We start from the raw sequence: 60,948 nt of genomic DNA, 5'->3' as shown, positions 1-60,948 counted from the left end.
AATATTCATCATGTTGAACCAGCAGCTCCCTGCCAGATATGTGCTCAGGCAGCAGAGGTCCATGAGCAATTAATGAGACAGACAGATGTTCAGTTTTAGGGGAACTTTACTGATACTTTGTGATGTTTTCTTTTCAGTGGGAATAATGTGTTGAGCTGGGTTTTCCATCAGTGCAGTTATAACCAAGTTTGTAGAGCCTTCAAAGGATGAGAGAGAATGGTTTTGCCAAACCCTGGCTCCTGTTATGGCACACTGATGGTTCTGCAGCATCCCTGCCCTTCGCCTTCTCAGCTGAATCTTGCTGGCCCATCTTTCTGTGGCAAGATGAGCACGGTCCAGTGGGGCCAGTCTGGCACTTATGGTGCTTCTGGCTCCTCCAGGGTCTTAACTGCAGAGAAAGGGAACAAGGTAAAGCAAAGTCTGCTCCCAGGAACTCTGTGACGCCAGAATTGCCTGCCAGAAGTGACAAGGACTATGCTCCCAAAGAAGGTCTGTGGGTCAGGTGATACCCATAAATTTGGGGCTGTCAGGAACCCAACACCTGAGCTTTGGAAAAAGCCCTGTGGGAGCCAGGACAGCACTGCATGAAGAGCAGACTGACCCTGATGCACAAAGCACTGCTTGATCCAGAGGACTGCAGCAGCACATGGTCCTGACAGTGTGACCCTGTGCAGCACCCAGGTGAAATCTCAGACACTACAGCCGTGCTCCTCCATAATGAAACCAGACAAAGAACCCCAGGGACTCCTCCCTTCACCCAGGCAGGGCCTGTCCAAGCTTCTCTCCCAAGAATCAGGGCATGAGGAGTCAGGAACTCTGCTCCCAAGGGCTTCAGAGAGTCCAACTCAGACATTTATTGAGTATTGATGATGTACCGATACAGAGGCATCTGGCCCCAGACACTGTTCCAGCTGTCCTCCCCTTGCTTTCCATGGATGCTCATCGTTACCTCCTGCCCTAGAAACTGCCCTACCTTCCCTCGGGCTGCCTTTTAGGAGCCTTGCCCTATACAAAAGTCTCTTGTCAGCATCTCCCTGGCAGGATCCATCCCATAGTCAGACTGTCACTGGTGTGTTTGCCTCTGCTCTGCTCATGCCCCTCTCCCACCAGCTGGTCCCACCACACCCATCTTAACCACAAGTTCTATATTCCTTACAGCTCCCTGCTGTATCCATTTCCCTGCTTCCACCAGCATTATCCTGAGCTGGGGGGAGCCTTCCTGCCCTGTGACTCCCCTTCTGGACCCTGCAGTCCAGCCTGCTGGCTCTGCTACAAGTGTTTGACCCTGTCCCCACATCACTTCAGAAGCCACGGTGATGGGTAGTTACCTGCACAAACAACATCAGCATCCTCTCCGTGATAGCAGTTGTGTTCACCCCATGGCCTGGCCTGACAGTCAAAGATGCTCTCTTCTGTCCCGTTGCATTTGACATCATCCAGCCAGGTGATGCCCTGCCCTCGCCCACAGCGGGCACCTCCCAGAGCTGACAGCGGTGACCCACAGCCCACCTGCTTGCACACCACCTTGGCATCCTCCATGTCCCAGTGGTCGTCACACACACTGCCCCACCGGTTCTCATGGAGCACCTCGACTCTCCCAGCACACTTGTGAGGGCCATCCATGAGCCGGATTGGCCCCTCCTCAGCAATGTCCACCTCTGCACCAATGCCCAGAAAATAAATGTTAAGGGAGAGTCCTACACTCCCCACTGCCTGTGGAAAGCTTGCCTGCTCAGCAGAGGCTCCGGTGTCTCTGAGCGCACCAGAGATATGGCAAGGGCTGGGCTTCTCTGGGCTGGGAAGGGAGACAGAAAAGCCAGGGAGAGGGGCTGTGGGAAAAGGGCAGGAGGAAGCTTTCCTGGTCTTCATGGATGGCTGTAGGCTCTAGTGTGTGTCTGCTTCAAGGAGTCTGCTGACGCTAAACACCCTGCAGCCCAGAGGTGGGACAGGGACCAGAGCAGTGTCAGGTAGGAGAGGACTTAATGCTGCTCCTGGATCATTGGGCGAGCACTGCACCCGGTGATGGGATGAGTTAATCTGCTGCGTCCCTCTCTTGTTCCCACCAGCAGACATCCACAGAGCTGCACTGGGGCTCAGGACCAGCCCTGACTCAGGCAGGGGGCATATGTGTGATGGGATCTGCCCATCCGACTGCCCAGCACGTGCAGGATGGGGGACAGAGGGGAGGTTACCTGAGCACTCCACACTGGCATCTTCCACATGGTTGCAGATGTTGTCTCCCCACGGCTTCGCCTCATATTTGGTGAGGGATGCTTCTGTCTCTGTGTGGGTCACATCACTCAGCCAGATCTGACCCAGTATTTTGACTCCGGAAGGGCTGATAGCGCTGTCTCACAGCCCAGCTGTCTGCACACAACCTTTGCCTCCCATAAATCCCATGGGTCATCACAGACAGTCCCCAAGATGTCATAGAATAATAGAATGAATCATAGAATGCTTTAGGTTGGAAGGGACCTTTAGACGTCATCTAGCCCAACCCCCCTGCTGTGAGCAGGGACAGCTTTAACCAGATCAGGGTGCTCAGAGCCCCGTCCAACCTGACCTGGAATGTTTCCAGGGATGGGGCCTCTACCACCTCTCTGGGCAACCTGTGCCAGTGATTCACCACCCTCAGTGTAAACGATTTCTTCCTTATGTCTAGTCTAAATCTATTCCTCTTTAGTTTAAATCCACTATTCCTTGTCCTGTCACAACAGACCTTGCTAAAAAGATTCTCCCCATCTTTCCTATAGGCCCCCTTTAAGTACTGAAAGGCCACAAGAAGGTCTCCCCGCAGCCTTCTCTTCTCCAGGCTGAACAACACCAACTCCCTCAGCCTGACCTCATAGGAGAGGGGCTCCAGCCCTCGCATCATTTTTGTGGCCCTCCTCTGGACCCACTCCAACATGTCCATGTCCTTCTTGTGCTGAGGGCTCCAGAGCTGGATGCAGTGCTCCGCGTGACATCTCACCAGAGCAGACTAGAGGGGCAGAATCCCCTCCCTCGACCTGCTGCCCACGCTGCTTTTGATGCAGCCCGGCATACGGTTGGCTTTCTGGGCTGCAAGCACATTGCCAGCTCATGTCCAGCTTTTCATCCCCCAGTACCCCCAAGTCCTTCTCGACAGGGCTGCTCTCAATCTTTCACCCCCCAGCCTGTATTGATATCTGGGGTTGCCCCCTCCCAGGTGCAGGACCTTGCAGTTGGCCTTCTTGAACCTCACAAGGGTCACACAGGCCAACCTCTCCTGCTTGTCCAGGTCCCTTTGGATGACATCTCGTCCTTCTGGCATGTCAGCCTTGTGAAGCACATTGACTCTTCCAGAGCAGCAGTTGGGGCCACCCACCAGGCAGAATGAAGTGGAGACGGCGATCCCCGAGTCTGCAGACACATCCAGAGAGGGCATGCTCAGACTGTGCATTGGTGTGTGCCCCCCTGCTTCCCTGAATATCCCTGCCTTGCCCTGCACCCACTCAATGCCGTGCTCTTTGGCCCAGGTGTCTATGAGGTTGTTTTGGAAATGAGTCCCATTGTCTGACTCAATTCTTTCTGGGGTGCCATGTCGCCACAGGACTTGCTTTTCAAGGCCCAGGATGGTGTTCCGGGCAGTGGCATGGGGCACGGGATATGTTTCCAGCCATCTGGTGGTTGCTTCCACCATGGTGAGCACATAGCGCTTGCCTTGGCGGGTTTGTGGGAGTGTGATAGAATCAATCTGCCAGGCCTCCCCATATTTATAGTTCAGCCATCATCCTCCATACCCGAGGGGCTTGAACCGCTTGGCTTGCTTGATTGCAGCGCACGTTTCACGCTCATGAATAACCTGTGCAATACTGTCCATAGTTAAGTCCACCCCTTGGTCACGAGCCCATCCGTATGTTGCATCCCTTCCTTGATGGCCTGAGGCATCATGGGCCCACCCAGCTATAAATAATTCACCCTTCTGTTGCCAGTCCAGATCCACCTGAGCCACTTCAATCTCAGCAGACTGACCCACCTGCTGGTTGTTTTGTCATCAGATCCAGAGACCTTCTCTTTCCCTTGAGGGTACTGATCAGTGTTGACCACGGCTCGATAGCCATGGGCCAGCCCCCAGCATGTTGCAAGGATTTGTGTCTCTCTGGAGTTGCCAGGGTGACAACATACTTTTTTCAAATACTTTACTAATTCTTCAGGATTCTGCACTTGTTCAGGGGTGAAGTTCCAAAACACTGGAGCTGCCCACTGCCCTAGGTACTTGCCCATACTATCCCACATACCCTGCCACTCATAACTCTCCAGCCTTGGGGCAGATCTCTGGATGATATTCTTAAATTGCTTACTGATCTTTATCAAAACCAAGACAATGTTCCCAAGAAGTATCAATAGAAGTATCTTAACTGCCCAGGGATGTTCAAGATACTGAAAAGTTATTGTAATGAAGGAGGAAACATCATACAAGAAGGTAGTGAAGGTGCCATTCTGTATTTCCTCCACAAAAACCCTCTCAGAGGAAGAGGTATAATTTCTAACTCTCTCCATGAGGTGGTACCCAAAGTACAGTAACCGAAATACCAAAGAATGCTCAATGTCAGGGTTCTGATAGGGAACCTCCCAAGCAAAAGATCATGAATCACTGCAGAGCATAGCACACTGCACAAACCAACACCAAGCTTTAACATGTACTGCAAAAAAAAGAACATGGTGCAGATCAGATGAACTAATATCGTGACCAGCAACTGTTAACGGATTCCTTAATACACTCTGGTTAATCTGTTATTATCTCAAACCCTACGCGTCCCTGTTTGGGCACCAAACAGGACCGTCATGGTTTAACCCCAGCTACCAACTCAGCACCACGCAGCCGCTCGATCACTCCCCCTACCCCAATGGGATGGGGGAGACAATTGGAAGAGCAAGAGTGAGAAACACTCCTGGGGTGAGAGAAGAACAGTTTAATAATTGAAATAAAATAAAGTAAAATAGTAGTAGTAATAATAACAACGTAATAATAACACAATAATAATATCCAAAGCAAGTGATGCACAATGCAATTGCTCACCACCCGCCGACCGATACCCAGACAGTTCCCGAGCAGCAATCGCTGCTCCCCGGCCAACCCCCCCCAGTTTCTATACTGGGCATGATGTCATAAGGTATGGAATAGCCCTTTGGTCAGTTTGGATCAACTCTTCTGGGTGTGCCCCCTCCCAGTTTCTTGTGCCCCTGGCAGAGCATGGGAAGCTGAAAAGTCCTTGACTGGCATAAGCAGTACTTAGCAACAACTAAACCATCAGTGTGTTATCAACATTCTTCTCCTACTAAATCCAAACCACAGCACTATGCCTGCTACTAGGAAGAAAATTAACTCTATCCCAGCCAAAACCAGGACACCATAACAGAGCAGTAGGGATTCCTCTTGTCCAGATTTAGGCACCTGGAAGTCAGTGTCCAGACAGATTAGATTAGATTAGATTAGATTATCTAGAATCATAGAATCGTTTAGGTTGGAAAAGACCTTTAAGATCATCCAGTCCTACCATTAACCTACACTACCAAGGCCACACTAAACCAATCAAGGGTAGACTAGACTAAACCATGTCCCAGAGTGCCACATCTACCCGTTTTTTGAACACTTCCAGGGATGGTGACTCCACCACCTCTCTGGGAAGCCTGGTCCGATGCTTGACCACCCTTTCTGTAAAGAAATTTTTCCTAATTTCCAACCTAAACCTCCCCTGGTGCAGCTTGAGCCCATTTCCTCTCGTCCTATCGCTAACTACATGGGAGAAGAGACCAACACCCACCTCACTACACCCTCCTTTCAGGGAGTTGTAGAGAGTGATCAGGTCTCCCCTCAGCCTCCTCTTCTCCAGGCTGAACAACCCCAGTTCCCTCAGTCACTCCCCACCAGCCCTGTGCTCCAGACCCTTCACCAGCCTTGTTGCCCTTCTCTGAACACGCTCCAGCACCTCAGTGTCTGTCTTGTATTGAGGGGCCCAAAACTGGACACAGGATTCCAGGTGCTGCCTCACCAGTGCCGAGTACAGGGGAACAATCACCTCCCTGCTCCTGCTGGCCACACTATTCCTCATACAAGCCAGGATGCTGTTGGCCTTCTTGGCCACCTGGCCACACTGCTGGCTCATGTTCAGCCGCTGTCTACCAAAACCCCGAGGTTCTTTTGCGCCAGGCAGCTTTCCAGCCACTCCTCCCCAAGCCTGTACCCTTGCATGGGGTTGTTGTGACCCAAGTGCAGGACCCAGCACTTGGCCTTGTTGAACCTCATACAGCTGGCCTCAGCCCATTCGTCCAGCCTGTCCAGGTCCCTCTGCACGGCCATCTTACCCTCCAGCAGATCAACGCTCCCACCCAGTTTGGTGTCATCTGCAAACTTACTGAGGGTGCACTCAATCCCCTCATCCAGATCGCTGATAAAGATATTAAACAAGGCTGGCCCCAAAACATAGCCCTGGGAAACACTGCTCGTGACCGGCTGCCAACTGGACTTAACTCCATTCACCACTACTCTGGGCTCGGCCACCCAACTAGTTTTTTTTACCCAGCGAAGTGTATGCCTGTCCAAGCCATGAGCTGCCAGCTTCCCAAGCAGAATATCATGGGAGACGGTGTCAAAAGCTTTGCTAATGTCCAGGTAAATGACATCCACAGCCTTTCCATCATCTACTAGGCAGGTCACCAGGTCATCAAAGGAGATCAGGTTGGTCAAACAGGACCTGCCTTTCATGAACCCATGCTGGCTGGGCCTGATCCCCTGGTTGATCTGCACTTGCCTGTTGAGTTCACTCAAGATGAACCGCTCCATAATCTTTCCTGGCACCAAGGTCAGGCTGACAGGCCTGGAGTTCCCTGGGTCCTCCTTCTGGCCCTTCTTGTAGATGAGTGTCACATTGGCAAGCCTCCAGTCATCAGGGACCTCCCCTGTTAACCAGGACTGCTGATAGATGATGGAAAGTGCCTTGGTGAGCTCCTCTGCCAGCTCCCTCAGTACTATCAGGTGGATCCCATCTGGCCCCATAGACTTGTGAGTGTCCAGGTGGCGTAGCAGGTCATTAACTGCTTCCTCCTGGACTATGAGGGCTCCATTCTGGTTCCTCTCCCTGTCTTCTAGCTCAGGGGCCTGAGTACCCTGGGGATGACTGGTCTGGCTATTAAAGACAGAGGCAAAGAAGGCATTAAGTACCTCAGCCTTTTCCTTGTCCTCAGTGACAATGTTCCCCCCTGCATCCAGCAAAGGATGGAGATCCTCCTTGGCTCTCCTTTTATTGCTGATGTACTTATAAAAGCAATTTTTATTATCTTTTACAACATTGGCCAGATTGAGTTCTTGCTGGGCTTTTGCTTTTCTAATTTCCTACCTGCATGACCTAACAAGATCCCTGTACTCCTCCTGAGTTGCCCGCCACTTCTTCCAAAGGCGGTAGACTCTCCTTTTTTCCCTGAGTCCCAGCAAAAGCTCCCTATTCAGCCAGGCCGGTCGTTTTCCCCACCGGTTGGTCTTACGGCACATGGGGACAGTCCACTTCTGCGCCCTTAAGACTTCCTTCTTGAAGAAGGCCCAGCCTTCCTGGACCCCTTTGCCTTTCAGGACTACCTCCCAAGGAACTTTCCCAATCAGCGCCCTGAAGAGGCCAAACTCTGCCCTCCAGAAGTCCATGGTAACAGTTTTCCTGCCCCTTCTCTTTACATCACCCAGAATTGAGAACTCTTATCATATCATGGTCGCTAAGCCCAAGATGGCCTCCGACCACGTCATCTCCCACAAGCCCTTCTCTGTTTGTAAACAGCAGGTCAAGCGAGGAACCTCCCCTGGTAGGCTCGCTTACCAGCTGTGTCAGAAAGTTATCCCCCACACACTCTAGGAACTTCCCAGACTGTTGCCTCTCTGCTGTGTTGTATTTCCAGCAGATGTCCGGCAAGTTGAAGTCCCCCACGAGAACAAGGGCTAGCGATTGAGAGACTTCTGCCAGCCGCTTATAGAACGCCTCATCTATCTCTACATCCTGGCTGGGTGGTCTATAGCAGACTCCCAACAGGACATCCACCTTGCTGGCCTTCCCCCTCATCCTTACCCATAAGCACTCGACCTTGTCATCACCACTGTCAAGCTCTATGCAGTCAAAACACTCCCGAACATACAGAGCCACCCCACCGCCTCTCCTTCCCTGCCTATCCCTTCTGAAGAGCTGATAGCCCTCCAGTGCAGCACTCCAGTCATGAGAGTCGTCCCACCATGTTTCTGTGATGGCGACTATGTCATAGCCATCCTGCTGCACAAGGGCTTCCAGCTCCTCCTGTTTGTTGCCCATGCTACGTGCATTGGTGTAGATGCACTTGAGACGGGCTATCGATTTCGCCCCCAATGTTGCCATGCTGCCCCTGGGCTCCTCACTAGCGGGCCCATGTATATCCCCTTCCCCTTCCCCCTTCAAACCTAGTTTAAAGCCCTCTCAACGAGTCCCGCCAATTCATGGGCGAGGATCCTTTTCCCCTTTTGGAGACAGCCAATCTCCATCAGCCGCCAGCAGGCCCAGTGCTGTGTAAACCTCCCCGTGATCAAAAAACCCCAAATTCCACTGATGGCACCAGCCTCTGAGCCACCTGTTAATCGGGTGAGTGTTCCCGATCCATTTAGCATTCTTCCCTGCCACTGACGGGATAGGGGAAAACACTACCTGTGCTCCCGACCCTGCAACCAATCACCCCAGTTCCCTGAAGTCCCTCTTCATTGCTTTAGGACTTCTCTCTGTAATCTCATCACTGCCAACCTGTACAACCACCAACGGGTAATAATCGGAGGGCCTCACGAGGTCGGGGAGTTTCCTAGTAACATCCCTAAGCCGGGCCCCAGGGAGGCAGCAGACTTCCCTGTGGGATGGGTCCGGGCGGCAGATCGGGCCCTCAGCTCCCCACAGGAGGGAATCGCCCACCACAATTACCCTCCTTTTTTTCTTAACAGGGGCAGTCGTAATCCGTGGGAGTGACTGACTGGCCCTCGGCAACCCCCTGGCTGGACCTTCGCCTTCACCTCCCTCCCCGCTTGCCTGGCCCTCAACTCCCAGAGCCCCATATCTGTTAGGTAAGGGCAGCTGGGAAGGTGAGGGAGGCCGGGAGGGGATTCGCCTGCCTCCCCGGGGCAGGGACCTGTTTCCATTCCCCTCCGTCTCTTGGATCCTCTCCTTCTGCTTGCCGGCAAGAGGGCAGGGGATCCTGCGCTCCTTGTGGGGCCTCCGCCTGCTGCCCTGGCCCCAGGGACGGCAGGGTGCGGCTCCACCAGTCTATCTCCCCCTCGCACTCCCTGATACTCCTCAGCCTTTCCACCTCCTCCTTCAGCTCTGCCACCAGGCTGAGCAGATCATCTCCCTGCTCACAGCCAAGATATTTGCCGTCTCCGCTGCCCTGTGGTACAAGCGACAGGCTCAGGCACTCCCTGCAGCCGGTGACCTGGACGGCTGCGTGTTTGTGCGGGAGCTCCGTCTGGGTCGCCGCACTCCTTCTGGCGGCGGCTTTCGGGTGGGTGGTGACCATGGCTGCCAGGTGTTCTCCTGGGCGGACGATGAGCACTGCCTGAGTTTCCCTTTGGAACTAGGAGCGGGGGCACTCGGCCTTCCCCGCGCGCCCTGACCATGCGAACTGCCGCGCAAACTGACGCACCACGCCCTCCTGATGTGCCACGCCCTGTTTGCCTGTCCTGTTTGCCGTGCTCCTGGTCGCTCGCGCTGCCTGGGGGCTGCTTTTATAGGTGGGGGGTTTGGCCGCCATCACTCCTAGCCCCGCCCACGCTGCGTCAGAGCTGCCCCACGTCAGCAGCTCGCCCTTTCCCGCTCTTCCCTGCTCTCGCCCTGTGCTTTTTGCCACCTTAACAAGGGTGCCCCGGCACGAGCGTCCACTCCGGAGCCCTTTGCCTCGGTGATAAACCACCATAAATGATTAAAGGCATCCCAGTCCTGGATTCCCCAGGTACAGTTAAGCTGCTATGACCCTGGCTGTTTGAAGATGAGGGTTTGGGTCTCAGGTGGATGTTTATTCTCCCTCTACGGTCAAAGGAGGGACAGGCATGATTGATCCTACCCGGAGTCCATAAAAAAACACAGAGTTTTAAATCTAGGTGTGGCCCCATACCTGTAAAGCTCTTGTATTCAGAATCCATCCCACCTTTAAGTGAAGGGGAATTAAGCCACATTTAGATGTTCATTAGTCTTTTTCTCTGTGAAGGGTCTGAGTGTTGTAAATCAAGTTATTTTCCTGCTTACTACTGCTCTTAACTTCCTCTCTCTCTCTCTAAGACATAAATAAAGCTGGTGTAATTGAATCAGAAGGTCTTGCACTTTAAAGTACTAAATTGCACAATTTCTAAATTCCCATGGTTTCCTACCTGGGCTCTCTCTTGTATATTCGTATTTCTAACTTCAAATCATCCTAGTGGCTAATGGGCTTATGCAACACCTCATTTTGGGTTTTCTACCTCCCATTCATGCTTTTTTCTCAGTTTTATTTACTTGTCAGAAAGCCGTACTAGAAAATGAGTTGCACTGCACAGGTACAAAAGGATCTGAAACATAACCCTCCTGGTGTACTTTGGATCTAGGTGTGTAGGCAAATCAAGCCTGTGGATATCTCTTTCCATAGGTTGTTGGTATCTGCAGGTATTGGCTGGAATATTGCACCCAAGGGCAAAAATTGTCTCATGGTGAAAGTTCAGGGTTTAATGCTTGTAAGCTTCAGTGAGGAAATCAGTGAAGTCTATCCCCTCCATAGATGTGGAAAAAGAAAGTACGAATGCTCAGGTAATACAAGCCAAAGGTTCCTCACTCCCATAATCCATGCTGAATTTAAAATGGACACTTTGGATCTTGCTATTCAGGTAAGGAATTAAAATCTGGCTGAATGAGAACTGTGAATGATGAGGTTTTTGAAGGGGGTTGCATTAACATTGAGCTGGCAGTTTGCTATTTACAGCCCCCAGGGGACGATTCCAGTTTGGAATTTAAGAGTCATCTTTTTGGCCTGGATCAGCAGGAATACATTACTGCCATTTGTGGGTGCCATTCTAATGAACTTGTTAAAGATCATTTCAGTTTCTTTTTATTTACTGCCTTCATGTAATGACTACAACAGGCTGCTTGCTTAAGAGTGGATAATGCCTAAATCTGATCTATGATCTTGATTTGGAATCAGATGCTACCTGCTAGTAACCTTTATTAAAGAGATTAGTCACTGAAATCTTACTTGTTATTTGCTAGGTTGCTCCAAAGAGATAGTTTGCTGAAACTGTTGTGGTGGATGGGGTTGGTTTGAGGACTGCAACGTGCTCATTCTGAAATGTATTTCCACTTATGAAAGCAAATTTATTTGCTCTTTGTATGCCAGAAATACAGGCTTGTTCTGTTTGTCTAAAAAAGGCATATACCAATATGACTTCTTATATATGCCATGACACAGATAATCTTAATTAGTGAAGTATAACTCAAATATAAATTTATGCTGTAGCTAATCGAGGTAAAGGATACAGATTTCTACATTCATGTATGTGCAAGCGATAAATCTTTGCTAAACTTTCCAGCTGGTGACTGGTGCAAATCTCTGGCATTTATTTTCTGTCTTTCCCCTTTCAAAAATAACTTTTGGCCTGTGTCTGAGAGCCTTTAACTTTACCTGGAGGGGTGTAAAACAGAAATAAATCAAAAGCAAGACAGACAGGGCTCTGTACCTTTCCTGCAGTTTTTAATCCTTTTTATTCTTCTTTCATTCACTCTGGATCTTGGAAAAGCTAGCTTTGCGTTCAGGTGAACAGTTAATCATTCAACAGGAATAGCAATGAATGCGTGCAGATTACGACGATGGGCTTGGCATTCTGCATTGCAATCCCTACCTTCATTTTCGACTCTTTACTGCTTCACGCTTGTTGGGAACGCAAAGGTACACATGGGTGCGCCTTCACCAGGAAGTGAGCACCAAGCATATTCTGCAGAGCTTGCACATGAACAGAAATGCTTCTGGGCTGTAAGGAAACCAGCCCCTTGCCATGTTGAGTTTGGTGATACGAGTAGTCTAGGTTGGTCTAATTTTTTTTGGAGTTCACATGAAAAGCTCTGGTTAGAGGAAAGTATTTACATTTTATACTAAAAAAGCGATTGAAACATTGGGTGATATTCTGTGCACCTGAATTTACACCCCTCGAATCTGCATGCCAGTGTATCCTCTCTGACTTCTTTACAGCAATCAATAGGTTGCTTCATCTTGCCTACATATTTCTCTCCAAGTATCCTCATATACAGCAGCTGAATTCCACCCGTTGCTGCTTTTACTGACTGTATGGGCCTGGAACAAGCATTTCACAGCCACTGTGTGTTACTTAGGTCAGGAATTTCCCAAGTGGAATCCATGGTTTCAAGTGGCACGTGCATCTGCTAATGTCAGAAGAGTGTAAGCATTTTATTCAAAACAGGAATGGCATAGAAATTTATTTTTTGTCTTCTGGCATTTCTGAAGATCCTTTCCAGAAACCCTAGCTTCTTCCTCCAACTAACGACAACAACAGAAGTTTTGACCAAGCAAGTATGAGAAAGAACACATGGAGTTTCAGTGTACAGTAGATGCTTTCTAGCAGGACTTGCAAACAAATGAGCTTTTTAAAGACTTCTGCCTGCCTCAGGCTCTCCCCTGCCTGAAGTTAGACACATCCTATTGGGTTTAGATTTAGTCTCATGTCACCTAGAAAAATGCTGCTATCCTGGCTAGAAGTTTCCTGAACACTGAGCGTCTCATGGACACTTGGGGACCAGGACACTTCACAGTGCCTTTCAGATCCAATGTAGTGTCCTTCTAAGTCTCTCAAAAATACCTCTTTTCTCTGTTGGCCAAGCTTATGTCTTAGAATCACAGCTTAATTGATTGACTTCCATTAAAAGCAGCTTATTGCATCATTGTCCTAATTTCACTCAAAGGTACCTAAATGCCTCGAGGATGTGTCCTTGTGTCACTCCATATACAGCAATATAGAGAGAAATATATGGCTCTAGTTTGATTCTTGTTTCCAATTTTTTGTTCTGTGCTTGAAAAGATTACAGGAATCTGGTAAGATTTGCTTATTGATGTCTTACAAAACTGCAAGGCGATGGGTTCCACATACCAGCAGGCAACAGCTCTTCACTTCATTATTTTCCTACAGATAATTCATTCAGTCACAGGTAAATCTAGGTTTTGTTCTACTCACAATTTCATTTAAAAAGATATCTAATTTCCAGAGCTAGTGGATAGGTCTAGAAGTATAAATAAAAAGAAAAAAAAAAGTAGACTTGGGGGGTGTAGGGGGTGGGTGGCATTGCATATTTTAATTGCAACATATTTGTAGCAATACCTGGGCTTTTTATATATATATATATATATCTCAGACAATCATCATTCTCTCCACTCATTTTCTGAAGCCAGAACCAAACAGTAGCATTATATGAAATCCTGATACACTTCAATCATGCAGATGTCACAAGGCCTAGGCAATACTAAAGACTCACCTTCAACATGGGATTATAAAGAGATTCACAGCCCTCCTTGTGACTGTTTTTCACGGAGCTTCCTTTCTCATTTTTGGAGTAATTCGGCAGCTTCGCTGACCCTGTCCCTTTATCATACTGAGAAAGCCTAGGCTCCTTTTCGTATCTCCCACTTTAGAGTAGCGGACTGAATGGGAAAGTAAGTTCTGTAAAGGGCCATTAGTATTTTTGCTGATAAACCTCAACACTAAGCTTGCCCTTGTTCACTAACGACCATTTTGCAACAAGTAGCCTCGTGTTTCATCACTGAATGCAGCCCTCCTAGGGAAAAGATTACGGACATCTGAAATGGGATAGGCAAAACCCTGCCTTTGTGAGTTCCAGCTTTACAAAATGAGCGAGCCTTTCTGCATGATGGACATGCCATTTCTATGTCTGAAACAGTCTACCGACTGAGCTCAGTATTTTCAGCAGCATCTCCCTGAGGTTACGCTCTGTTCTTAGGATAAGTGGTAGTGGTGAGGGGTGGCAGAGGATGGCAGGGGCCTTCCGTTACAAAACTGTGCTTGTATATGCTCATATGGACCTGCAGAGATGTGACCTGATTACTGTCACAGGATATCTTCCTCTCTAATCCTCTCGTCCCATCAGTCAATGCCTGGTAAAGTAGCCTTTACAGTGGGAGATTATGGAACTTGCTCTTGAGATAACATCCTGGCCCAAAGCATTTTCTGATTTATTGATTTTTACCAGAGCAGAATAGCTCCTTTTTCTTGCATGCACATAGCTGTATGTATTCCGGTTTCCTTTAGGAAGTGCTAGTGAGAACATTTATGACAGTACTGTGTCTGGCTCTGGAGTCTTCAGTACAGGAAAGACCCATTGGACCTGTTGGAGCCGGTCCAGAGGAGGCCACAGAAATGATGTGAGGGCTGGAGCCCCTCTCCTATGAGGAAAAGCTGAGAGAGTTGGGGTTGTTCAGCCTGGAGAAGAGAAGGCTGCGGGGAGACCTTCTTGTGGCCTTTCAATACTTCAAGGGGGCTTATAAGAAAGGTGGAGAGGGACTTTTTAGTAGGGCCTGTTGTGATAGGACAAGGGGTAATGGTTTTAAACTAAAAGAGGGCAGATTCAGACTAGATACAAGGAAAAATTTTTTTTACGATGAGGGTGGTGAAACACTGGAACAGGATGCCCAGAGAGCTGGTAGATGCCCCACCCCTGGAAACATTCAAGGTCAGGCTGGATGGGGCTCTGAGCAACCTGATCTGGTTGAAGATGTCCCTGCTCACTGCAGGGGGTTTGGGCTAGATGACCTCTAAAGATCATTTCCAACCCAAACTATTCTATGATTCTGACAGATAAGATTTTATAAGATCTATATCTTCTTGCAGGCCAGTATCAAATTATTCCTCCTGACAAGCCTGTCATTGGAGTCATTGGAAAAGGAGTCATCCTGCCCTGTCAGCTGAATGCTAAGATAATCCCTGAGAAACTTTTCGTTCAGTGGATATTTACTGGAAACTCAAAAAAAATTGTTGTGACCACTTATGATGGAAAAAACCCATACAATCCAGTTCGTGAGGAGGAGGCATACCAGGGCAGGACAAATTTTTTTCAGTCTGAATTTAATCTGGGAGATGTGTCTCTTCACCTGAAAAATGTCATGCTCTCGGACAAAGGGAAATACACCTGCAGCGTCTTTTTTGACAATTGGTTTGATGAAGTGGTGGTTGACCTGGATGTGGCAGGTGAGTGCAATGGCGGGCATTTGTACTTCATCCTCAGTCCAGTTGTATAACATCAGAAAGGTCTATGGGCTACCAGTGGGTTGGCTTCATCTCACTTGCTCTTAGCCATGTGAAAGGCCAGCCTCTGCTATAGCTTAGGCTACCTCTGTTGCCAGCAGCCTCTGAACAGTCACAGGTGTCTTCTTGCCCTATCTGACAGAGGGAGTGTAGGCAACACCTTAGCTTGAAAGCAGTTAAAGGTAGGGGGGAGATGAATCCTATGGCAAAGCAAGCCTGGTTTTGCAGAGGTGAAGCAACTGCAGCCTGACTGAAACTGCATTTGGTAACGCAACCCATTTCTCATGCTCTTGCCCTTACACATCATCTCACTTTCTGTCCCGTATTCCAATTTCCATCTATTCATGGTGTCGTCCAATTTGTTTTACCAACAAATTTCCAGTCAGTGCAACGCTACTTTATTTTAATTCCCATTTTTCATGGAGATAACAAAAATCAGTCCAAAGATCTGTCTCTATCAGGACTGTAAAAGGGAAGTTACATAGAAATCTCCCATTTTAATGCAGCATAGGAAGAGCTATTTACCAGCAGTTTAATGAGAACTAAAATTTCAAATCTGATGAATTTGCACATTGTGTTTCTAGATAAATCTGGGGAAGACCTTCCCACCATGTACTGTTTGGTGAGAGAATATCTTGTCTCCTGTTTGCTGGAGATTGTTTGTTTGCTGTTCTATAGCTAAAGGTGATGAGTCTTCAGTTTTCCTGGATGGCCACGTGGGTCAGGGCATCGGCCTCACCTGCAAGTCACAGGGATGGTTTCCAGAGCCCAAAGTAGTTTGGCTGAACAGCAAAGGACAGACACGGGAGGAGGGAGTGACCACCCAAAGCACAAAGACTTCTTCAGGCGTTTTTGATGTTGTAAGTTCCATGACTCTTGAACCAGGATCTGACCAGGAAGTCTCCTGCAGAGTAGTCAATAACCTACTCAACGCAATGTGTGAATCCCGAGTCCTGATTTCAGGTGAGTGACCTCGAGGATCAATCACTGTCAGGACCAGCTGGTAGGCTGCTGTCCGTTGTCTCTCCAGTGACCCTGGAGTGATCCTGGACACCCAGCCCAAACACAAATGGCTAGTGTTTAGGTAACATGGTAAGAAGTCCATCTTTATGTGTTAGATTACTTGTTCCATTCAAGATACATCTTGGCTCAAAATACCAATGCAGAGCTCTCATTAGCTGCCACCTGAGAGCACTGTGCCAGCTGGGAGCGGGAAGGATTTAGAAGTGCCAAGGGGAAGAACAAAGGCCCCACATGCTGCCAGGGTACCCAGCACAACAACCTGAGACAGCTGGAGTATGCTGATAGGAAATACTGAGTGTCTGCTCCCATCCCCTTCTCTCCCCCTAACACCACCACAATTACTCTGAGCTTCGGCATGTTCCTCCCTCTAGATGATCCCTAGTCTGGAAAGTGGGCAATTTTATTTCAAAGAGGGAAGAAGGGGATTCTTCTTTCCCATCTGAAACGCCACTGAAGACAGTTCTGCTTTGCTGAAAACTTCATCTTGTGGTTCAACAGTGCAAAGAGTGGCCTCAGAGATGGGCTCCTCATCCCTCCTATCCCTCATAAAGAGGTAGCTTCTCCAAACATGCCTCCACCCATGGCAGCTGGAGTCCGAATGAGTATGAGCCTGTGCGGTGTAGGAGCACGGTTTGATTGCCTGCACATAGGCATCTAATACTATCTCTGACGGCCTGGAATAGCTGGCAGTGCAGCACAGGGATGTTTTGGGATTCAGGGGGGACTTGCAACCTTCAGGAGTGGCAGGAGGAGACCACAAAGGATGTATTACAGCAAATAAAATGGCACCAGATGCATATGCTTTGGCCACTGGAGCCTCTTTTAGCTGTTTCATGAACATTCAGTGAAGGTAACACCGTTTATATTTTACAGATGTCTTCTTTCCCTCCACTTCACCTTGGATGACAGCCTTCCTTGTAATTTTATTTCTTAATGTATCTGTCGTTGCTGCCATAGGTTATAAACTAAACAGTAAGTATTGCCACCTACAGCAGTTGATACGGAAGTTTATATCTACAATGCAAAACACAGTTAATGAAAACATAAATAACATTTTAACATCAGATTCAGAAAGAAACATATGGGAATGAGAGGAGAGAGAAAAAATTAACAGATGCATAGTTAAAAGTAGAGTACGGGTGGTGGCTGCATGTGTGTGAATGCACAGAGCATCTTTTACAGGGAGGTCACTACTACAAGATGCCATTTTGTATGTTCACAGATATTTACAGGCACAGAATATGATTTCAGCTTTTAGAATAGTGGAGTTTTGGAAAAAAACCCACCTCATTTTAAAATGAGAAATTTCAAAATTATGCTTTGATATTCTTAATAGACACCTTGTTTAAAAATTAAAAACATTTTAAAAAGTTTCTTTGTTTTTCCAGGTAGTTTTACACAATCCCGTAAAGCAGGTGAGTCATGAAGAAGCTACATATAAACGCACATGAACATATTCTGGAGAAAAGTTTATGCTTCTGAGCCAGCAACAGTCTCAGAAGCAGTTTTATAGGTGTGCTGATAATGCAGGCATGATCAATATTTAAGTATTTCCATTTTGCAGAACACCAAGGTGAAGTGGGGGCATTTGGACACTGCTCAGCTCTGAGTACTGCCCCTGCTGCTTAAGCGGGGAGCTTTGCTTCTTCACTCACAGGCAGAGCTCGCTGTCAGCACAGATAAATCGGGGTAGTATCCTGCTGCACAGACTCCAATACAACAGTACCGTCAGTGGCTTCTATTGCTCATGAGTGCCCTCGACTGTTCCTCAAGACAAGAATAAAAAAATATAATATATAGAGATACTGAAATGTCAACATTAGTTGATGAATCCAGTACAAAGACCTTTTTTACCTGCCTGCCTACTTGCATGTGGAAGTTCTCCTTGCCTCTAGCATTTCTCCAGATGTGAGGTTATAGAGGGGCTTCTTCAGTAAACGGTTGCTGTTCCAGTAGCTCTTTTTTTCTTCAGGTATTTCAAAGTTCTTCTCATATTGAAATAACCTTAAAATTACTTAGTTTTTCTACAGAACTGATAGGTTCAACTTTCTACTAGCATTCCAGACTGGTATAATACATTGTTTATTGTTTTGAGATACTGAATGATTAATGTTGCATTTTTTTTTTTTCCCCCCCAGCAAGTTTGAGGAAGAAGATGGTAACAGGTAAATGCTCCTTAAAAACTGTGAGGTTATCTCGAAAACATAAAATCAAAGACACTGTTCTAGGGCATTGTGATTTCTTGGGCATGAATCTCAGAAGTAGCAGTCCTTATCGGCATAAATGATTTGATGACAATTGGTCACATTGTCCTTTACAGTTAAAACATATTGACCCCTCCATAGGTAGCCTGAAGAAGAGTAAATCACTCAGGGTGATCCTCTGATGCTTGCAAGATGGTGAACAGACTGATACACCATGACCTAGTACGATTGCACTCATATCTTGAAGTATAACCTTATCCATGCTGGAATTGCACTGAAAAGGCCATTGTTCTATGCCAGGTTTATGCCCCATTTTTTGCATGGCTGGATCACAGTATTCCATGCATTCTGATCTTTTTCCTCTTCTGTTTTAACCTGCTAATAATTCCCAAGATGATTAGAGAAAAATAGAATGAAATAACAAGCCTGGAATTGTGTACTGCTAAATTGCACGCCATGGCTTTGACTCGGATCCCCTCCTCCAGCCAGTCTAGCCTGAAGAAACAACTAACAATTCCTGCTGCAATTTCTGCAAATTCTGTGTGTCGTCAGCATAGATTTCCTCTCAAATAATGATAACAGTAATCGAGACATAGTCTAGAGGAGCTCTGCTATCTCATTTTGGCCTTTCAACTTACCAGTTGGATTCAATTTATTTGAGTTTCTAAAGTAATAGAAGCCTCAGGGTCTTCCTTAGGGTCTTGTCTTTGTAGTCAGCTAAGAGAAACAGGAACAGTGAGGGGGAGATCAGATTCAAACTGTTTGAGAAGGCTGTTATTGGGAAGAGGACGTGGGAGATGGGGGATGTTAATATATCACTGCAGAAAAAGAAAGTAAAAGTAGGCAAGAAAACATTGTAATTAAACTTTTAAAATCTGATACTGAAATTTATACATTAATAATCATGTATCATTTCTTTCAGAAAAAGAACGTTTGGAGGCAGAACTAGGTAAGAATACAGTTTTCCTGTTCCTTTTAGTACTTCTAGGATGCAGACTATTTACATCTCCAAAAGAGCAAGTGAGGTGTAGATTTTTACATGAAGTACTTCTGGGTGTGTCTGTTCCCTTTGGCAAACGCTTCGATGACCTGTTTCCAAGTTTGATTATAAATTCAGAAATCATCCATTTCCCAATAACTTGCTGGAGCTTTAGTAATCGATGACAATGAAATAATTTGAAAGCTCATCTCACCAGTATTTAACTTGTAAATTAAACCAACTGGCCAGACAGTAATGGTTTGGGTTTTTTTTTTCCCTTCCTTTTTTTGTTTTGTTTGTTGATCAACTTAGAAACACAGAAGAAAACAGGAGAAGCAGGTAAATATAGTTCTACAATTAAGATAACGTTAACCAACTCTTACAAGTAGGTGTATATGAGACAATGAAAATAAGCTACTTCATAGAAAAGCATAGCAGCTTGCGTTTATTCAAATGACTGTTACTTGTATTTCATTTTTAGTCACTGTTAAAAGTTATTTTTTTAAAACAACATTATATTTTTTACTTCTAAGAGGCTTGCGCTACTTTTCTGCTTCCCTGCCTGGAGTCTTGCTGACTGCACTGAGATTTCTTGAAGCTCTGACCTACTGCTCCTGTTCTTTTTCACTTTCTGGTAATTATTCACACAGCTGTAACTAGCTTCACAAAGCCAAAAGAGTACGGCTCGCACTCTGTATCCTGACAAATACTGGCTGGGATGTTTAGCTACATACAAACTAAGTACTAAGGAAAATGCCATGTCATGCTTCCCCCTCTCCTCCTGCTTCATCCCTCAGCCGAGAGACCCACCTGGAGAGGACACAGACAGCAAAGACCCTGCTGGAGGTCAGCTCCTTTTGGATGAGTGGGCCTCCTGAATGCCAGGCAGGAGACCTTAGGGCATCCCAAATACCATTAGACAACTTCTGCCACAATAAGGAGGATGCTATCAGTGCCATCAATAGCGATCAGCAATATTGCTAACTGCACCTAGAGAAATCAAAATAGACACCTGCCTTTGGTCACACAAGCCTGCATGCCAACCTGTTTTGACTATGTTCATTTGGGTTGACATTCAGCTGTTTATCCTGTGGTATCTGGATTCTGCTGAGATGCCATGAGGTTGCCTGCCCAGGGCACACCATGTCAGGCAGCACCGGAGGTGTGCAGCTAAGGGAAGACGGGTAAGAAAAAGGAAAAAAGAGTGCCTTAACTCTAGAGCATAGAAACAGCGCAGTGTAGTTGTGTTGATTTACACCTGACTTTTCTCCACAACATATGCTTTTAAGAATTTAAGATGACAAGTATTCACACGGCAAATTTTAAAGGAAAAAATCATTTCAGCATTTTCACAGTGATAGAATAATTTCCTTCAGGTCTCACTTCTTAATTGTTATCTCCTCGAGTTTTCATTTCACTTATTAAAGTTACCCTTTTACAGCAATATCTGACATGCGACGTGACCTTGGTAAGAAAATATCTTGTATAAATATTACATTTTATAAACCTCATAAAAAATAGAGCAAGTGCTCAGATGAGCCTGACTATGCCATCTGTGAGGGTGAAGCCAATCTAAATATCTCCTCACAGTGAGGTTCAGTTTTCTCCTTCAAGAGATTTGCCATACAGCTTGCTGTCAGACCCCTCTGGGCTATGAATACTCCTCCTTGTCAGAAGTGTTTCTTACCTAAATACTACATGAAACCTACAGACACCTATGTTGCATCATGTGTTTTTTCCTTACAAATCACGTCCACCTGAACCATTACAATGACAGCCAAGAAATTAATTTCCTCCACACAGCCCAACTGGCTGACTTAACATCCTCTACAATGCTTTTACTCAATGTAAGCAGATGCAGACCCTCTCCAGAGGCCCAGATTGTGTCCCTCTCCTTGCAACAAATTCTCCAAAATTTAAATCACACAGATTAAAAAAAGTCCTCACACTGGCTCATGGCATTGCTTGATCTTCTATTGTTTGGTGTTGTCTGACTTTGAAAAAACCCTCACAAAATAAGTATTAATAACTAGAACATCTTTCCCTTTCAGAGCTATTCAAAGCAGAGCTGGGTAAGTGATTTAAAACTTTTATTTTATTGCTGTATGTAGTGGTGCATTAAGAACATTCAACCCTGGGGCAAAATCACAGTAATGAAAATAATGGCACATCAACTGACAGAACTACCGTAGGTTGACAAGTACCTGACTGCCCAATAGGTTCATAAAATGGTACTCTCCATTTCCTTTCTTTAGATATGTGGGAAGGCCAGAGCCACGCAAGTAAGCTGGCAGGAGGAAGGGTGTGAAAATGCAGCGGCTCTATGTTTGTTTGTTTGGTCTGGTCTGATTACTGGTTTTGATGGTACTGTGTAATGGGGTTAAGCATTTAAAATGAAATGCAAGGTTCAGATGGATCAAATCATTTTGATGTGAAAAACTGCAGGCATAGTCTATTTACTTTTCTTTTGGTTTTGGTTTTTGTTCGGGTTTTTTTAATTTCACAAAAGAAAGGCTTTCTGTATCATAGAATTTTTGTGTGTGTGCCTAGCTGTAGAACAATCTAGTAGAAGGTGTGTTGGCAGGCTGTGTTTCCCACAGAAATGACACAAGTGTAAGGCTTTAGGGAATGCAGTATGAAAGCCCACTAAGGAACTTCTAACTTCCGATTTATAGCCAGTTAGTACTCTGTTAATCTTATGTCTTTTATTGAATGTGCTGACCTTTTCAGAAGGAGAGAAAATCAAAAACCGAGCAAGAAAAGCTCATTTTCCTCAAGTATTCATTGAGAATGTATTTGGCAACAATGTTATGAGAGGTGACAGCATGGCAAAGAGGACAATGCCATTTCCTTCTCTGGCTACGCATGCAGGATGCGTTGTGCCTTAGCCCCTGGTGACGGTCCACTGACATCTCTCAGGGCTCTCTCTGCATTACGGTTTTTCTCTCCCTTCTGGTTTCATGGAATCATTTACCTTGGAAAAGACCCTTCAGATCATCGAGTCCAACCGTTAACCTAACACTGCCAAGTCCACCCCAAAACCATGTCCCTAAGCACCACGTTCCACCTCGACACAACTGCAAGTTTCACAGAACCCAAACTCTCCCCTTAGCTTTCTCAGTCTCTCCTTCCCCTCTTCTCATGTTACTAAGAAAAAAACTGTAACTGGCTTTCTCCTGCAAATGCTACTCCTTTTCAGAAAAGTCCAAATTAAAAAACCACTTTGGTAAGAAAATACATTTTATGTCAATATGACATAAAATTGAGGCCAGCCTTGTTTAATATCTTTATCGATGATCTGGATGAGGGGATTGAGTGCACCCCCAGTAAGTTTGCAGACGACACCAAGCTGGGTGGAAGTGTCGATCTGCTCGAGGGTAGGAAGGCCCTGCAGAGGGTTGAGGACAGGCTGGACCGATGGGCCGAGGCCAGCTGTATGAGGTTTAACAAGGCCAAGTGCCGGGTCCTGCACTTGGGTCACAACAACCCCATGCAACGCTCCAGGCTTGGGGAAGAGTGGCTGGAAAGCTGCCTGGCGGAAAAGGACCTCGGGGTTTTGGTAGACAGCGGCTGAACATGAGCCAGCAGTGTGGCCAGGTGGCCAAGAAGGCCAACAGCATCCTGGCCTGTATGAGGAATAGTGTGGCCAGCAGGAGCAGGGAGGTGATTATTCCCCTGTACTCGGTGCTGGTGAGGCCGCACCTGGAATAATTGTGTCCAGTTTTGGGCCCATCAATACAAAAAAGACATTGGGGTGCTGGAGCATGTTCAGAGAAGGGCAACAAGGCTGGTGAAGGGTCTGGAGCACAGGGCTGGTGGGGAGTGACTGAGGGAACTGGGGTTGTTCAGCCTGGAGAAGAGGAGGCTGAGGGGAGACCTTATCGCTCTCTACAACTCCCTGAAAGGAGGTTGCAGGGAGGTGGGTGTTGGTCTCTTCTCCCAAGTAGTTAGCGATAGGATGAGAGGAAATGGTCTCAAGCTGTGCCAGGGGAGGTTTATGTTGGAAATTAGGAAAAATTTCTTTATGGAAAGGGTAGTCAAGCATTGGACCAGGCTTCCCAGAGAGGTGGGGGAGTCACCATCCCTGGAAGTGTTCAAAAAACGGGTAGATGTGGCACTTTGGGACATGGTTTATTCTAGTCTACCCTTGATTGGCTTAGAGTAGACTTGGTAGTGTAGGTTAATGGTTGGACTGGATGATCTTAAAGGTCTTTTCCAACCTAAACGATTCTATGATTCTATGACATTCTTGTCAAGTTTCCAAACAATAAGACAAATCTTCAGGCTTGTATGTCTATGCTATCCCTGCATATGAAGCCAAGGAGTAGAGTGAGATATCAACCTGTGGAGAGGAATGGTCTCCTATTCCATGCTTGGGGGTTGTCCTATTTTGACAAATTGGAACAAAAAAGGAAAAGCAAACAAATGTTACTGACGGGAATATCTCTCCCTTTCAGGTCAACTGAAAGCAGAGCTGGGTAAGTGATTTAAAACTGGTAGTCATTAGAAGTCTTGGTGGGTTAAGAGGAGGAAGGTCATCACTGATGCAGGATCACAGTGCTGACAGGAATTGCACACTAGGAAACTTCTCCATATTTCACTCTGAGAAGTAGCAAACTGCCCTATAAAAACACACTACAGTCTTGCCCATTTTCATTCTGTAGATTTGTGGGAAGCGCAGAGCCATACACGTAAGCTGACAGGTGGAAAGGTGTGAAAATGCAGCAGCTCTATGTCCAAGCTACTCTGAAATGACAAAGCCATGTTGTTAGAGATATGCCAGCTGAGCTTGAGCCACAGGAATATGCCTGCCTTGGTTAACAGGAAATGAGGCTGGGATGTGAAGTTGGGAAGACCAAGAAAAGGAGTTGCTGAAAGAGTGGGGTGGGGTGCAGACACAATTCTGGAGAGCACAGATGGAAATATTTAAAAGGGAAAGAGAGATTTATTGTAAAGTGTGTGGACTTGCACCCCTAGAAAGAATGTGGCTGTGAGAGCTCCAGTGTGCCTCTCAGTTCATCAGGGACTGCATGCCCTGCTCTGGGGAATGTTTAAATCCTTTGTTTAATCACACCAGGACTGCTCAGACCCTCAAAGCCTTCAACCCACAGACCTGTGCAGAGAGGTCCCTCAGCCACTCTGCTCATCACATGATTCTCATTTTCCCCTCCAGTTCCCATCACTGTGAATCCTGACTGCCGAGTCCTGGAGCTCCAGGTGCCAGGGGCTCCAGCTGTGGAGAGCAATGCATCTGAACCTGCTGGCCCAAACGCTCCCTCCACAGTCCCTGTGCTGGTGGGGAAGGAAGGGTTTGCAGCTGGGAAACACCACCGGGAGGTGGACGTGGGCCAGCAACAGGACAGTGCTGGGGGTGGTGAGGGAGCAAGGGAGACAGGAGGAGGAAGGGAGCCTTCCTGCGGAGGACTACTGGGCTCTGCACAGGTCCCAGGGAGGGATTCTCTCTAGTGAAGGAGGCCACAGGATTGAGAAGCAGCACATGAGTACTTCAGTGATTGGTGTGCTTCTGGACTTGGAGGAAGGGCAGGTGAACTTTTATGACGCAGAGCAGATGGGTGTCATGGTGAGAATGTCTCTAAGGCTTGGAAAGGAACCTGCCAAAATGTTTTACCCATTTCTATCCAAAAGGGAAGGGACACTCACACCTCTTATCCACCCACTCTTAATCCCTATCCCATTAAAGCCTCTTTAAATGCAACCGTGAGTTCTAACGGATTAGGGAAAGACAGTTCAGTGGAAAGAAGAAGGGAAAAGTTACCTCTCAGACATCAGTAATGTAAAATTCAATAAGAAGAAACCTGAGGCTGAAACAGGGAAAAAAAAAATCAAGAAGGGAAACAAGAATCAGCTAGTTGAAAGAAGATTGGGATCAGATTGAGAAAACTCCAGGCAGGAGTCTGAGTTCCATTACAGGTCATGAAAGTCTTATCAGTACAGCAATGGTTTCAGTTGCTTGAAGATGGAATTGTAATTTAGGTGATGTTATAGAGCCTGTCTTTCCTTCTTCTCTAGGCAACATGACTTGTACTCCATGTTCCATATTTATGTTAGGTTGAATGCCATCCCTAAAGTTAGGCAAGCCAAATTCTACCATTCTTGTATCAAGAAATGAAATAAATGTATTCTGAAGGAAAAGAGTGCTGTTTTGAAAATTTTTGTTTTAAACTTTAAGTTTATTGGAAAATTTCTGGTAGGAAAAAGAGGTAAAAGAGAGGTTGTGTTTTCCAAGAATGTGCTAAAATTTGGCAGGGTACTGAGCATACCTCGTTTCTCTGCATCACTGTGGTGGGTTGACCCTGGCTACCAACCAAGCATCAACACAGATGCTCGCTCCCTCCTCCTCCTCCATCAGGACAAGGGAGAAAACAGGAGGAACTGGAGGGAGAATACTCATGGGTCAAAATAAAAACTGAGAAATCACTTACCAATTGCTGTCATGGGCAAAAGAGATGAGACTTGAGGAATTCTTCCTTCAGCTCTAGGAGGCTTCGCGCTTGCAGACTCTCGTCCTACTAGGGGACTTCAACCACCCCAACATTTCCTGGAAAAACAACATGGCGAGCTGTAGGCAATCCAGGAGATTCCTGGAATGCATAGAGGATAACTTCCTAAGCCAGAGAATAGACACCCCTACCCGAGGGGACGCGATACTGGACCTGACGGTCACCAATGCAAGTGAGGTCATCGGTGATGTCAAGACTGGAGGCAGCCTGGGCTGCAGTGATCATGCGTTGGTGGAGTTCATGCTCCTGAGGGACATGGGAAAAGCAAGGACTACAGGCAGGACCCTGAATTTTAGGAGAGAAAAATTCCAGCTCTTCAAGGAGTTAGTCAGAAGGACCCCCTGGGAGATGGTCCTCAGGGACAGGGGAACGGAAGAGAGCTGATAGAACTTTAAGGACACCTTCCATAGAGCGCAAGAGCTCTCAGTCCCCAAGTGTAAGAAATCAGGCAAGGAAGGGAAGAGACCAGCATGGCTGAGTCGAGACCTGCTGGTCAAACTAAAGAGTAAGAGGGAACTGCACGGGCAGTGGAAGCAAGGACAGGTGTCCTGGGAAGAGTAGAGGGAATCTGCCTGGTTGTGTAGGGAGGGGGTCAGGAAGGCCAAGGCGAGGATGAATTTGGCCAAATGCAGAAAGCTGTTTCCATTTATTTCATGGCTGTGGTTGTATTGGGTGTAGGTTTTGGTAGTGGGTGGTGGGGGCTGCAGGGGTGGCCTCTATGGGAAGAGGTCCAGGGCTGCCCTGTGCTGGACACCGTTCCAGCCAGCTCCACAATGGACCCACCACACACCAAAGCTGAGCCAACCAGAGGAGTTTGTGGCATCTTGGTGGAAATGTATTGCTGAATTTGGCAAGGGATGTAAAGAATAACAAGAAGGGCTTCTACAGGTATGTCAACCAGAAAAGGAAGGTTAAAGAAAGTGTACCCTCCCTGATGAACAAGAATGGCGACCTAGTATCATCAGACAAGGAGAAGGCTGAGGTACTCAACAACTTCTTTGCCTCAGTCTTCACTGGCAACCTCTTGCCTCACCCCTCACGAGTCGATGGACTGCAAGATGGGGAGCAGGGGGGTAAAGCCCCTCCCACTGTAAGGGAAAATCAAGTTTGAGACCAACTGAAGAACCTGAATGTACACAAGTCTGTGGGACCTGAGGAGATGCATCCCAGAGTCCTGAGGGAACTGGCTGATGGAGTTGCCAAGGCACTCTCCATGACATTTGACAAGTGATGGCAGTCAGGTGAAGTCCCTGGTGACTGGAAGAAGGGGAATGTTGTGCCCATTTTTAAAAAGGGAAGAAAGGAGGACCCTGGGAAGTACCGCCCTGTCAGCCTCACCTCTGTGCCTGGGAAGATCATGGAACAGACCCTCCTAGAAGCTATGCTCAAGCCCATGGAAGACAGGGAGGTGATTTGAGACAGCCAGCATGGCTTCACCAAGGGCAAGTCCTGCCTGACCAAGCCAGTGGCTTTCTATGAAGGAGTGACTGCATCAGTGGACAAGGGAAAAGCAATGGAAGTCATCTACTTCGATTTCTGTGAAGCGTTCAACACAGTCCCCCACAACATCCTTCTCTCTAAATTGGAGAGATACGGATTTGATGGGTGGACTGTTTGGTGGATAAGGAATTGACTGGATGGTCGCATCCAGAAGGTAATGGTCAATGGCTCGATGTCCACATGGAGACCGGTGACAAGTGGGGTCCCTCAGGGATCCATACTGGGACCTGTGCTATTTAATAGCTTCATCAATGACACAGACAGTGGGATCGAGTGCACCCTCAGCAAGTTTGCAGATGACACCAAGCTGAGTGGTGCCGTTGACACACCAGTAGGATGAGATGTCATCCAAAGGGACCTGGACAAGCTGGAGAGGTGGGCCTGTGTGACCCTCATGAGGTTTAACAAGGCCAAGTGCAAGGTCCTGCACCTGGGAGGGGGCAACCCCCAATATCAGTACATGTTGGGGGATGAAGGCATTGAGAGCAGCCCTGCGGAGAAGGACTTGGGGGTACTGGGGGATGAAAAGCTGGACATGAGCCGGTAATGTGCGCTTGCAGCCCAGAAAGCCGACCGTATGCTGGGCTGCATCAAAAGAAGCGTGGGCAGCAGGTCGAGGGAGGGGATTCTGCCTCTCTAGTCTGCTCTGGTGAGACCTCACCTGCAGTACTGTGTCCAGCTCTGGAGCCATCAGCACAAGAAGGACGTGGACCTGTTGGAGTGGGTCTGGAGGAGGGCCACAAAAATGATGCGAGGGCTGGAGCACCTCTCCTATGAGGCCAGGCTGAGAGAGTTGGTGTTGTTCAGCCTGGAGAAGAGAAGGCTGCGGGGAGACCTTCTTGTGGCCTTCCAGTACTTCAAGGGGGCCTACAGGAAGGATGGGGAGAATCTTTTTAGCAAGGTCTGTTGTGACAGGACAAGGAATAGTGGATTTAAACTAAAGAAGAATAGATTTAGACTAGACATAGGAAAGAAATTTTTTACAGTGAGGGTGGTGAAACACAAGAACAGGTTGCCCAGAGAGGTAGTGGAGGCCCCATTCCTGGAAACCTTCAAGGTCAGGTTCGATGGGGCTCTGAGCACCCTGATTTGGTTAAAGCTGTCCCTGCTCACTGCAGGGGGCTTGGGCTGGATGAGCTCTAAAGGTCCCTTCCAACCCAAAGCATTCTATCGCACCCACCACCCCAGATTGGAATTCTCTGACAATGGGAAGAGTGTGAAAGACACTGGCACCATCAGTAAGGTGCCCAGCAAGGAGAAGAGATTTGATTCCCACATTTTTGTGCTGGCAAAGGAAGGATACAATCTGGGAAACACTACTGGGAAGTGGGTGTTGGCGAGACAAAACTGGGCCTTGGGTATTGCCTGGGAATCTGTGACTCACAAAGGGACAGTGACTCCATTCCCTAAGAATGGCCTCTGGGTCATAGGGTTAGCAAATAGGTGAGAGTACTGGGCCCACTCAGATCCCTGGACCCGTTTCAGTGTGCAATCTGCAAAAGATCAGAATCTTCCTGGACATCTCAGACAAGCAGCTGTCATTTTACAGTGTCCGTAAGAAAACAGCTCTGTATACTTTCACCTTGGGAGGTGACAGCAGCCAGGAAGAGAAGTTTCCTCCTTTCTTCTCAACAGGTCCTGCTGCTGCAAAGCCTGACGATGAGCCTCTAAGAACAGCGCGGGTGTTTGATGATGATGATGAGTGCATGGATGCATTGAAAATGCATGGTTAATGTCTGACTGAAACATAGAGCCTGAGATCGCACTGTACTCTTGTCAGACCCCTGGTTTGTGCCACGAAATCAAAGTTGAACAGTTCTGTCATATAAGAAGCTTCCACCATTGCTTGCTGACATTTGGGACATGGTTTATTCTAGTCTACCCTTGATTGGTTTAGTGTGGACTTGGTACCGTAGGTTAATGGTTGGACTGGATGATCTTAAAGGTCTTTTCCAACCTAAATGATTCTATGATTCTACGATTTCCATGAGCCAGTCAGGAAGAAGACGACCTAGACTTCAGGCCACTCATCACTGGGTAGAGAGGACCTTCTAAGTATTCACAGAAAGGAATGGATCCTCAACCCAGGCAGCGAAAACAATCATGGGGTTTGTGTACAGAAGCTTACGTCAGGTGTCAACATGGGCATGAAAAGATTTTCTGTGCCAGTCACTGAAGATCCCAGTAAACATTCATGATGTGTTTGTACAAAAGTGGATCGCTATTCGAGGATGGGAAAGTTTTCTGATGAGCTTAAACCACACTTCCAAAGAATACCTCCCCCTTCTGTTTCTAGATGTTCACCACTCATCACAGGTCTTTCTACATCAGTTGGAAGAAGCAGGTGACTCCCAGAGGCAATGTGCCTGACTTGTCAGCAGCAGTGCTTGTGGAGCTGTAGCAAACCTTTTCGTTTGGAAAGGGTGTGACATCCAGTCCTGTTGTGGTGGTACATCATCCACACACACCCCCCACCCCCCACCCCCCCCCGTTTTTCTGTTCTGTTTTTCCCCTTCACTTTGGCCACTTTACAATCTCAGGAATTCCAGGCCACAGCTTTTGTGCAGCGAGTTGGTCAGTTAAGCGCCCCTTAATTGTACCAGAAACTCCTACATGGCTGGAGCAGAGAGCGGCTCTGTTCTTATCAACATTCATATTATGGCTAACGAGGGGAATGAGAACAAACAGCTACCCCGGACAGCCTTGAAACAGGGTGGTATCATCGCTGCTGGAATTCCAACAACAAACTGACCCAAATTGTGTCTCGGATGGAAATTTACTGGCTGCCCAGAGAGGTGGTGGAGTCACCATCCCTGGAAGTGTTCAAAAAACGGGTAGGTGTGGCACTTTGGGACATGGTTTAGTCTAGTCTACCCTTGATTGGCTTAGAGTAGACTTGGTAGTGTAGGTTAATGGTTGGACTGGATGATCTTAAAGATCTTTTCCAACCTAAACAATTCTATGATTCTATGATTCTATGATTAAAGTCAATAATCTCACAGTCCTATAAACAGCAGTCCTAAGTGAGGCCCTTTGAGCTCTCCTGGACTGCCGCAGGTGTACCAACATCTCCCTCTGATCAAGATGTCTCTCAGAGTCAGCGAAACTAGCAGATTCCAAAAGTCTGCTGCCACCAGAACTCCATTGCCGGAGATCGACAATGGAGCCTGGGCTGCTGATATCCTTCACTCCTCGAGACTCTACTCTCGCCCGTTGAGAAATGCCAAGGCATTAGACGTGAGTATTTCACTAAACTCGAGGGGAATTTTTAACAGGTATACTATTTTCATATATGCATTTGTAGTTGTGAGTGTGCATGCATGAATCAATTTAAGTAGTTTTGTAGATATATGATTTAATTTTAAAGGGAGTTTTATATTGCTGTACTATTCTTATAGCATTACTCTCCTAAACCGTTGACCAAGTCTGAGACTAAGAGTGGGCCCAGCCGCACCTGGGCTCCTCTCTGAGAAGGAGTTGAGAAAGCAAGGGGGTCTGTTCTGAACCTCATGACTCAACGGGAGGGTTTCCGTATCCCCTACATACAATTTCTCCGTCTCTTTCTCTCTCATGTAACCCAATTTCCTTTATACGCTTTTCCTATATACTAGATATACATATATATACATTATCCTTATCCATATAAACCGTTGACCAAGTCTGAGACTAAGACTAGACCTAGCCGCACCTGGGCTCCTCTCTGAGAAGTTTAGAAAGCAAGGGGGTCCATTCTGAACCTCGGGACTCATTGGGGGTCCCCCTTATTCCATATATACACAATCCCTTTATGAATCATTCTAACTCAGTGTGATTTAACTTTCTTTTATGCACTTCTATGTGGTAATAGAGTGAACCTTGCCATCTTCGAATCTGTAACTAAGTCACTGTTTTGATCAATTTTGTCTAATCACTTTACTAATCATTGATGATTGAGTGCTATTAAAAATATTACAATCAACTTCTGTGATTTGCTACAAGTAAATTCTAACTGTTACTAAATCAATCTGTGTAAAGTCACTCATTCATAGTGAATTGACATAATCAGCAGGATTCACAAACCTGCATTCATGACACCTGTCCTCCTGCTCTTGGTATGAAGCCTGAACAACATTCGGGGGGGATGTTTAATGTTTGAATATCTTCCCCTTTCTCGAGAGTAAGGACAGAAGTGACACGTGAAAGTCAAGCTAGCTGAACTTTCCATGTCAATTAGTTCACTGTCAAACTCTCCTGCCTGTCCTGCCACTTCTGGATTCATATAGTCAGGCAAATGCTTTTTTCTCTCCTTATTGAGTCACCACTGGGCACTGAACCAAGATCCTGTCAATACAAGGTGAAGCACATTGTGGACTGTGGGAGGGAAACCAAGCAAGACAGCAGGACATTTGGATACACCCTCAAGAACATTGTCATTTTACAATGCCTGCACAAAGTCTCTCTCATATGGTTTTCAGAATAGGCTCTGGCAGAATGAGAATGTCTTTCCCTTCATCTCTGTTGCGGCCTGCTCTCGCTAGGATGTCAGAACCCAGCTGGCAATACCATAATCAGCCAAGGAGGCACCAGACACAGGGCCAGATGCCAGATGCTGGAGAATCCTTGTGCTCACCCCCAGCTCCTGGCACGTAGTGATGGCAAAGTGGCCAGAAATCACCTCTCTCACTAAGCATTTCAAATCCCACTGTTTTCATGACATGGAAGACCCATGCTTGGAATAAATGCTTACTGTTATGGAAGTTAATCTTCCGGTCAGGATCAAAGAAAAAAAGACACGCATGAGTATGATGACAAGCAAGGAACCAAAGATGTCTGCAATGAGGATGCTGGGAAGCATTGGATTACAAGTTCTGGTAAACCTCATAAGTGTGAAATACTGTCAAGGAAAGCTAATTTGATTGGAAAAGCTTTTGCTAGTAGTAACAAGCAATTTAATTTTTGATTCAAGGTAGTTGCAGCCTGAGGCCAGCTAAGGATGATGTTACAGTTGGACTCAATGATCTGTGCTTGGACTCGATGATCTTAAGGGTCTTTTCCAACCTAAATGAGTCTATGAGTCTATGATTCTATAAGCAGATGGGAAGTTACAGTGCAGAGACATTAGACCAAGTATCATGTCTCACTCTTCTTTCAGATTTTGCTATTGTACAAATTCAAGTAAAATCCTTTTGGTATGTAATTCATGTAACCATGTAAGTAGAAATAAATATGGCACTTTTTTCTTGTTTGATGGGTTTTTTTTAAAGTGGATGAAGGACTCGGGTTTACTGTAACTCTTGTACCAATGAGAAAGAGGAAGAGTGGCCAATTCCACTGACCTCGGTGAAGCTCAGCCGCATGCAGGTTCTGGTGGGTCAGAGTTTCCAGCCCCTTAGCCCATACACTCTGGGATAACTGTACCAGGAATATGTGGGAGCCACCAGGATGAGTGCAGTCTGCACAGTGTCTTTGCAGGGCCAGTTTGAAGACAGTCCATCTAAAATGGTACTGGAGACCAGTGCGTAGGTCAACACATTTATATTAGTGTCTCTATAGATTCCCACCAGTATCTGAAACATCTGCATGAAGTTGGCAGATGTGGCACACAAGCTGTTTTAAATTGATTACAAGCTTTGTACAGTGGACTCCTACTCTAAAATCAAGTTGTCTCGGTCTGTGCGCTGACTCCTACCCTGAGATTTAAAGGTTAGGCTCTTCTGAACTCAGCAGAGAAGTGACTTTCCTGAAACCAAGTGACACAAACAAACAAAGGCATTGGTGTGCAGAGCAGTTTTACCTTCTCTGTAAGAGTTGTCCTGGTTTCGGCTGGGATAGAGTTAATTTTCTTCCTAACAGCAGGCATAGTGCTGTGTTTTGGATTTAGTAGGAGAAGAATGTTGATAACAGGCTGATGTTTTTAGTTGTTGCTGAGTACTGCTTATGCTAGTCAAGGACTTTTTCAGCTTCCCATGCTCTGCCAGGCGCACAAGAAACTGGGAGGGGGCACAGCCAGAATAGTTGATCCAAACTGCCCAAAGGGCTATTCCATACCATATGACGTCATGCTCAGTATATAAACTGGGGGGGGGTTGGCCGGGGAGCAGCGATCGCTGCTCGGGAACTGTCTGGGTATCGGTCGGCGGGTGGTGAGCAATTGCATTGTGCATCACTTGCTTCGTGTATCATTATTATTATTATCATTATTATACTGTTACTATTAGCATTACTATTTTACTTTATTTCAATTATTAAACTGTTCTTATCTCAGCCCAGGAGTGTTTCTCACTCTTACTCCTCCAATTCTCTCCCCCATCCCATCGGGGTAGGGGGAGTGAGCGAGCGGCTGCGTGGTGCTTAGTTGCTGGCTGGGGCTAAACCACGACAGTCCTTTTTGGCGCCCAACGTGGGGCACGAGATAACAACAGATTAATCAGAGTGTATTAAGGAGTCTGTTAACAGTTGCCGGTCACGATATTAGTTCTTCTGATCTGCACCATGTTTTTTTTTTTGCAGCACGCGTTAAAGCTTGCTGTCAGTTTGTGTAGTGTGCTATGCTCTGCAGTGATTCATGATCTTTTGCTTGGGAGGCTCCTTATCAAAGCCCTGACCTTGAGCATTCTTTGGTATTTGGGTTTCATACAGAAGTCACTACTGTACTTCGGGTACTACCTCATAGAGAGAGTTAGCAATTATACTTCTTACTCTGAGAGGCTTGTTGTGGAGGAAATACAGAATGGCACCTTTGCTGCTTTCTTCTATGATGTTTCCTCCTTCATTACAACAACTTTCCTGTATCTTGAACACCCCTGGGCAGTTAAGATACTTCTATTGATAATTCTTGGGAATGTTGTTTCCATTTTGATAAAGGTCAGTAAGCAGTTTAAAAATACCATCCAGAGATCTACCCCAAGGCTGGATAGTTATGAGTGGCAGGGTGTGTGGGATCGTATGCGCAAGTACCTAGGGCAGTGGGGACCTCCAGTGTTTTGGAACTTCACCCCTGAACAAGTGCAGAATCCTGAAGAATTAGTAAAGTATTTGGAAGAAGTATGTTGTCACCCTGGTAGCTCCAGAGAGACACAAATCATTGCAACATGCTGGGGACTGGCCCATGCCTATCGAGCCGTGGTCAACGCTAATCAGTACCCTCAAAAGAAAGAGAAGGTCTCTGGATCTGATGACAAAACAACAAGCACTGTGGCTACTCAAACCCCCACTACAGGCCCTGCGGCTACTCCAACCCCCACTACAGGCCTTGCAGCTACTCAAACCCCTGCCCCAGGCACTGTGGCTACTCCAGCCACAGCCATGAGCACTGCGGCTACTCAAACCCCAGTGACAGACACTGTGGCTAAACCAGAGAACCAGCCTGCGCCGGTATCAGTTGCCCCTATACAGAAGAAAAAATACACGAGGAAATCAGTTCGTTTAGTAAGGGATGAAGATGAACCAGGGCCATCACGAGAACCAGAGGAGGAAGAACCCATAAATGAGATGGTGACCACCCGATCCCTATCCCTGAGTGAGCTGCGAGATATGCGAAAAGATTTCGGTCGTCATCCAGGCGAGCACATCATCACCTGGCTGCTCCGATGCTGGGATAACGGGGCCAGTAGCCTGGATTTAGAGGGTAGGGAAGCCAAGCAGCTGGGATCCCTTTCCAGGGAAGGGGGCATTGACAAAGCAATTGGAAAAGGGGCAAAACCGCTCAGCCTCTGGAGGCGACTTCTGTCAAGCGTGAAGGAAAGGTATCCCTTCAAGGAGGATGTTTTATACCGCCCAAGCAAATGGACCACCGTAGAGAAAGGTATCCAGTACCTGAGGGAATTAGGCGTGCTGGAGGTGATTTACAGTGACCTGAATGATGAGCGGTTAACCAAAGACCCAGATGAAGTCAGGTGCACACAATCCATGTGGCGGAAGGTGGTACGGAGCGCACCAGCATCGTATTCCAACTCGTTGGCAATACTAGCCTGGAAAGACGACGAGGCACCAACGGTGGATGAAGTGGCTAGACAACTCCGGGACTACGAAGAAAAGCTCTCTTCCTCCCTACGGGCCTGTGTCTCGGCTGTGGAAAAACTGTCTGAAAAAATATGCCAAGAGTTCCAACAACTCAGAGAGGATCTGTCCTACTCCCCACCTGCACGGACCAGTGTCTCAGCCATTAGGAGTCAACGTCCCTATGCTCAAGAGAGAGGATATAGAGGATACACACCACGGGGCACCCTGTGGTTTTACCTGCGTGATTATGGAGAGGACATGAGAAAGTGGGATGGAAAACCCACCTCAACCTTAGAGGCACGGGTGCGTGAATTGCAAGGAAAAACTATTAGAAAAGGCGGTTCTCCCAGGAAAATTGCAGCTCCAGTTTCCAGTGAGCAGTTCCCGAGACAGAGTAAGAGGGCTAATTTTACTTCCGACCTTGATCAGGGAACTTTTGATTCACATTTACAGGAAGTGAACAACGAATACTGTGACCAGTGTTAGAGGGGCCCTGCCTCCAGCCAGGTGGAGGAAAGGGACAACCGGGTTTACTGGACTGTGTGGATTCGATGGCCTGGAACGTCAGACCCACAGGAGTATAAGGCTCTAGTGGACACTGGTGCACAGTGCACGCTAATGCCATCAAACTATAGAGGGGCAGAACCCATTTGTATTTCTGGAGTGACAGGGGGATCCCAACAGCTAACTGTACTGGAAGCTGAAGTGAGCCTAACTGGGAATGAGTGGCAAAAGCACCCCATTGTGACTGGCCCAGATGCTCCGTGCATCCTTGGCATAGACTACCTCAGGAGAGGGTATTTCAAGGACCCAAAAGGGTACCGGTGGGCTTTTGGTATAGCTGCTTTGGAGACAGAGGAAATTAAACAGTTGTCCACCTTGCCCGGTCTCTCAGAGGACCCTTCAATTGTAGGGTTGCTGAAGGTTGAGGAACAACAGGTGCCGATTGCTACCACAACTGTGCACAGGCGGCAATATCGCACCAACCGAGACTCCCTGATTCCCATCCATAACCTGATTCGTCGACTGGAGAGCCAGGGAGTGATCAGCAAGACTCGCTCACCCTTTAACAGTCCCATATGGCCAGTGCGAAAGTCTAATGGGGAGTGGAGACTAACAGTGGACTATCGTGGCCTGAACGAAGTTACGCTGCCGCTGAGTGCTGCCGTGCCAGACATGCTAGAACTTCAATATGAACTGGAGTCAAAGGCAGCTAAGTGGTATGCCACAATTGATATTGCTAATGCATTTTTCTCCATCCCTTTGGCAGCAGAGTGCAGACCCCAGTTTGCTTTTACCTGGAGGGGTGTTCAGTACACCTGGAACCGACTGCCCCAGGGGTGGAAGCACAGCCCCACCATTTGCCATGGACTGATCCAGACAGCACTGGAACAGGGTGAAGCTCCAGAACATCTGCAGTACATTGATGACATCATTGTGTGGGGCAATACAGCAGAAGAAGTTTTTGAGAAGGGAAAGAAAATAGTCCAAATCCTTCTGAAGGCTGGTTTTGCCATAAAACAGAGTAAGGTCAAGGGGCCTGCACAGGAGATCCAGTTTTTAGGAATAAAATGGCAAGATGGACGTCGTCAGATCCCAATGGATGTGATCAACAAAATAACAGCTATGTCCCCACCAACTAGCAAAAAGGAAACACAAGCTTTCTTAGGCGTTGTGGGGTTTTGGAGAATGCATATTCCAAATTACAGCCAGATCGTAAGCCCTCTCTATCAAGTGACCCGGAAGAAGAACGAATTCAAATGGGGCCCTGAGCAACAACAAGCCTTTGAACAAATTAAACGTGAGATAGTTCATGCAGTAGCCCTTGGGCCAGTCCGCGCAGGGCAGGATATTAAAAATGTGCTCTACACCGCAGCCGGGGAGAATGGCCCTACCTGGAGCCTCTGGCAGAAAGCACCAGGGGAGACTCGAGGTCGACCCCTAGGGTTTTGGAGTCGGGGATACAGAGGATCCGAAGCCCGCTACACTCCAACTGAGAAAGAGATACTGGCAGCATATGAAGGGGTTCGAGCTGCTTCAGAAGTGGTTGGTACTGAAGCACAGCTCCTGCTGGCACCCCGACTGCCGGTGTTGGGCTGGATGTTCAAAGGGAGGGTCCCCTCTACACATCATGCAACTGATGCTACATGGAGTAAGTGGGTTGCATTGATCACACAACGGGCTCGAATAGGAAACCCCAGTCGCCCAGGAATCTTGGAAGTGATCATGGACTGGCCAGAAGGAAAAAACATTAGAATATCACCAGAGGAGGAGGTGACACGTGCTGAAGAGGCCCCACTGTATAATAAATTGCCAGAAAATGAAAAGCAATATGCCCTGTTCACTGATGGGTCCTGTCGTCTCGTGGGAAAGCATCGGAGGTGGAAAGCTGCTGTATGGAGTCCTATACGACAAGTCGCAGAAACTGCTGAAGGAGAAGGGGAGTCGAGTCAGTTTGCAGAGGTGAAAGCCATCCAGCTAGCTTTAGATATTGCTGAACGAGAAAAGTGGCCAGTCCTTTATCTCTATACTGACTCATGGATGGTGGCAAATGCCCTGTGGGGGTGGCTGCAGCAATGGAAGCAGAGCAACTGGCAGCGCAGAGGCAAACCAATCTGGGCTGCCGCATTGTGGCAAGATATTGCTGCCCGGGTAGAGAACCTGGTTGTAAAAGTTCGTCATGTAGATGCTCATGTACCTAAGAGTCGGGCCACTGAAGAATATCAAAACAACCAGCAAGTAGATCAGGCTGCTAAGATTGAAGTGGCTCAGGTGGATTTGGACTGGCAACATAAGGGTGAATTATTTATAGCTCGGTGGGCCCATGATGCCTCAGGCCATCAAGGAAGGGATGCAACGTATAAATGGGCTCGTGATCGAGGGGTGGACTTAACTATGGACAGTATTGCACAGGTTATTCATGAGTGTGAAACATGCGCTGCAATCAAGCAAGCCAAGCAGTTCAAGCCCCTTGGGTATAGTGAACGATGGCTAAAATATAAATATGGGGAGGCCTGGCAGATTGATTACATCACGCTCCCACAGACCCGCCAGGGCAAGCGCTATGTGCTCACCATGGTGGAAGCAACCACTGGATGGCTGGAAACATATCCCGTGCCCCATGCCACCGCCCGGAACACCATCCTGGGCCTTGAAAAGCAAGTCCTGTGGCGACATGGCACCCCAGAAAGAATTGAGTCAGACAACGGGACTCATTTCCGAAACAACCTCATAGACACCTGGGCCAAAGAGCACGGCATTGAGTGGGTGTATCACATCCCTTACCATGCACCAGCCTCCGGGAAAATTGAGCGATACAATGGATTGTTAAAGACTACCCTGAGAGCAATGGGTGGTGGGACGTTTAAACATTGGGATACGCATTTAGCAAAAGCCACCTGGTTAGTCAACACCAGGGGATCTGCCAATCGAGCTGGCCCTGCCCAATCAAAACTTTTACGTACTGTAGAAGGAGATAAAGTTCCTGTAGTGCACATGAAAAATATGCTGGGGAAGACAGTCTGGGTTACTTCCCCCTCTGGCAAAGGCAAACCCATTCGTGGGATTGCTTTTGCTCAAGGACCTGGGTGCACTTGGTGGGTGATGCGAAAGGATGGGGAAGCCCAATGTGTACCTCAAGGGAATTTGATTTTGGGTGAAAATAGCCAATGAACTGAATTGTATAATATTAATTGCTTTATAATACTGTATGTTATCTCTTAACTATATGTTATCTCTTAACTGCATGTTAATATAATAATATAGTAGGTTAATATTAAGTATATAATACTATATATTATGATTGCTATATGCCGCATCAATGGTATTGCAGTAAGAATTGCCCAGCCTAAGGAAAATGAACTTTGATGAAACCATGTTGGAATGAGAACTGACTTCAGCATGCAACAGTCCAACACTGCACACCACCTGTCCTGCTCTGAAAGACTGTGATGACAGATGGAATCCAAAGTCATGGGCTAAATGAACTCAATGGACATTTTAGAGGGATGGGCCATAGACGAAGGGAATGATATCTGTGTGTATATCAAGATAGGGAAAGGGGTGGTGATTAATTGGAACACATTGGAAAGGGGAGGGCCTGTGCATGACGTAGATGGTATAGAATAAGGGGTGGATACTGTCCTGGTTTCGGCTGGGATAGAGTTAATTTTCTTCCTAACAGCAGGCATAGTGCTGTGTTTTGGATTTAGTAGGAGAAGAATGTTGATAACAGGCTGATGTTTTTAGTTGTTGCTGAGTACTGCTTATGCTAGTCAAGGACTTTTTCAGCTTCCCATGCTCTGCCAGGCGCACAAGAAACTGGGAGGGGGCACAGCCAGAATAGTTGATCCAAACTGCCCAAAGGGCTATTCCATACCATATGACGTCATGCTCAGTATATAAACTGGGGGGGGTTGGCCGGGGAGCAGCGATCGCTGCTCGGGAACTGTCTGGGTATCGGTCGGCGGGTGGTGAGCAATTGCATTGTGCATCACTTGCTTCGTGTATCATTATTATTATTATCATTATTATACTGTTACTATTAGCATTACTATTTTACTTTATTTCAATTATTAAACTGTTCTTATCTCAGCCCAGGAGTGTTTCTCACTCTTACTCCTCCAATTCTCTCCCCCATCCCATCGGGGTAGGGGGAGTGAGCGAGCGGCTGCGTGGTGCTTAGTTGCTGGCTGGGGCTAAACCACGACATCATCCCAGTTTTCCCAAAAATATTTACTGCCCACATTTCACAAAACTCCACTGTGAATAGGATTTGGTTCTTTCCATGCATGGTAAAAATGCAACTGATTTCTAAACAAGGATATCAAAGGAATCTTTCAAAAGCAAAAAATCTTTCAAAAAAAAATCTTTCAAAAGCAAACAATGTGTCTTGACCACGTGTGCTGGGTCTGGCCAGAATGGAGCTTATTTTCTTCATAGAAGCCCATATGGTGCTGTGCTTTGCATTTGTGGTTGAAACTGTATTGATAACACACCAGTGTCTTGGCTATTGCTGAGCACTGGCTGCACAGTGTTGAGGTTTCTTCCACCCTTTCCCTCCCCACTTCTCCAGCAAATACCACTGACCAGGCAAGGGCAAGAAGTTGGGAGGGCACACGGCCCGGACAGCTGACCTGAATTGGCCAGAGGGATATTCCATCCTATAGGAAGTCGTGCTCAGCAATAAAAGCTCAGGGAAAGGAGGAAGGGGGAACTTTCAGGGTTATTACATTTGTCTTCCCAAGTAACCATTAACATGTGCTGAGAACCTGCTCGCCAGAAAGCGGCTGGACATCTGCCTGCCAATGGGAAGTAGTGAATGAATTCCTTATTTTGCTTTGCTTGTGCATAAAGCTTTGCTTCTCTTATCAAGCTTGTTTTATCTCATTCCACATGAGTCTCCTTTCACTTTTTCCCTTCTGATTCTCTCCCCCATCCTGCTGGGGGAGGGGATGAATAAGTGGCTGCTGGGGGGCCTTAGCTGCTGGCCATGGTCAACCTAACACACCATGCAAATATGTGTGCATTGATCCGGTTACATGACAGTGTGGAGTAATTGCTGGAGGTGACTTAGAAATTAGACTTAGATTTACGATTTTAGGAAAAACACAGCATTGGAGAAGCTTTCTGGGTGGAATGCAGCTGGATGCAAGGAATCTATCCCACAGGAAGTTCCCTAAGCCTGCAGCCTTGGATGTCACAACCCAGGGGAGCCTGGTGTGCTGATTCTAAGAGGAATTGCCCAGGGAGTGGAGTGCTGTGGAGACATCATGGCCAAGCCTTGCAATAAGGGAACTTGGAGGGGCACCATGGCACTGATAAGCTGCATAATTGATACCCTGAGTCAACAAACTGTCATGATTTTGACAAAATGCTGTCCTTTTGGTAAACTTTTCTCATTATAATATCATTATAATACCAAAACACACCTCCATCCCAAAACTTACCTGCCCCTAGGGTGAGACCACTCCTCACTGAGCCTGCGCTTTGAATTTTTCCGAGCCTATAACTGTTAAACGAAGCAAGAAAGTTTTACACCAATCATAACAAAAGTATGTATGACTAGAGTCCCTCAAGCTCCACCTAATGTGTAAAATACTATAAAATTGGCCTAAGGGAGAGGGGATGTTAGGGAAGTCATCATCGTGTACTACTCTGACCTCTGGGATCAGTCGCCGGGCTGAGCCTCTCTTCCCCCGCCATCGGGATGCCTTTGGGTAAGAATCTAACACTTGGTTATACCAAGTGCCTCCCTGGGAAACTTAGAAACCTCTCTATATAGGGTTGCTTTTATGTTTTTTGATGCATCTGTGTTATCCAAAGCTTTGGCATTTGCATGTGCCTTGCAGTCAGTGAATTTATGACCAGTAATCCAAAGAACCTGTGTGTCTGTTGCTTTAATAAATTGCTTTGATTTATTGGTCTAGACATGATAGTTCTCATTGAACATGACCAGACGCTTTAAGTGTGGCCATGGTAGTTCATGCAGCACGACTAGATGAAAGGTGCCTACGTTATTTGTGCATCCGTAATCGTGACAGTTCAGTGTACTGAACACGACCAGACTTATAACGATAAATTGGGTACCTTCCAAAGCCCTCTTGATGCAGCAGACAGAGAGACTTAAATAGTCCACAAGATCCTAGTAATAAACAACTTCTGTGAAGTTTATTACATCTCTAAGAAAAATAAATAAAAGAAACCCTTTTATTTCAGCAGCAATTCATGACTTCAATGTAAAGCTCAGTTTTAGATACAAAATTAACTGATACTCAGGAAAATACTAGCAAAAAATTACTAGTGAAGAAAAAGCCTAGTATGGGGTGGATGAGCAGACAGTGTCCTCAACTGAAACTTGCCTGAACAGCCAGTGCCGGAGGATCCTGATCAGTGGCAGAAATTCTACTTGGAGGGTAGTAACCAGCAGTGTAGCCCAGGGGTCAATACTGCATCCAGTCCTGTTCAACATCTTCATTAATGATCTCAGTGGGGCAGAGTGCACCCTCAGCACGTTTGCTGATAACACAGAACTGGGAGCTGTGGCTGATGCAGCATGGTCATGGACGGTCATGCTGCCATGCAGAGAGATCTCAGCAGGCTCAAAAAATGGGCAGACAGGAACCTCTTGTAGTTCAACAAGGAGCAGTGCAAAGTCCTGCCCTGGGGAGGAACAACCCCAGGCAACAGCACATGCTGGGGGCCACCCAGCTGCAAAGCAGCTTGGTGGAAAGAGACCTCGGGGTCCTGGTGGACACCAAGTTGAAGACCAGCAATGTGCTCTTACCACAAAGCGGGCTAATGGTACCCTAGGCTGCATGAGGAGGAGTGTTGCCAGCAGGTCGAGGGAGGTGATCCATCCCCTGTCCTCAGCACTGGAAAGGCCACACGTGCTGTTCTGGGCTCCCCAGTACACGAGAGACATGAACGTACAGGAGAGAGTCCAGGGAAGGACCACACAGATGATTACGGGGTTGGAGCATCTCTCATATGAGCAAAGGCTGAGAGAGCTGGGACTGTCCAGCCTAGAGAAGAGAAGGCTTGAGGGGGATCTTGTCAATGTATATCAGTTCCTGAAGGCAGGGTGCAAAAAGGACAGAGCCAGGCTCTTGCAGGAGTGCCAGTGACAGGACACGAGGCAATGGGCACAAACTGAAACACAGGAGGTTCCCTCTGAACATGAGGAAACAGTTTATTACTGTGAGGGTGTCCAAGCAGAGGTACCAGTTGCCCGGAGAGGCTGTGGAGTCTCTGTCCTTGGAGATGTTCAAAAGCCATCTAGATATGTGTGGTGGGTTGACCATGGCTGGCTGCCAGGTGCCGCCAAGCCCCTCTGTCACTCTCCCTCCTCAACAAAACCCCAAACCACAGAATATCAGGAAAAAGAGAGAAATTTTCAGGAAAACTCACCTCCCATACTACCATGAAAGAACATTTGTTTTTCCTGAGCACCTAAAATTTCTCTCAAAAAGTTTTTCATGCTGATGCGTAGTTTCAAAATTTCCAGAGCTGGTCACTTGGCTAGATCCATCCTCTCTTCCTTAGCTTTGCTCAGGAGACACAAACTAGGCAGCAGCCTGACAACACCTCAGTCTGATGGGCCTTCCCAATGCAGAGTGAACTATTCACCATCATCAAACCCCTGCACTGTTTTCAGAAGCTTGGTGTCGGGCTTTGCAGCAGCATGGCCTGTTGAGAAGAAGGGAACGAATTTCCCTTCCTGGCTGCTGCCATCAGAAATGGTAAAAGTGTATAGAGCTGCTTTCTCATGGACCTTGGAAAATGACAGCTTCTTGGCTGAGATGTCCAGGAAGATTCCGATCTTTTGCAGGTTCCCACTCACACTCAAACGGGTCCAGAGCTCTGAGTGGGCCCAATACTCTCACCCATTTGCTAACCCTATGACCCAGAAGCCATTCTTAGGGGACAGAGTCACTGTCCCTTTGCGAGTCACAGATTCCCAGGCAATACCCAAGGTCCAGCTTCTTTTCTTGCCAACATCTGCTTCCCAGTAGTGTCTCCTAGATGTCTATCCTACCTTTGCCAACACAAAAATGTGGGGATCAAATGTCTCAGCAAGTGCCTGATGGTGCCAGTATCTTTCACACTATTCCCATCGTCAGAGATTTCCAAGCCGGGGTGAGCTGTGTCAGCGTCCAGGGTGACATCAACTGCAATGATCAAGTCATGCCATAAGGGGCAGAAAATACATGGTCTGCTTTTCTGAGTCTTTCTGTTCTGTGTCCTCATCCACCTCTTTTATCTCCTTCCTCCACCTCCATGCTCAGGTGCACTAGGCAGCCTCTTGCCTCAGGGGACATCTAGCTTCTCCCCTCCCATAGCTCCCATGTCCCCCCATATCTCCCATGTCCCTCCATTCCCATCCTTGGGCTGCTGACTGACAGAGTGATCAGCCTGCATGCATCAAATGCAAGGCACTCATCCAATGCTCCTGTGACTCCAGCATTCAGCACCAAGGAGGAGGGTGTGGGGCTGAATACCCTCTCCCTCCAGCTTCGAATTGCCGTGGGGATGGCCTGAGGAAAAGGACCAGGACTTGACCATACGGCTCCTCTTTCGGCAACACCAGAACCAAAACTGACCTTTACAAGATTACTGAGATGCAATCGTAATGGGCAAAGAAAGTTCTGTCTGACAGAAACAGAAGAGGAAGGTGGTGAGATAGCTGATCAACCATGTAGGCATCTGAAACTCACCTGGAAATCAAAGCAGACACTCAGTGTCTGCTTATTTAGCAATACATGCTAAAATATAGACCCAAACTTTTCAGTAATGGCCCAGGTGTGGACAGGGAGTGCTTGACAGCCAAGTTGCTATGACCAAGATAATAGGGCTTGTCCTGAGATCCCAGGGTGGTCCTCAGGTACCATTCAGGCAGCAGATGGCCCTGGTGTGGACAGAGACTGCCTGACACCCAAGTCACTTCATTTGTGACCAAGATACCAGCACAATAGGGTTTATCCTGAGATCTCAGAGAGGCCGGGGGGGGCTGCACCACCACAAACAGCTCTTGAGAATTTTAAATACCCTTGGGACATTCAAACCAGCATCCTCCTACTGTTATGTCTCCTGAATGTGGTTCAGGTCTTGTTTAGGGTTAAACAACTATTTAAGAATATCATCCAGAGGTCAATCCCCACGATGGGCACTGTGGTCACTCCAACCCCAGCGATGGACACCGTGGTCACTGTAACGGCCACGAAGGGCACTGCGGCTACTCAAACCCCCGCGACAGGCAATGCGGTTACTCAAAACCCCACAACACGCACTGCAGCTACTCCAACCACCGCAATACGCAGTGCAGCTACTCAAACCTTGGTGAGAGGTGCTGCAGTGACTCTAACCCTAGTGACAAACACTGCAGCTACTCAAACTCCAGCAACAGGCACTGCGGCTGAACTAGAGAACCAACCTGTGCCAGTATCAGTCGCCCCTATACACAAGAAGAAATACACAAGAAGATCAGCTCATTTAGTAGGGGATGAAGATGAACCAGGGCCATCACAATAAGAGAAGGAAGAGGCAGAACCCATGAATGTAACCATATGTAACCAAATGTAACCCTAATGTAACTAGCCGACCCCTATTCCTGAGTGGACTGTGAGGCAGTGTCCTGGTTTTGGCTGGGATAGAGTTAATTTTCTTCCTAGTAGCAGGCACAGTGCTGTGGTTTGCATTTAGTAGGAGAAGAATGTTGATAACACACTGATGGTTTAGTTGTTGCTGAGTACTGCTTATGCTAGTCAAGGACTTTTCAGCTTCCCATGCTCTGCCAGGGGCACAAGAAACTGGGAGGGGGCACAGCCAGAAGAGTTGATCCCAACTGCCCCAAGGGCTATTCCATACCATATGACGTCATGGGCAGTATAGAAACTGTGGGGGGTTGGCCAGGGAGCAGCGATCGCTGCTTGGGAACTGTCTGGGTATCGGTCGGCGGGTGGTGAGCAATTGCATTGGGCATCACTTCCTTTGTATATTTTTGTTGTTATTATCATTATTATATTGTTATTATTATCATTACTATTTTATTTTATTTCAATTATTAAACTGTTCTTATCTCAACCCAAGAGTGTTTCTCACTCTTACTCCTCCAATTCTCTCCCCCATCCCATCGGGGCAGGGGGAGTGAGCAAGCGGCTGCATGCTGCTGAGTTGCTGGCTGGGGTAAACCACGACAAGGCTCGTGCATGATAAGGGATGTGATATACCCACTGTGGTGGTACATCTCTCCCCCCTCCCCATTTTTCTGTTCTGTTTTTTCCCTTTACTTTGTCTGCTTTACAATCTCAGGAATTCCAGGCCACAGCTTTTGTGCAGCGAGTTGGTCAGTTAAGTGCCCCTTAATTGTGCCAGAAACTCCTACATGGCTGGAGCAGAGAGCGGCCCTGTTCTTATCAACATTCATATTATGGCTAACGAGGGGAATGAGAACAAACAGCTACCCCGGACAGCCTTGAAACAGGGTGGTATCATCGCTGCTGGAATTCCAGCAACAAGCTGACCCAAATTGTGGCTCAGGTGGAAATTTACTGGTGATTAAAGTCAATCATCTCACAATCCTATAAACAGCAGTCCTACGTGAGGCCCTTTGAGCTCTCCTGGACTGCCACAGGCTGCACCAGCATTTTCTTCTGAGCAAGACGCCTCTCAGATACAGCAAAACCCTGAAAGTTTGCTGCAACCAGAAATCCATTGCCGAGGACCAACAGTGGAGCCTGGGCTGAAACCCTTCACTCCTCAAGGCTCAACCCTCACCCGCTGAGAAATGCCAAGGCATTAGACGTGAGTATTTCACTAAACTCGAGGGAAATTTTTAACAGGTATACCATTTTTATATATGTACCCATGTTTGTGTGTATGCCTGTGTGAATAAATTTAAGTAGTCTGTAGATGTATGACTTAATTGCAAAGTGAGTCTTATACTGCTGCATTATCCTTATTCACATAAACTGTTGACCAAGTCTGAGACTGAGAGTGGACCCAGCTGCACCTGGGCTCCTCTCTGAGAAGGGGTTTAGAAAGCAAGGGGGTCCATTCTGAACCTCGTGACTCAGCGGGAGGGTCCTCTTTATCCCCTGCATATGCGATCCCTTTATGAATCATTCCAACTCAGAGTAATTCAATTTTCCTTTATGCATTTCCATGTAGTAATAGAGTGAACCTTGCCATCTTCGAATCTGTAACTGTCACTGTTTTGATCAATTTTGTCAAATCACTTTGTTAATCACTGATGAGTGCTATTAAAATATTACAATCAAATCCTGCAATTTTCTACAAGTAAATTTTAACTGTTGCTAAATCAAACTGTGTAAAGTCACTCATTCACAATAAATTGACATAATCAGCAGGGGTCACAAACCTGCATTCGTGACAATGCGCCACTGCAAAAATTACACTCTGGTTGCCCGAATAATGGAGACTAACCAGGGCAGAAGTATTGGTTGGTGCTGCATATACGAACATTCTAGGATTTTACATACTCTGTGGGTGAATGTGGAAACTCCCCAATGGAACTGTGTGGAGTTTCGCAAGAAATGAAAAAGAATCAGGCATAGTGAAATTGAGTCTGTTACAAACATCTATACCCATACCCCCTCTAAAATCACTAATGTTTGACAGTGTCCGCTGCCAGCAGCAGCACTTATGAGGATTGACGGGGTGGTAACAGAATTCATCGATTGGAAGAAAGAGGCATCATTAAAAGGACTCATTCACCTTACAATTCCCTGGTGTGGCCAGTAAAGAAACCAACAGGGCAATGGCATTTTACAGACAATTAAATGCCAATACTGCCCCTTTGACAGCCACAGTTCCAAACATGGCAGTGTCCTGGTTTTGGCTGGGATAGAGTTAATTTTCTTCCTAGTAGCAGGCACAGTGCTGTGGTTTGGATTTAGTAGGAGAAGAATGCTGATAACACACTGATGGTTTAGTTGTTGCTGAGTACTGCTTATGCCAGTCAAGGACTTTTCAGCTTCCCATGCTCTGCCAGGTGCACAAGAAACTGGGAGGGGGCACAGCCAGAATAGCTGATCCAAACTGACCAAAGGGCTATTCCATACCATATGACGTCATGGGCAGTATAGAAACTGTGGGGGGTTGGCCGGGGAGCAGCAATTGCTGCTCGGGAACTGTCTGGGTATCGGTCGGTGGGTGGTGAGCAATTGCATTGTGCATCACTTGCTTTGTATATCATTATTATTATTATCATTATTATACTGTTACTATTACCATTACTATTTTATTTTATTTCAATTATTAAACTGTTCTTCTCTCAACCCAGGAGTGTTTCTCACTCTTACTCCTCCAATTCTCTCCCCCATCTCATTGGGGTAGGGGGAGTGAGCGAGCGGCTGCGTGGTGCTGAGTTGCTGGCTGGGGCTAAACCACGACAGGCAGAAATAGTGACATTGATACAGGGAGGTGCCCATCCTTGGATGGCTGCCCTAGATGTTAAAGATATGTTCTTTATGATTCCTCTCCTTGAACAGGATAAAGCAGTTTGCTTTTACGTGGAAAGAGATCCAATATACTTTTAACAGGCTTCCACAAGGATATAAACACTCCCCCACTATTGCTCACAATGCTCTGGCTAAGATCTTAGCAGAGATTCCTATTTCATCCGACAGTACTGTATACCAGTATATTGATGACATCCTGATAGGGGGAAAGAGTCAAGAAAGTGTAAGAAACACAATGGAAAGCATTTGGGGGACACTGCTCGACTTGGGATTGGAAATTCCAGACTCAAAGAGTCAGGGACCAGCACAAGAGGTTAAATTCCTGGGAGTCTGGTGGGTTAAAGGAGCTGCTTGTGTTCCTCAGGACACCCTGGAAAAGATAGAACATGGACAAAGGCCATCTAATGTAAAGGAATTACAACAAGTTTTGGGAGCTTTAAGTTATTGATGCAAACACATTCCTGGTTTTGCTATTATTGTGCACCCCTTATATAATTTGCTCAAAAAGGGAAAATCGTGGGAATGGACTGAACAGCATACAAGTACATTAGAACTGTTAATAAAAGAATGGAGGTTACTCCAGCATCTTGGTCCTATACACCCGACTGACGCTATCCATGTAGAATGGGGGTTCAGTGAACACAGTTCTCCTTGCAACCTATGGCAAAGGGGGCCAGAGGGACTGGAAAGACCATTGGACTTTAGCTGCCACTCTTTCAGTGATACTGAGAGGAGATATTTGGATCCTGAGAAGGGTTTGCTGTCCCTAGTGTGAACAGTGAAACAAACAGAACAAATATGGAGAAAACAGAATGTGATCATTCGGAGACCTTTCTGCCTGCTGGATGTAGTCCGTAAGGGAACAATGCCGCCTGCCAGCATTGCCCAGAAGCCCACGGTTCATAAGTGGTATGCCTATCTAGAAGGCATTAATGACATTATGCCAGTTACCGAGGGTAATATTAAAATATCTAAACTGCAAAAGGACATAGATAGTACCCTCTCATTCTCCACCGAACAAACCATCTCCGATTCGGGAAGCACCTCCTCTAAAGGAAGACAGTGATCTTACAGGAGTATGGTTTACTGATGCATCATCCCATAGGGAGAACAATAAGTGGGAATACAAAGCTGTAGCACTAGAAGTAGCAAGCGGAGAAAAATTGATTGGAACAAGTAAAGGTAGTGCACAGGTAGGGGAACTTAGAGCAGTTCTATTAGCCACACAACACAGTGCTAGCCACTTCTACACTGACTCATATGCTGTTTTTAAAGGAGCCACCAAATGGATAGGCCGCTGGGCAGTCAATGATTGGCAGGTGAACAGGGTTCCAGTCTGGCAAACCGAAAATTGGAAGTAACTGTTAGAGACAGGAGAACAGCGGGCGCCTCACATTGGTTGGGTAAAAGGACATGATCAATCAAACTCTATTGCTGCTCAGTTCAACCAACAGGTAGACAGCCTTACACAGCTGCAACAAAGTGATGTCACAAGTACTAAGCAAGAATGGGAACATTTACTCATATGGTTACATGTTAAGCGTGGCCACACCAGACGGGCCGATTTATATCGGCAAGTTATAGCCCAAGGATGGCCTGTATCAGTTAAGCTGTGTGAACAAGTAGTAACTGCCAAGTAGTTAGTGATAGGACAAGAGGAAATGGGCTCAAGCTGCACCAGGGGAAGTTTAGGTTGGAAATTAGGAAAAATTTCTTTACGGAAAGGGTGGTCAAGAATTGGAAGAGGCTGCCCAGAGAGGTGGTGGAGTCCCCATCCCAGGAAGTGTACAAAAAAGGGGTAGATGTGGCACTTTGGGACATGGTTTAGTCTAGTCTACCCTTGATTGGCTTAGAGTAGACTTGGTAGTGTGGGTTAATGGTTGGACTGGATGATCTTAAAGGTCTTTTCCAACCTAAACGATTCTATGATTGGCAAGCCTCCAGTCATCAGGGACCTCTCCTGTTAACCAGGACTGCTGATAGATGATGGAAAGTGGCTTGGTGAGCTCCTCCACCAGCTCCCTCAGTACTATCAGGTGGATCCCATATGACCCCATAGACTTGTCAGCGACCAAGTAGTGTAGCAGGTCATTAACTGCTTCCTCCTGGGTTATGGGGGCTCTATTCTGGTCCCCGTCCCTGTCTTCCAGCTCAGGGGGCTGAGTACCCTGGGGATGACTGGTCTGGCTATTAAAGACAGAGGCAAAGAAGGCGTTAAGTACCTCAGCCTTTTCCTTGTCCTTAGTGACAATGATCCCCCCTGCATCCAGCAAAGGATGGAGATCCTGCTTGGCTCTCTTTTTGTTGTTAATGTACTTGTAAAAACATTTTTTATTATCTCTTACAACATTGGCCAGATTGAGTTCTAGCCTGGCTTTTGCCTTTCTAATTTCCTCTCTGCATGAACTAACAAGATCCCTGTGCTCCTCCTGAGTTGCCCACCCCTTCTTCCAAAGGTGGTAGACTCTCCTTTTTTCCCTGAGTCCCAGCAGAAGCTCCCCGTTCAGCCAGGGCTAGAGATTGCGAGACTTCTGCCAGCTGCTTGTAGAATGCTTCATCTATCTCTACATCCTGGCTGGGTGGTCTATAGCAGACTCATAACAGGACATCCGCCTTGCTGGTCTTCCCCTTCATGCTTACCCATAAGCACTCCACCTTACCATCACCACTGTTGAGCTCTATGCAGTCAAAACACTCCCTAACATACAGAGCCACCCCACCGCCTCTCCTTCCCTGCCTATCCCTTCTGAAGAGCTGATAGCCATCCAGTGCAGCACTCCAGTCATGAGAGTCGTCCCACCACGTTTCTGTGATGGTGACTAAGTCATAGCTATCCTGCTGCATGCCCATGCTACGTGCATTGGTGTAGATGCACTTGAGACGGGCTATCGATTTCGCCCCCAATGTTGCCATGCTGTCCCTGGGCTCCTCTCTAGCGGGCCCCTTTATATCCCCTTCCCCCTTCAAACCTAGTTTAAAGCCCTCTCAGTGAGTCCCGCCAACTCATGAGCGAGAATCCTTTTCCCCTTTGGAGACAGCTGATCTCCATCAGCTGCCAGCAGGCCTGGTGCCGTGTAAACCTCCCCATGATCGAAAAACCCAAAATTCCACTGATGGCACCAGCCTCTGAGCCACCTGTTAATCAGGTGAGTGTTCCCAATCCATTTAGCATTCTTCCCTGCCACTGACGGGATAGGGGAAAACACTACCTGTGCTCCCGATCCTGCAACCAATCGCCCCAGTTCCCTGAAGTCCCTCTTCATTGCTTTAGGACTTCTCTCTGTAACCTCATCACTGCCAACCTGTACAACCACCAACGGGTAATAATCGGAGGGCCTCACAAGGTCGGGGAGTTTCCTAGTAACGTCCCTAACCCGGGTCCCCGGGAGGCAGCAGGCTTCCCTGTGGGATGGGTCCGGGCGGCAGATCGGGCCCTCAGTTCCCCGCAGGAGGGAATCACCCACCACAATTACCCTCCTTTTTTTCTTAACAGGGGCAGTCGTAATCCGTGGGAGTGACTGACTGGCCCTCGGCAACCCCCTGGCTGGACCTTCGCCTTCACCTCCCTCCCCGCTTGCCTGGCCCTCAACTTCCAGGGCCCCATATCTGTTGTGTAGGGGCAGCTGGGAAGGGGAGGGAGGCCAGGAGGGGATTCGCCTGCCTCCCCAGGCAAGGACCTGTTTCCATTCCCCCGCGTCTCTTGGATCCCCTCCTTCTGCTTGCCAGCTAGAGGGCAGGGGATCCTGCGCTGCTTGTGGGGCCTCCGCCTGCTGCCCTGGCCCCAGGGACGGCAGGGTGCGGCTCCACCAGTCTATCTCCCTCTCACACTCCCTGATGCTCCTCAGCCTTTCCACCTCCTCCTTCAGCTCTGCCACCAGGCTGAGCAGATCATCTCCCTGCTCACAGCCAAGACATTTGCCGTCTCCGCTGCCCTGCGGTACAAGCGACAGGCTCAGGCACTCCCTGCAGCCGGCGACCTGGACGGCTGCGTGTTTGTGCGGGAGCTCCGTCTGGGTTGCCGCACTCCTTCTGGCAGAGGCTTTCGGGCGGGTGGTAACCACAGCTGCCAGGTGTTCTCCTGGGCGGACGATGAGCACTGCCTGAGTTTCCCTTTGGAACTAGGAGAGGGGGCACTCGGCCTTCCCCGCTCGCCCTGACCACACGAACTGCCGTGCAAACTGACGCACCACACCCTCCTGACGCGCCACGCCCTGTTTGCCCGTCCTGTTTGCCGTGCTCCTGGTCGCTCGCGCTCCCTGGGGGCTGCTTTTATAGGTAGGGGGGTTTGGCTGCCGTCACTCCTGGCCCCGCCCACGCTGCGTCAGAGCTGCCCCACGTCAGCAGCTCGCCCTTTCCTGCTCTTCCCCATTCAAGGCGGGGGGCTGGGCTGCCCACTCTCGCCCTGCGCTTTTTGCCCCCTTAGCAAGAGTGCCCCGGCACGAGCGTCCGCTCCAGACCCCTTCGCCTCCATGACTGCACCCAAGTGGCAGTTACACTGGCTTTTAAACTGCCGCCGTCACTCCTGGCCCTGCCCATGCTGAGTCAGAGCTGCCCCACATCAGCAGCTCGCCCTTTCCAGCTCTTTCCTGCTCTGGGAGGGTGGCTGGGCTGCCTTCTTTCTCCCTGTGCTTTTGCCACCTTAGCAAGAGTGCCCCAGCACGAGCCTCCACTCTGGAGCCCTTTGCTTCAGTGACTGAATGTCTGGAAATGCACCGACTCGGCCTCCCATTAGTCTAACTCCTTTCATCTTCAACACGGGCCCTAACATAATTAAAAATACAGGTCAGCAACAAGTGCTGTTTAATTCATCATACTCCCTCAAATGGGTGGAATTAGCAATGCAAACTAATATCTTTGCAATTAAATCTACCTGTTCCCCATTCCTGAGTACATCTTACGCAGGATGGTTAGCATGGTTACATAAACAGACTCTCATCTCTCCAAAACGATCAAAGAGAGATGTGACCGGTGTCTTAGGAACAGGACTGGGAGTCTTAAACAGCATAGATGTTGAAGTACTTGCTAATAAATTAGCCACAGTAACCAGTGACTTAAGTGCATTGAAACACCCCTTACAATCTTCTCTTTCAGCTCTGGGAACTAACCAATGGCTCTTATCAGACATATTGCTTCAGTGGGGAGAAGTAAATGAGAAAGACCACCAGCTGATTGCAGATGCACTCGGTGCCACCCAAAATAATGTTTCTCTAGCTCTTAGTTGTATCCAAGCCCAACTGTGGATGCAATCTATAGTAGCTGCAATTATATGGGAAAGTGAGGAAGTCATCCTGCACACTGAAATCCAAAAAGTCATTTGGGATAATGCAACTGAATTTGAGAGAAAATTCCAGTCCTGTTGGCATCCAGTTAATTTCACCTACAACCCTACTGACGGCAAAGCCACAGCTTCTGTCTTAACAATACACGATGCTTCGGTATACACCATATACCCAATCATCATGTTAGGATTGAATCACAATGCTACTATACTCTATCCATTAGAGCATAGAGCGTGGGCCCAACGAAACAGAAACAAATGGCAAACTGTTGATGTTAATGCATGCATTGTACGGGAACAACAAGGGTTTATTTGTGAGAACACCACCGTCAAAACCCAAGACATTTGTCTTGACACTGAACGAAATGTTTGTCATTTTGAAATACAACCCAATGAAGCCCCTGAAACTGTACTCGTACATATTGGAAAAGGAAGTGTTTGTATGAGAACCCTTTGTGATTTTATATTTGTAGATAACATTACTGTAGATGTAAGCAATCGCTCAAATATTTGTGTTTGTAACTTTATTAAAAATGTGGCATGTGACTTCAATTATTCAGCTCTTGTCACATCTTATCAATTGCTACAATCTAACTATACACTGTACTAAGATTTGTCACCTACTCCTATTGGAATGAATCTCACATTGGTGAGGAAACTGTTGCAACACCATGACCTGAATCAACTGCTGAAGAAAATTCAGAACAATGGACAAAAAACTCTGATTACAGTCCATCATGATGCAGAAGAGATATACCATGTCTTGGAAAGAGTGAAGAAGGCTGGAGAACACCACTGGTGGGGCACTTTATTTCGGATGGTCGCTGATCGCAACAGGGTTTCTAAATAGGATGCTTCACCCTGTAGTTGTTTTACTAATACTTACTGTATCGTTTCTTATTTTAACTACTGCTTTGTATCTTAAGCTTTGGATTATGATGAAACATTTGCTTCATCTAGTATGCCCATGGGATGTATGTGTACTTGACAATCCTCACCACAAGGACATATGTGATACACCCAATGCATTCCAAATATTGTGAAGCTTGAGTGACTATAGTCATGGGGTGGATTATATGGAATAATTGCTGGAGGTGACTTAGATATTAAACTTATATCCTCATTTTTAGGAAAGGTACATCATTGAAGAAGCTTCCAGGGTGGAGTGCAGCTGGCATGCAAGGAATAAATTCCATGGAAAGTTCCTTAGGCCTGCAACCTTAGACGTCGGCAACACTAGGGGAACTTGGTGTGTTGGCTCTAAGAGGAACTGCCCGGAGGGTGGAGTGGTGTGGAGACACCATGGCCAAGCTCTGTGATGGTATGGGAACTCAAAGGTACCACGGAACCGATAAGCTGCATATTTGTTACCCTGGCCCAACAGTCTGTCATGATTTTGACAAAATGCTGTCCTTTGGGTGAACTTTGCTCATTATTATATCATTATAATACCAAACCACACCTCCGTCCCAAAACCTACCTGCCTCTAAGGTGCAACCACTCCTCACTGAGCCTGCACTTTGAATTTTCCTAGTCCATACCTTTAAAAACGAAGTGAAAAATCTTTACGCCAATCATAACAAAGGTATGTATGACTGGAGTCATTCAAGCTCCACCTGAAAGGTAAAAAATACTAGAAAATAACTTAAGAGAGAGGGGATGTTAGGGAAGATACCATCGCGTACCACTCTGACTTCTGGGATCAGTCGATGGGCTGAGCCTCTCTTCCCCCACATCGGCACACCTTTGGGTAAGATTCAAACACTTGGTTGTACCATGTACCTCCCAGGAAACTTAGAAACTTCTGTATAGAGTCACTTTATATCTTTTAATGCATCTGTAGCAAGGCTGCGTTACTCATACTATTGGTATTTGCACGTGCTTTGCAGACAGTGAATTTATCACTGGTAATCCAAAAGAAGCTGTGTATCTGTTGCTTTAATAAACTACACTATTCATTAATCTAGCCGTGATAGTTCTCACTGAACACGACCAGAGGCTTTAAGTGTGGTGGAGGGTAGTTCATGGAACGTGACTAGACAGAAGGTGCCTCGCGTTATTTGTGCATCCGTAATCATGATAGTTCAGTGCATTGAACGCGGCCAGACTTATAACGATGAATTGGGCATCTGCCAAATTACTTTAACCTCTTAACGCAACGCTTAGACCTTGACATAAGTATACTCTGAGGATTCAAGTTGCTGATAATAAAATTCTTCTTAGTTGCTGCCCCTAAATATTCATTGCAAGACTGTTCCTGACATCTTGAATGGTGTTATTCCTAGTAGCATTTGTAAAATTAATCTTGGTACTAATACAGATGCAGAGCGTGTGAACTGGTCCTTCACTACTTAAGAGTATTCCCTGCCAAAGGATGATAACGCTGCTGCTGGTAGACGTAACTTTCACACCAAACACTACAGCTTCATAAACTGGCCAATGTTAAGGTAGCATCTGGCTAGCTGCTGCTGGCAGAGATAACTCTGACACTGCTTCCTGCTGGTTCACCTGCACTGCTGTCAAAGGCACTTCTGGTTTTTACAAAAAGGTCACCGTTAAGGCTTGGTTTGAGGTTTCTGCAGGCTTCTATAGTCTGCCCACCCTTCCCTTTGTCAGTCGTTTCTCCTCTTGATAGACTTGCTTTGTCACCAGCACAACGAGGCCCTCATGGTGCATTTTTTTTGCCGTGGAACAAGGTGGTCAAAAAAAAAAAAAATCCGTGTTAAAGAATGGTCCATGGGTTTGTGATTTGCAGTCAGTGCAAACTGTCAGAATAAACTAGGCAGAATAAACATGCTTATGGCAAGAGCAAATGGAGAAATTAGCCTGGAAGAGAGATTCTTCTTTCCCAGCAGGTTCACTGACACTACCAAAATAATTGTCCTTCCCAGTGCTTCCTCCTAATTCATACAGAGACAAGCAAAAGGCTGAGTGCTTGGTGTTGGCCACAGTTCTTTCAAGCCCTCTTGGGCTGCACCCACAAGAGGGACCTGGAGTGCTCTTTCAGAGCAACACAACAGGTCCAATGGGGCAGCCTCCTGTCTCCATCCCTCTCCTTTGCCCCACCACAGGTGGTCAAGGACATTGCAGGCAGCCATTTCAGGCAGCTGGACCCAGCCCTGAAGAGTTTCATCTCCACCCAGTCAGCTTCCTACACTGGCTTACAGATGAACGTGTGGTTGCTAATGGTTGCTGGTGCTCACTACCTCCTGCTGGGGGTTGGATTGGTCCATTGAAGCTGCAGGGAGGGTTGGGATGAAAGCTGGCATGAAAGGACTGTGTGATGTGGCCATCCTCTGCATCATTATTGCTGCCAGGACTTACTGAGTGGCCAAACAGAACTGAAAATGGCCTTGTGAAGAAGAGCAAGCATAATTCCCTGCAAAGTTGTCACAAAGGTTTAGTTGACACTAACATCACAGGAGATCAGAGCAATCTTTCACTGATAACTGGGACAGTTGAATGAAACAGGGAATGCCATGCAGGTTCTGAAGCTCTTTGGTTTTTCTCCTACTCCCTATAAACTTTTTGTCAGTGCATGTTGTACTGTACTGTCTCTAGACCAGGTGGACAACATTGGGCCCACGATTTGTCTAATATTCCAATAGATGGTTTCAAGTAAGCAGGCTTCATTTGGCTGCTTTCTCAACCCAGACACCTCCCCCACTATCCCATAGCCACAGTGAGCCGGTGGTTCACAAGCAACTTTGTGCAGGCACGCTAACTGAAACTACAGGAGAACTTCACAGCTTCACAGAGTTGTATACGCTGATGAGTAAGTGGGCTAAAATATAACAAGGCAAGTTCTCCTACCTTATCAAATGCTATTGCTTCCTCTGCATCTTGCTGAGAGTGTGATGTTTCACTTCTCTGCTACAGGAAAAGAGAAAGCAAGAATGGAGCAGTTGCAGACACTGCTGAAATCTCCAAGTTGTAAGCAGGAAGAAAGGGCAGGAGTACCACGGGCAAAACTCACGCAGGCTGCTGTTCCTCCACCTCAAGAAGGCAAGAGAGTCATGGAGGGATGGAAGGAGGAGAAAGGGCTGGCAGTCACAGGGTGAGGGAACACTGCAGACAGGAGACACGTCCTTGGAGCACAGGTGAAAGCAAGCTCTTTGCTCCCATAGTCATAATGGTTAGGTTCTGAATCCACCTGCTTTTCAATTTGGTCCTGAGGCCAGGTAGGTGCAAAGATGAAAGGACGGTCATTCAAGTGAAGATAGGCAGTGAAGGGAAGGAGAGGGGTTTTTTTTTGCAGTGAAGCCATGTTTTGCTGACTGGAAGTGGTTTTGGGCAGCCATGCAGGTTTCTGGGAAGGAAAGAGGAGTGGTATCGCTCATGGTGGTGAGCTGTTTCTTCTTGCAGCATGATATCACAGGGAAATAGAAGGAGTAGCAACAAGCTCCATTTTTCATCTCCTCTCCTTCACAACCATCACTAAACCATGGCTCATCAAAAAAAAAAAAAAAAAATAAGAAAGAAAAGATTAAAACCGGTAAGTGTTGCCATTTGGAGATTAGTTCAACATGCCCTATAGCATCAGAGTCCAGGCTTTGGGGAAGTGGGATGTACCTTTGTACCCAGGCTCAACCATTAGCAAGGAAAGGCAGGTTCCAATGTAAAGGGTCACTGGTAAAACAGCATCTTAATTTGAACATATGAAGTCTGGAAATGTTGTACTAGACTTCCTGGTTCTCAGTGAGCTGATTTTCCCACCTCTCAACTGTGCATCAATTCACTTGCTGAACGCTATGTTTACTAAAGAAAGAAAACATCCACAAGGTAAAGAAACAGGTTAAGATAAATTATTTCAGTCCTAGCTACTGCTTCTGCCTTATGCAATAGCACATAACTCACTGGGTTAAACCTGGCTGGGGAGCAAGACTGGATTCAGGATACTGCTGATCACATGGTATGAACATGCTTCTTCAAAGCACTGGCCTCTCTCTCTTAGATTCTGCACATGACTGCAAGCATTATCTTTTTTGCACAATATGATAGTGCTCTTTTTCATGGCAATGTCTCTCAAATACTGTTTTCAAATCCCTCCCAAAACTTCCATCCCCCATCTCAGCATGTTCTCTGCTTTCCCAGTTTTGACTTTATGTCATTTCATGGGACTGAACCTTTATGTTGCTCATGTCAGGGAGCAGCAAAGGCAGGCTGATCCATAAGGGTAAGGTGGCCAAGAGCTGAAGGTGGTGGCAAAGCTGGAGTGTGGCTGTATGCTCCCCAACAAAGATCTCAGCCACAGTGGAGGACATCCAGTGATGATAACCAGAGTCAGCCAACAGCTACCACTAGGCAGATCCATAGGGATGAAGCAGGCAGAATGTCAAGCACCAGGGTCAGGGTCAGCGTCTGGATCGGTGGGGTAGATGACTGGGTGTGGGCAAGGCTGTAGTATAGCTCAGGTAGGGACTGAGGACAAGAGCCTGAGCTTGAGTAGAGCTCCTGAGAGAAGTGGGGGAGTGCCTGCTGAGCTTCTCAAGCAGCTGTCTCAAGCACTTTCAGGTCAGTTCAGTCCATGGCTTCTACAGTCAAGAGATTACAAATGGAGGTTTCTGAACATGGGCGTCACAGTTTCTGGTCATGCTAGTGCCCATTCCATGCCCGACAGCATCAGCATCTACTCTATCACTTCCAAGAGTAACATCCATGGCAGCTCAAGTCCTCTGTGACTACCCCACCTTCCCAGGTGCCCTTGCATAATAGATACGAGGCTGTGCAAGTGGAACTGAACAATAATGAGGACAATGGTTCATCTAGCTTGGAGATGTCACTGAGGTTAAGTTGGCATATGCCTTGCGTCAAAACTGCTTCCATAAAGAAACAAAGACAGGTCATTGCCATAGGAGACTCCCTTCTGAAGGGAACAGAAGGCTCAATATGCACACTGGACCCATTTCTTAGGGAAATCTGCTGCCTCCCTGGAGCCCAGGTAAAAGATGTGAAGAGAAAACTTCCTACCCTAGTATGGCCCTCAGATTACTATCCAGTATTGATTTTTCAGGTAGGCAGCGATGAAGTTGCAACTAGAAGTCCGAGGGCAATGAAGAGAGACTTCAGGGCTTTGGGATGACCGGTTAAGGGATCAGGAGCACAAGCAGTGTTCTCCTCTAGCCTCCCAGTTGCAGGGAATGATGAGGGAAGAAACAGGAAGAGCCAGCAGATCAATACCTGGCTCCAAGCCTCGTGTCACTGGCAAGACCTTTGGTCTGTTGTCTCAGTGGAGGTAGGGGACAGAGATCCATGTGGCAGCAAAGATGCAAGGGTTATTGATGTGTTAGGAATGACGGAAGCGCCTGAGAATGGTCACATAGGAATTAGGGCTTCTTCCCCCCAAAAGGTGGCAGGATCAATAGCCTAACTGAAGTGCATCTGCACCAAAGCATGCAGCATGCACAACAGACAGGAGGAGCTGAAAGCCGTTGTGCAGCAGGAAAACTGTGATACAGTTGCTGTCGCGGAAACATGGTGGGATGACTCGCACAACTGGAGTGCTGCAAGGGATGGCTATAAACTCTTCAGAAGGGACAGGCAAGGAAAGAGAGGTGGTGGGGTAGCCCTGTATGCTAGGGAATGTTTTGATTGTCTAGAGCTTAATGATGGTGACGATAGGGTTGAATGTTTTTGGGTAAGAACGAGGTGGAAGGCCAACAAGGCAGATATCATGGTGGGAGTCTGTTATAGACCACCCAACCAGGATGAAGAGGCAGACGAAATATTCTATAAGCAGCTGTGGGAAGTCTCACAATCGCTAGCCCTTGTTCTTGTGGGGGATGTCAACTAACCAGACGTCTGCTGGAAATACAAAACAGCAGAGAGAAAACTGTCCAGGAGGTTCCTGGAGCGTGTGGAAGATAACTTCCTGACACAGCTGGTGAGTGAGCCAACTAGAGAAGGTGCTCCGCTGGGCCTGTTGTTCACAAACAGAGAAGGACTTGTGGGTGATGCAATGGTTGGAGGCTATCTTGGGTATAACAGTCATGAGATGATAGTTTTCAATTGTTGGAGAAAGAAGCAGCGTCAGCAGAAGTGCTACTTTGGGCTTCCTGAGGGCAGACTTTGGCCTGTTTAGGAGACTGGTTGACAGAGTCCCTCAGGAGGCAGTCCTGAAGGGCAAAGGGGTCCAGGAAGGCTGGACATTCTTCAAGAAGGAAATCTGAAAGATGCAGGAGCAGG

At 47.1% G+C, this 60,948-nt stretch overlaps 1 protein-coding gene across 1 annotated transcript; it reads left to right on the top strand.

The window, feature by feature from the left end:
* The first annotated feature begins 13,117 nt into the window (after positions 1 to 13,117).
* LOC142596357 (butyrophilin subfamily 3 member A2-like) lies at positions 13,118 to 25,214 on the top strand. The gene is given in 11 exon segments (XM_075725478.1): positions 13,118 to 13,190; positions 14,885 to 15,241; positions 15,977 to 16,261; positions 17,195 to 17,293; positions 17,710 to 17,736; positions 18,460 to 18,486; positions 22,704 to 22,730; positions 23,962 to 23,982; positions 24,169 to 24,195; positions 24,678 to 24,864; positions 24,866 to 25,214. Coding segments are annotated over 11 exon segments (1,479 nt in total).
* Positions 25,215 to 60,948: the final 35,734 nt, after the last annotated feature.

Source organism: Pelecanus crispus, chromosome 31, assembly GCF_030463565.1.
Source record: "Pelecanus crispus isolate bPelCri1 chromosome 31, bPelCri1.pri, whole genome shotgun sequence".
NCBI lineage: Eukaryota > Metazoa > Chordata > Aves > Pelecaniformes > Pelecanidae > Pelecanus > Pelecanus crispus.
Note: the sequence above shows the minus strand (reverse complement) of the source record. Positions and strands in the feature narration are given on the sequence as shown.